The following is a 72,089-nucleotide window of genomic DNA, read 5'->3' on the forward strand; positions in this document are numbered from 1 at the left end:
TCAAGTCCCCAGCTGCGCCAGGGAAAAGAATAGAACAAGCAGCTGACTACTTCATGCATGCTCCACTTGGCACTTCATTATGGCTACTTGGCAGGATAATAGTAAAAGAAAAAAATAAGATCATTATATAAATTTTAACATGATTGTACCTCATAGTTGGACTGTATCTTCCTTAGGTGTTAAATATAATGTTGTATCTGGTCGTTTAAATCGGACCTTTATTTCGATAGAACAAGGACTTGAATATTTATCATGTAGTCTCCCTGTATTAATTAGCTCATTATGCATATTCTGCTCCACGTATTGAGAATTATGCTCCCTCCTTGTTACTCAAGTGCCTATTTAAATGTAAAATGTCTAAACACTTACTCACTTTCGGCATTTAATTACACTAAAAGTAATAGTTAAGTAAATGTTTTGCATTCATTTTACTTGGTGTAATTATTGGGTACGCATGAAATAATTTCATAATATATGTATAACATGTGTATAACTACGTATAATTTATATATACCGGCTAGGAAAAGTAAACTGACCAGATATTTATGAAAAAAAACCCTAAGTTTTATTGCTTGACTTGTCTTTCCTACTTCTGCTCACAAAAAGAAAAAGAAAAAAGGAATGAAATGATGAAGAAACGTAATTAGCCGTTAATTGGCATTTGGAATTGAGTACGCAAACGTATGAAGTATAAAATATTGAGGACAATGATTTAAAAACTACAATAACATACTAATTGTAGATTCAATTGCGTAATGAGATACATGTAGAGACGCTTTCATGATTTAGTGCTCTCAAATTTTGTTGCATGAGAAATGAATTTAAAGCTAAGTTTGAGGTTTTGCTTAGCTTAATGGACCAGCAAAGTGCATTAGGCATGCACTAACGTCGACACTTTGATGAGAGTAATGATGAGAATGACTAGTCTTTTTACACTCTGTGTACAAATTTTTTATTGCAAAAGTGGCCAGAAAAGGCATGCTAAAGCAGAAATCAATTCATTCTTAGTACCCCATAACCCTCCCTCCCCTCCCCCTACCCAGCTGCGAGGCCATATTATGATCGTTAATTGAATTTCTTTTGTCAAAAAATTCTTCTCTATATATATATTGTTGAATATATATATATATATATATATATATATATATATATATATATATATATATATTAATTGTTGAATCTCCTTATACTGGGTCTGTTATTATTATTGTTGTTTGAATTCCGTTAACGCAAGAAAGCCTCTTGTATAGAAGCAAGTAGGTTTCAATGGGGGGAAGTACACAAATAGCTAACCATTTTTAGGACTGTTATTTAGGAATAAGTCGGTACTTATTTTATCCTGAAAATTTAAATTAAAAATACTTTAGGACTTTGTGTCCTGAAAAATTGAATTGGAAAACTGAAATACAGGATAAAGTGGCTAATTTCTAAATAACAACCCTCTAAAATGGCTACCTAGTATCATTTTTATTTTTGTTTTATAAGGTTAGCTATACCTATGACATTTTACCATTTCTTATAATTCCTTTGTCTCTAATCTTGTTTTCAACCCAATTCTCTTATTGAAAATCGATATTATTACAATCATGCCTCTCACTATGTTGTCTGCAAAGTAGAAAACTGCCTTATCTGCTTTCAATTCTGTGCCAACATTTTTTCTAATGTATGAATAAGAACATAAATTCCTTTTGGCAAGGAATAGAATTAGTCTCTATTTTGTAGGGATATGTATACTGCATGCGTGCATGTGTGGTGTGTGTAAATATTAACTATTCATTGTTAAAGGGCACGCATTCATTATTTCACGAGTTTCACTTTTATATGTAACCTCTATATATGGTCTGGGGTCACAAGAATTGTCCCCTCCACAAATAGTTATTGCAAAATAGGAACCTCTAGTTTTCAGTGTCACAAGAAATGGTCCTGGGACAAAGAGAGGAAACTTCATTATCATTCACCTCTGAGCTATAGTACATTATATTGTAAAAAGTAACATTGCATTTATAATTAAAAATGCTAATATTACATAATGTTTTCTCGCTGATTAAAAGGGTACACCTTCCTTGAAGATGGCTTGTATTTTAGCATTGTTATATGTGATTCGTCAATGATAGCTTCTTTGATTTGTGAAAACTAATAAACCTATCACTAAGTAAGGGTATAAACATCTTCAATGTCCTTCATGGTGAAATTAGGGGCGGCTCAAGCATAGCTTAAACCCAAAGTTTAATGTGAGGCCTAAATTTTTAAAAGACTGTTGAACACTTGAACTAATGAAATCTTAGAGAAAGAAGGTGGGTAATGAAATTTTGGATCGGAGAAAGACGGTGAATAAGAATATCAAAGAGAAAGACAGAAAAAATATAAGGGATTCTGAAATATAAAGAGTTTAGGGAAAAAAAATTAACTTGGACAAATTAAGGAAGAAAAATAAAATTGTACACGTTATCTAATAAAATAGTAACAAGTTAAATTGTCAAATCAACATAAATTGAAACGTTGAAAAAATAATTCATCTACCTTTCAGTAAGTCAAATGGTTACTTTATTTATATAAAAAATTTATTTTCTTTATATGAAATTTTTTACTTTTTTGTATTAAAAGTACTAACTATAATTATTTTTTGGGAAACTTACAGAAATGTACCAAATAAGTCTCAACTTACCAACCTCTAGTCATTAGTCATATACTTACCAAAACTAGCCAAACACATGTAAAAATTGAAAAACCAAATAAATAATGTTCTTTCTCTCAAAGAATCACACGCAAAAATCTCCTTCCATATTTTTAAGCGTGATTAGCAACATTAGATGCAAGACGAAAAGGAAATTTCATGGTTGCGGTAGCAAATAAGGTGATAAAATACAAAAAAATATATATACAATATTCTAAAAATTTAGGCAAAAAGGGACCTTTTTCAATGGGTATAGTTGAAATTTATTGAAAATATATAGATAAGTCAATATACAAAATTTGAGGAAGATTGGAAGTGATTTGGACTAGTTTGGAATCAAAATTCGTAATTAAATCGAGTTCAAAAAATTCTTCTCCGACACATGTATCAAACATGTATCACGCATGTATCTCACACACAAATATACATGGATATACATGTGATACATAATTGATACAAATATGATACACATGTGACACATACATAGTGTGATACACATTATATTTTTTCATGTTCATTTTTTAGTTCGAATTTTCAATTCAAATCAGCTCAAAACTCCACCAAAACATCCCAAACCTGAGATTCAAGCTCCTTAAGATGTACCCAATCTATTCTAATAATACCCACTCAAAAGAAAGCAAAGATTTGACCTTATTGTTTTGCTATAAATAGCTAATTGGCTAATATTAGTAATATTTTCTAAATTAGTCAATTTTGGCAATGAGCTACTTATAATTGGACATAATTGGTAGTTTTTCTTATTTTTTAAATACCTATAAACCTATTATTTCGAAAAAAAAGTGGGCCCTCAAATTTGGGGGCCTAAGGTGCAGAGCCGGCCATGGGTGAAATTTTATCACAAGCCATTATTCGAGACTGGGTGGTTTAGTTTTGAAGAATTAACCCAAATAGTCACTCACCCAACCGCTTAAACTAAAAATAGTCGATGAAAGTATAATATATATATATAATTTATGTATTATATATGTATAATTATGTATAATCAATGTATAAACTATATATATGGCTGGAAAAAAGTAAATAATGAATATGACCGGCTATTTGTGTAAAGATCCCTTTAGTTTTTAGTGTTAGTAAAATTCACAAATAACCATTTTTCAGTCTCTGTAATTGAGAATAGCCTTTGTCGTAGATATTCAAATTTCTCACGTGAAACTCCATATAGAATTTGAAATTCCATTACATTGGCTATCTCTTAAAGACAGGGTCAAAAAGTGGCTAGGCCAGTGAGCGCTATTTCTACCATTTTGGTCAGCTGTAGGTTGCTGAGTTGGGCTAACAGGTTTGGATGGGTCTTGTTGGACTAGACTAGACTGAATGGTTGGCCCATAGCTTCTTGTTGGACTATCATTGTGACTAACATCCTTAATTAAGACTCATCATTCCAATTAGGAAAGGGATTTTTACTTACCTATACTATGTTAGAAACTTATTTACTTATGTTCTCTATGTTTTGCAGCTCCCGACAGGCGCATATCCTTTGCACCGGGCTGCCTTCTATGTTTTATAGTTTTTAATAAATATCTAATTTTTTCTTACGAATTGTATACATTGCTCCTTAAAAGGCTCACACCCCATTATTAATGTCTTCAATTAAGGGATTCAATAACATCCTTTCCTCTTTTTTCCCCTTCTCCTCCTCTTTTTTTTTTTTACATCAAAATCCCTCAATCTAAGCCCAGAATCTCCATCTTCTTTTTTCTCACCATTACCGAGAGCTTTATATTACTAGAAGATATTCAGAAATTGTATGATAACCATATCATAATTGTATTTGAATTGTATCAGATACATTAATGCCTAAACATAATTGTATTATACTTGGATCACAATTATATCTAACTTGTATCTGGTACATTAATACCCAAAACAATATATGATACAATACTAATAAATTAATATACAATTATCAAACTTGTGATACAAATTGTGAAATTCGTCATGAACTCACAACTGCTCGTAACAATATACAATGAAATTATAATTATCATATATTTATAATATAATTCCTGCAACAATAATGATACATGTACAATTATAATACAATCGCGATACATTTCTGAAAAATTGTGATACAATTATGATCTTCATCCTCTTCAAGTTTCAATCACAACTCTACGTTAAAAATTTAATATAATCGTATTATAATTATATTAGTATTGTATCGAGTATTGTTTTGGGTCTTGATGTATCATATACAAGTCACATTCAATAAAGATTTTAGAAAGAAAGAGAACAAGATTCAAAACTTACCCACAACTTGATTCTAGAGCAATATTCTGAATTCCGTCTGCATTGTATCAATAAGAAATAGAGTTTTTGGGCGATTAATAAGAAATAGATAAATTGGATTTTTTATAGGTGTGGGATATAAAATAAAAGAGATATTTTGGGTTATTATTAAGAAAGAGAGAAACATAAACAAAATCTTAAATGTATGGGGAGGGAATGGAATTTGTGGGGGGGGGGGGGGGGGGAGAGGGAGAGTAACTGACATGCTAAAATTAAGGGATATTGATTTTTTTCTTTTTAATAATTTTGTATATAACTTGTAAAATATAGATATACAAAGTAATTAATAAGGAACTTAAATAAAGGTGATAAATATATTCTATTATAGTATAGCTAGGTCAAAATCCCATTAGGAAAACTTGAAAGGCTTGAAAGGGAGCCTGAACCCAACAAGCTGGGCTAAAAGTGTATTGGGCTTATGCTAATGGGAATTGACACCGTATAACAATGCATTAATATACTTAGTATTTTTCGGCCTTAAATTCAGTTTGACAATAGAAGCCCAAAAACTTGGCATATAGCCAAATTTTAAAAAGCTACTTCCTATTTATTTTCTCTTTATACCCCCTCCCCCAATTTCTATAATCTAAGTATCTTTTCTTTTTCCTCTCCCTTTCTCTCCTCCTATTTCTTGTTCTATCTATCAACTTTCTCTCTTATGATTTAGTGAAAATTATTGCAAAATACGCACACACAAAAAAACAGTGGGATGAAAAGGTAAGGTTGATCTCATATCAAAGAAATTCAAAAGCGAAAACTAAGAGAAGAAATAGGAAAAAGTAGAGTTCAACTTAGTTTTTCTTCTCTCTATTTTTTTTGTTGGATTGAACGAGTAGGTGTGATTGAAATTGGTTGAAAATACCTAGACGAGGCTATATACAAAATTTGAGTAAGATTAGAAGTGATTTGGATTGGGTCAGGTAAAAAACCAAACCTAAAAATCTAACTGCATTAATGTATATCACGTTGTATATCGTGTCCATCAGTGTATATCACTTATTTTTATGGACGTCTGTGTATATCACTTTGTATATCGTGTATATAACACAAATTGTTTAGGACCTCTGTCTATATTACATTAGTATATCGTGTATATAACACAGATTTTCATGGATATACACAAATACACATGATTTACATGAAATATCACTGATGCACATAAAGATATACACGAGATACAATGGGCGATGCACATGTGAAGTCGTCTTAAAACTTGAGTTTTCAATATGAAATATATTATACAAAAAAAAAGAAGAAAATTTTGATATACTTTTTGATAACACATTATTTTTATGTATATACAAATAATATAATTATTATTGTATTATATATATTTGGATATACAGATAAAAAAACTAAAAAGTAATTTAATTTTTTTTTGAAGATTTTTCGGATACTATTGAATGAAATGGAACCTAATTGGCATGTCTAATATCTATTGCATGTGGTGAATTCGACCCCTTTAACATCAAAACTTCGAAATCAGAGTCATCATTTACATGAAGATTTGACCACTGTAGCTTTAGATTTTCATTTCTTAGAGGTTAAATTTTTACCCATTTTTCAAGTTGCAAAGAATGTTAATATGCTATGGAAAATTCTACAAAAGATTCTAGATGTAGAGAATTACCCAAGAAAAAGATTAAGAGGAAACGTAACAGAGTAATCATTGGAGTAAAAGATAGAGATTTAGGGATTGAAAAATGTGGAGTGAAATTTGGGAAAGAAAGAGAACAAGAGCAAAAAGAGAGAGAGAGAGAGAGAGAGAGAGAGAGAGAGAGAGAGAGGAGAGTGTTGTACGTTTCTTTTGATTTTACATAAAAATAATTTTTGCTATAAAATACCAATTAAATATAACAAAAACTTTAATATTAGGTTATAGGGTGCCAATATCTAAAATTAGGGATTTTTTTATACTAATTCTCTTCATATATTGTTATATCATGCCATTTTCTCAATTATATGGGCCTCATTTACGATCTTCGAACAAAAAGTATGCTCTGTTTCCACTCAATACATATAACAAAAGTTATACCTACGTAAATTATAACAAAGAAATGACATTAGGTAGACATTCTAAAAAGTTGTTATTCAAAAATTAGTTAATGTGTCTTGAATTTCAGTTTTTCAGTTTAATTTTTCGAAACACAAATATCATGGAATTAGTATTTTTAGTTCAAATTTTCAGGACAAAATAAGTAGTGTCTAATCCGAAGACGCAGTCCTTAGAATGACTGTTTGTGCACTTCCCCCTAAACTAACCCGTTGATAGCTTTTTTGCTCGCATGTGCATCCACGCTATTTTTTCTTATTATTTTCTCACAACTATTTTTCTTTCAAATAACGTATAAAACAAATAAATACAGATGGATATGTACAACCGGTAATTCAGTTGAAATTAAAGAGATAACTACGATATTATTGTTGGACTTTACTATCTCGTATTTATGCCTTTTCACTAGTACTTTTTTCTTGTAAAAATTGCATGGGGCGCCTTATTTCGCCCCTTTTTAATTTATACCCGTTTTATTTTTTCGTTTGCATCCGTACCCATTTTTTGTTAAAAGCGCTCAGAAAAGACGATTTTGCCCTTCTTTAATAAAAGACTATTGACAAAACTGTAGATTGCAGGACAAAATTTTAGCATGTTTTGGTATGAAGTTTTAGCAAATGAACTAAATAACTTTAGCATGCATTAAAAAAAACTCATTAGAAAATTACATACTGCAAGACAAAAATTTAAACATGTTTTGTCTGAAATTTTAGTAAATGAACTAAAAAACTTCAGCTTGTTTAGACTGAAGTTACGGATAAAACTCATGACAAAATTGTAGACTACAGGACAAAACTTTAACATATTTTAGTGTGAAATTTTCACAAATGAACAAAATAGCTTTAGCATGCATTAGCAAAAGCTCATTAGAAAATTACATACTGCAAGACAAAAATTTAAGCATGTTTTGTCTGAAGTTTTAGCAAATGAACTAAAAAATTTCAGCTTGTTTAGACTGAAGTTTCGGATAAAACTCATGACAAAACTGTAGACTGCAGGACAAAACTTCATCATGTTTTAGTGTGAAATTTTTGCAAATGAACAAAATAACTTCAACATGCATTAGCAAAAACTCATTAAAAAATTACATACTGCAAGACAAAAATTTAAGCATGTTTAGTCTGAAGTTTTAGCAAATGAATGAAAAAACTTAAGTATGTTTAGTATGAAATTTTAACAAATGAACTAAAAAACTCAAGCATGTTTCGTCTGAAATTTTAGCAAATGAACTAAATAACTTCAGCATGTTTAGACTGAAGTTTCGGATAAAACTCATGACAAAACTGTAGACTGCAGGATAAATAACTTCAACATGCATTAGCATGAAGTTTTATCTTCATTGTGAAACAACTTCATGCTATATTAGCATGGAGTTTTAGCTTCAACATGAAACAACTTTATACTACATTAGCATGAAGTTTTAGCTGCAAGGTGAAACAACTTGATGCAAGTGTGATTCTGAAGATGAATCTGGATAAATTTCTGACTTTTTTATAAAGTTGCTGAGAGAAGAGGAGGAAATTGTTTTATATCTTTTGTCAGGGGCGTAATTGTCATATTATTATTACGGATTTTTTGTCAGCTGACTACCAAATCAATAATTTTTAAAAATATGGTATAGGTTAAAAGGTGACAAAAATATAGGGTACGACTACAAATCCCCCTTTTTTTCTTCCTTTAGCATAGGGTTTTAACTTTTACTAATTTTCAATTTTCTTACACTAAAGACTGATTTTGTCAATATGTTTTATATTCTTTATCTTTACTGTAACTCTAAGCGCAACGTTTCTTAGCTTTGGGCTGCAAAAGAAGGAACTCCGGACCTACCACGTCGTCATGGTTTAAGCAATATAATATCAATAATTAATTAAATGATGTCTCCAAATCAATGCCTAACTTCATTAACTATTTTGGAATTCAGTATCAATTGCATTTTTATCTAATGGTAGGTTAATTACCGACATTATTTTTCAGATTACTAATTATACTTATTATGAATATTCTTTTCTACTGTCGATGTATATGTATTGGTGGTAAATAAATGATACACGTGGAATTATATTTAGCTGACATATCATGATACGTGGAACAATGAGGAAATGACAACTGGCATATTTTATTTAAAAGATGTATGAAGCGCAAGAGGTACGAGGCAAACACCCACGAGATAATGGAGAACCAACGTTCGAACCTAAAACAATTGCTGAAGAGGCACGAGTAGAATGAATCAAGACTGAAAAGAGGGAAGATTCACGGACCTACAATTAATGAAGAAGGGGAATCAGAATCGTTACAAAATCTTCATAGACAATTACGATTACCAATCATAACGGACAATTAATACCATTAAAGCTCATAATAATTCCTCCATAAATAGGAGGAAACGATATATTTGTAAACTCCTATATGGGAGGAGAATCTCATCTGTAAAGACACGTTCTGAGTACTATCGAAATATATTGACTTTCTCTTGCTTATTCAGTGCAATCAATTATTCTTTCTTTTTAGTTACTTTTTGTCAACTTTATTTCCTTTTAAGTGAATTACTGAGGAAGTAAGGAATTATTTGGTTATCAGTAACCCGAGTTCTTCTAAAAATAGGCTTTGACTAAAGATCTTATTTTTTGGTTAAGCAATTTGGTTCCGTTACCGAGAATCTGAAAATCTTTTTACTTTCCAAATCCTTCTTTCTCACAACCAAGTCATGTCAACTGTCAACAAAAATAACCAACATGAGGGAAGATCTTCTCCAATTCCTTCACCACAGGATTCTCCATGTCATTCTCGAGAAGGAACACCTGATAGATCCACGTCTCACACAAATGAACAACATGGAGACGAGCAGACTGTCGAGCAAGATGCTTTAAAACAATTGATCGTTGAACATGTGAACAATGATCTCCAAGCTTTTGTTAGGGGACTGCAAATTGCACCACCAACTCCTCCCCCAAATAATACGGCAACTATAGAAAATCCACGCTTGGGGCTTGCCAATTCAGGAAGCGGAGGAACTTCCAATGAATCATGTGATGGGAGGTCAGGTACACCAAATAACTTTGATTTACAAAATTTGGTAATAACTTTGCAGAAACAGATAAAAGAGCAAAACGACCGCATAAAACAAATACCTGGCGTACCACATGTGATTAAGGGAATGTATATCGATAAATATTCACAACAACCTTGGAAGCCGAGCGCGTCCCCACTGCCCATTCCTAAGAAGTTCAAAATAACTGACATCCCAAAATATGATGGAACAACTGACCCACGAGATTACGTAACTGTATTCACAACAGGCGTAAAAGGCAATGATTTGACCAAACAAGAAATTGAGCCAATTTTGGGAGAAACACTCACGAAAGGGGAATTAACATGGTATTCTCTTTTACCTGAAAATTCTATTGATTCTTTTGCCGAGCTTGCAGATTTATTCATAAAAGTACATTCGGGAGCTCAAAAAGTTAAAAAAGGATGGAAGATATCTTTAAGGTAAAACAAGGAGATACTGAGTTACTCAGGAAATTTGTGGATAGATTTCAACGTGAAAGAATGATGCTTCCACGAGTACTTGATAATTGGACAGCCATGGCATTCGCAAGTAATTTGAATAAAAAGAGCTCAGAAGCCACGAGAAGACTCAAGAAAAGCTTACGAGAATTCCCTGCTACAACATGGAACGATGTATATAACAGGTACAATACCAAGCTGCGGATTGAAGAAGACATCGTCGCACAGTCAAGGGTTGATGAAAGAGCAAATTCAAGGCGGTCAGAGTCTGAAAAAAGGTTCGGTAAAAATAGGTACGAGCCTTATATGGGACCCGCGGGGCAGGACTCACGGTCCAAACCAGAAAATGTACGGTCTGACCCTAGATTGAGGAACAGAGATGCGGGATCATCATCCATATTTAGAAAAGAACGAGATGTACGTGATAGAGATACCAACACGAATGCAAGGATTGGTGATTAGAGTTTCAATATTAGCACATCTGAGTTGGTAGCTGTTTTAAGGAGTATGGGAGATAAGGTGCGGTGGCCAAAGGAAATGAGATCAAACCTAGACAGAAGGAATCCAGATTTCTGGTGCGAGTTTCATAATGACCATGGCCATAAAACAACGGATTGCAGAGTATTACAAGGTGAAGTAGAGCATTTGCTAAAGCAAGGTTATTTAACCGACTTGTTTAGAGAGAAAGACAAGCAATCTTATATGAAAAATAGACAAGAACCTCCAAAACCCCCATCTCCAAAAAGAACAGTTAACGTGATAAGCGGAGGGGAAGAAGTCAATGGTGTAACATACACAGTTGTGAAAAAGACGTCAAAATTCATTGTGACCCACGGGAAGTGAGTTCGCCAAGTTTTGGAAGAAGATAGTATAACATTTGATGATGGAGTTGCAGATGGCTTGATAATCCCTCACAATGATGCACTGGTAATATCTTTACTTATATATGATGCTAATGTAAAATGAGTTTTGATTGATCCAGGTAGCTCCGTGAATATTATTCTTCTAAGAGTGGTGAATGAAATGCAAATGGGCGACAAGATAGTACCAAAAGCACGATCCTTATCTGGATTTGATAATTCAACCGTTATTACAAAAAGGGAGATAATGCTTACCACATTTGCAGAAGGAATTATCCAGGATACGAAATTCCAAGTAATAGACACGTACATGGCTTATAATGTGATTCTTGGGAGGCCATGGATTCATGACATGGATGTTGTACCATCTACGTTACATCAAATCATTAAGTTTCCTTCACAATGGGGAACTCGGCAAATCCGCGGAGATCAACAGGTTTCTAAAAATATCAATTCAATGGTAGATTCACGCACGATGAATGAAGATACGAACAAGAATCCCGTCGAAGATGTGGTAAATCCGATCTCAGCTGAGAGTGGCTCAAGGCAAACATATGTAGATTTCAGACCTGATGTTATTCAAGAACCAGAGGAGAATGAAAACATCAAAACAACAATTGAAGAACTCGAAGCTGTTGTACTATTCGAGCAATGGACAGACCGAAAAGTTTATATTGGAGCGAAGCTGATCCAAAAAATGAGAGGTAAGTTAGTTGAATTTTTAAAAGCTAACGCAGATTGTTTTGCCTGGTCACATTCAGATATGACAGGTATACCTCCGGAGGAGATGACCCACAAACTGAATGAAGATCCCTCGTACCAACCTGTCAAGCAAAAGAAGAGGTAGCAAGGCTCTTTAAAAAATCAAGTGATTCAGGTTGAGGTACAAAAACTTTTAAAAATCGGTTCAATACGGGAGGTAAAATGTCACGACCCAATTTCACCTATAGGTCGTGATGGCGCCCAACACTATAGCTAGGCAAGCCAACTAGTGATTTAAACACATATTAAACTATTTAAAAATTTACCGAGTAATTAAACTTTTATAACTTGCAAGAATTATAACAATATAAAAAGATCTGGTAAATTAAAAAAAATATAGGAACAGAATTAAATCCAAAAATTCTAGTAGTGTGTGACAAGACCTGGTGTCATAAGTGTATGAGCATCTAGTAGATTATACAAAAATTCTAAATACTGTCTGAAATGAAATAGACAGAAAATTTTTTCAAGAAGAGGCACTAGTTGCTGCAGAACGGCTAAGAAAGGCAGCTCACCACTAAGCCTCTAGATAACGTGGGTGCGCGCTGATAGGTCCAACTATAGTACATGTCTCAGGTCCTGCACAAAAAGTGCAGCATGAGTACATAAACAACGTGTACCCAGTAAGTATCAAGCCTAATCACGAAGAGATAGTGACGAGAGGTCGACTTTGACACTCACTAAGGGTCAATAATAATAAATAAAATAAAAATAATAATATTTAAATCAACATGATTTATAGAATTAACAATAATTTTCTTTAACCAACAGAAATAATTAAATTACTTCAACTACGACAATTCCCAATTTATTTAACTTCACAAGCTATAATTAAAATATCAAGGTATCGTGTAATTATTATTATTAGGCACGATTTCTGCCGAGGTCGTACGACTCGATCCAAAGTATCGTGTACATTGCCGAGGGACGTGCGGCGCGATCCATATATGCATCTATACCGCCGAGGCATTCGGCCCGCTCCACAAGAAAGGAAGACATTTTCTTATGTACCTCCGGAATGAGGATATATATATTATAAGATTAATACAAGACGATGTACAATTTCTTTTAACAATTAATTAATTTATACAAAAATTCAAGTATATGAGATTTCAATCTTTTACTATCTTCCCTAACAACTCACAATATAGTTCAAATACATTAATTAAATAAAGAATATAATTAACACACACAATTCATGATTTGAGTCCTAAACTACCCGGACTTTAGCATAAATAGTAGCTACGCACGGACTCTTGCCACCTCGTGCATACGTAGCCCCCCACAATTAGCAACAATTATTAATTTAAATAACCTATGGTGTAAATTTTCCCTTACAAGGTTAGACAAGAGACTTACCTCGACTTGCTCCAATTTAATCCACTTATAGGCCTTTTCCTCGATTATCCAACTCTAAATGGCTCGAATATAGCCAAAATAATTCGATACAGTCACCAAAAATTATAGGAATCAATTTCATAAGAAAATACTACATTTTTAAATAAAAACCCGAAATTAACTCAAAAATCGGCCGTGGGGCCCACGTCTCGGAATCCGGCGAAAGTTACGAAATATGAACGCCCATTCAACCACGAGTCTACCCATACCAAAATTACTAAATTCCGATAATAATTCAGCCCTCAAATCATCAAATTTATCCATGAGAATTTTCAAACTTTTCCAACTTAATTCACTAATTAAATGATAAAAACAGTGATGGATTCGGGTAATTTAACCAATATTGAGTTAAGAACACTTACCCCGTTATTTTCTCTGAAAATCTCCCAAACATTGCCTCAATCCAAGCTCCAAATCGGTAAAAATGGAAAATGGGACGAAGTCCCATTTTCAGAACTTAAACTCTTTGCCTAGTCATTTGCTCTATGCGATCGCGATGAAAAATTCTCCCACAGCATAAATTAACCCTACGCGATCGCGGACTTGTCCACATGATCGCGAAGCTCAAACTCACAGGCCTACACGATCGCGAACTCATCCACACGATCGCGAAGCATAAACGCGTGACCTCCACTTCTGCTCCGCTTACTCTACGCGATCGCGACCTTCTTCACGCGTTCGCGAATAACAAACTCCCATAGCTACGCGATCACGACTCTCTTCACGCGATCGCAAAGAACAAAATCATCACTACCTCAAACAAGCCTATGCGATTGCAAACCATCTCACGCGATCGCATAGAACAAAGTCACTTCTGCCCCAAATTAGCTTACGCGATCGCGAATGAACTTATGCGATCGCATATAAGGAAACCAGAAGAAAAATACCAGCAGCTATCAGCTATTTCCCAAAGGCCAAAAATGATCCGTTAGCCGTCCGAAACTCACCCGAGTCTCTAGGGATCTCAACCAAATACACCAACAAGTACTATAACATCATACGAACTTAGTCGAAATCTCAAATCACATCAAACAACGCTAAAATCACGAATCATACTCCAATTCAAGCTTAATGAAACTTAAAATTTCCAACTTGTACATTCGATGCCGAAACCTATCAAATCAAGTCCGATAACCTCAAATTTTGCACACAAGTCATAAATGACATAACAGAGCTATGAAAAGTTTTGGAACTGGATTCCGACCCCGATATCAAAAAGTCAACTCCCCGGTCAAACTTTCAAACTTAAATTCCTGTTTTAGCCATTTCAAGCCTAATTTAACTACGGACTTTCAAATAAAATTCCGAACACGCTCCTAAGTTCAAAATCACTATACGGAGCTGTTGGAATCATCAAAATTCTATTCCGGGGTCGTTTGCACATAGGTCGATATCCAGCCAACGTGTCAACTTAAGTTTTAAACTTTGAAACTAAGTGTTCCAATCCATTCTAAAAATCTCATCGGACCCGAACTAACCACCCCGGTCAATCATATAATAATTATAAAGCATAGATTGAGCAGTAAATGGGGGAACGAGATTCTAAAAGTCAAAATGACATGTTGGGTCATTACATTCTCCACCTCTTAAACAAACGTTCGTCGTCGAACGGGTTTAAAATTGTACCTGGAGGTGCTAAATAAGTGTGGATATCTTCTCCGCATGTCTTCCTCGGCCTCTCAAATTGCTTCCTCGACTGGTTGGCCCCTCCACTGGACTTTTACCGCAGAAATCTTCTTGGCCCTCAATTGGCGAACCTGTCTATCAACAATGGCAACTGGCTCCTCTTCATAACCCAAGCTTTTATCTAGCTGAACTGTACTGAAGTCTAACACATGTGACATGTCGGCATGATACTTCCAGAGCATAGATACATGGAAAATCGGATGAACTCCTGGTAGACTGGGAGGCAAGGCAAGCTCATAAATAACCTCCCCAACCCGTCTCAACACCTCAAATGGTCCTATAAACCTTGGGCTCAACTTTTCCTTCTTCCCAAATCTCATTATTCCCTTCATTGGCGGAACCTTCAAGAGAACTTTTTCACCCACCATAAATGATAAATCACGCGCTTTCTGATCCGCGTAACTCTTCTGTTTGGATTGTGCTATACGAAGTCGCTCCTTAATCAACTTTACCTTTTCCAAGGCATCCTTCACCAAATCAGTACCATATAACTTAGCCTCAGCGAGATCAAACTATCCGATGGGCGAACGGCATCGCCGACCATATAAAGCCTCAAATGGATCCATCTCGATGCTGTATTGGTAACTGTTGTTATAAGCAAACTCGACTAATGGCAAGAAACAATCTCACTGACCTCCAAAGTCGATCACACATGCCCTAGGCATATCCTCCAAAATCTGAATTGTCCGCTCCAACTGACCGTCGGTCTGCGGATGAAAGGCTGTGCTGAGTTCTATGCGGGTCCCCAATTCACTCTGTACTGACCTCCAGAAATGTGAAGTAAACTAAGGGCCTCTATATGATATGATGGAAATTGGCACACCGTGCAACCGAACTATCTCCTGAATATATATCTGGGCCAACCTCTCTAAAGTATACGTAGTCACAACCGGAATAAAGTGTGCCGACTTGGTCAACCTGTCGACAATGACCCAAACTGCATCAAACTTCCGCAAGGTCCGCGACAACCCAACTACAAAGTCCATAGTAATGTGTTTTCATTTACACTTCGGTGTAGTCATCTGCTGAAGTAGGCCACCTGGCCTCTGGTGCTCATATTTAACTTGTTAACAATTTAGACACCTAATTATATACTCAACTATGTCATTTTTCATTCGTCGCCACTAATAATGTTTCCTCAGGTCACGATACATCTTCGTAGCACCTGAATGAATAGAATACTGAGAACTGTGTGCCTCCTCTAGGATCCTTTTTCTCAGTCCATCCACATTAGGAACATCATCCGTGCCAATAGTAACTATCTTGGCACCACCCCGTAGTACCGTTTATCGAAGAACCATTAAGTGTGGATCATCAAACTGGCGAGCCTTGATCTGCTCAAATAGTGAATACTGGGCCACAACACACGCAAGAACCCGACTGGGCTCCGAAATATCCAGCCTCACAAGTCTGTTAGCCAAGGATTGAATATCCAAGGCTAATGGTCTCTCCTCTGCTAAAATGAAAGCCAGACTACCCATACTCTCCGCCTTTCTACTCAAGGCGTCGTCAACCACATTCGCTTTGCCCGGATGATACATGATAGTAATATCATAATCTTTTAGTAACTCAGGCCATCTGCGCTGCCTCAAATTTAGGTCCCTCTACTTGAACAAATGCTACAAACTACGATGATCAGTGTAAACTTCACAAGACACCCCATAAAGATAATGCCTCCAAATCTTAAGAGTGTGAACAATTGCAGCTAACTCCAAATCATGCACCGAGTAATTCTTCTCGTGGGGTTTCAGCTGACGTGAAGCATATGCAATAACTCGGCCCTCCTGCATTAATACACAACCCAAACCAATGCGTGAAGAGTCACAATACATTGTATACATCCCCGAACCGGAAGGCAACACTAACACTGGTGTTGTAGTCAATGCTGTCTTGAGCTTCTAAAATCTCACCTCACAATCATCAGACCATCGGAACGGAGCACCCTTTTGGGTTAATTTGGTCAAAGGTGCTGCAATAGATGAAAATACCTCCACGAACCGACGATAATAACCTGGTACACCTAGGAAACTCTTGATCTCAATCGCCGAAGTGGGATGATGCCAATTCTGAACTGCCTCGATCTTTTTAGGATCAACTTTAATGCCCTTGCCTGATACAATATGCCCCCAAAATGCTACAGAATCTAGCCAAAACTCACATTTAGATAACTTAACATAAAACTTTTTTTCCCGCAGTGTCTGAAGCACCACTCTGATATGCTACTCGTGCTCTTCCTTACTACACGAGTAAATCAAAATATCGTCAATGAAGAAAATAACAAACGAATCGATATATGGCCTGAATACCCTGTTCATCAAATCCATAAATGCCTCCGGGGCGTTAGTCAAACCAAAAGACATCACCAGAAATTCATAATGACCATATCTAGTCCGAAAAGCAGTCTTCGGAACATCCAAATCCTGAATCTTCAACTGATGGTACCCCGACCTCAAGTCGATCTTAGAAAACACCCTAGCATCCTGTAACTGGTCAAATATATCATCAATACGCGGCCACGGGTACTTGTTCTTAATGGTAACTTTATTCAGTTGGCGATAGCCAATACACATTCGCATAGTTCCATCCTTTTTCTTCACAAATAATACTGGTGCACCCTAAGGTGATACACGTGGTCTGAAGAACCCTTTTGTTAATAACTCCTCAATCTGTTCTTTTAATTCCTTTAATTCTTTCGGAGCCATGCGATACGGTGGGATAAATATAGGTAGGGTATCTGGAGCCAAGTCAATACAAAAATAAATATCACGATCTGGTGGCATGCGTGGAAGATCTGAAGGAACTACATTGGAGAACTCCCGAACTACAGTCACTGAATCAATAGTCGGAGTCTCTACAGTACTATCCCAAACATAGGCTAGATAAGCCAAACAACCCTTCTCAACCATGTGTCGATCCTTTATAAACGAAATAACCTGATTAAATGCACTAACAGACGAACCCTTCCACTCCAGCCTAGGTAATCCTGGAATAGCCAAGGTAACAGTCTTGGCATGACAATCTAGGATGGCATGATATGCAAATAACCACTTCATGCCCAGGATGATTTCAAAGTCGGTCATCTCAAGCAGTAGAAGATCTGCTCTAGTTTCATAACCACAGAATGTAATAATGCAGGACCAGTAGATCCGATCCACAACAACAAAATTGCCCACAGGAGTGGACACATAAACATGAGTACTCAAGGACTCACGAGAAACACCCAGGAAATGAGCAAATAGAGATGACACATAGGAATATGTAGACCCTGGATCAAATAATACGAAGGCATCTTTGCTGCAAACAGAAATAATACCTGTAATCACTGCATCTGAGGCCTTTGTATCTGGTCTGGCCGGAAAAGCATAGAACCGGGCTGGAGCGCCAATTGGCTGGCCTCCACCTGGCTGGCCTCCACCTCTAGGACGGCCCCTACCCACCTGTCCTCCACCTCTTGGTGGTCTGAAGGCTAATAGAGCAAATGGTGCGGTAATCATAGCCTAATTACCCTGCTGCACTGGTCTACCCCGAAGCCTGGGGCAGAATCTCCGCATGTGACTGGGATCCCCGCACTCATAACAACTTTTCGATGCGATGTGCTGCTGACTAAAAGTCTGACCCTGGTGACCTGAATACCCACCGGAAGAACCCTGAATAGTTGGAGGGCGATAAGAACTCTCTGGCATAACATTGATATAAGGTCGTACTGGAGCACCTTGAAGAGACGGTGGTGCTAGATATGGGGGCATGTTGGACTGCCCTCTCACAAACTGACCTCTAACCCCAAACGGAGCACCTCTGAACTCTCCAGAATATCTAAACCGCTGATCTCTCATAACCTGCTCTTGGCTTCGCTGACGCACACCCTCAATCATCCAGGTTATCTCCATGACTAGCTCATAAGAAGTAACCATTTCAACCTTTCGGGCCATAGTGGCATGATGCCAGTATGTAAACCCGCAACAAACCTCCGCACTGTCTTCGCCTCAGCAGGGAGTATCATAAGTGCATGGCGAGATAACTCAGAGAACCTTGCCTCATAATCAGTCACTGACACCTGACCCTACTGGAGCTGCTCAAATTGAAATCGCAACTCTTCCCTCTGGGAGGGTGGAATATACATGTCCAGGAAAATACGGGTGAATCTGTCCCAAGTCATGGGAGGAGAATCTGCTGATCTGCCAAGAAGATAAGACTTCCACCATCTACGGGCTTTGCCCTCTAGATGAAAAGTAGCAAAGTCTACCCCATGAGACTCCAATATCCTCATGTTGTACAATCTGTCCCTGCACCGATCAATGAAGTCTTGGGTATCCTCATGTCGCTCACCCCAAAGACAGGAGGATGTAGTCTAGTCCATGTGTCCAATAGCTTCTGCGGCTCGGCGGTCGCAATTGGTCTGGGCTCAGGTGTAGCTGCTGCCACTGGCTGGGCTCCACCCACGAGTAGTGCACCCTGAGCCTGATATATAGCAATTGCCTGCCCATGAGCACGTGCGGTAGAGGTCTGTGCTCCCCCGCCTGCTTGAGATGTGGCTGGGTCTGTCAGAAATAAACCGGCCTGAGCCATAGTGTCCATGAACCGCAACATACGTCCTATGACCTCCTAAAATCTCGGTGCAGATGTGAAATCCACTGGATATGGTTCTGCCACGGGCACCTCACCCTGTTCCTCAATAATGGGATCTTCTGCTGGACCCATTAGTGGCATAATTGGAACCATTCGGGGACGTTCTCGTCCCCTACCACGGGCTGGAGCCCTCCCTCGGCCTCTAACAACAGGGGGAGTAGCTCTTCCCTGGTCTGGAACCTCATTAGAGCGCGTTCTCACCATCTGTGAGAGAATAAGAGAAAGATATTTAGTTCTACATCAATTGCACGATGGAAGATGAAGAAAGGTAGTTTTCTAACACCCTATAGCCTCTCGAAGATAAGTACAGACGTCTCCGTACCGATCCGCAAAACACTATTAGGCCTGCTCATAACTTGTGAGACCTATATGAACCTAGTGCTCTAATACAATTTTGTCACGATCCAATTTCACATATAGGTCGTGATGGCGCCCAACACTACAGCTAAGCAAGCCAACTAGTGATTTAAACACATATTCAACTCTTTAAAAATTAACCGAGTAATTAAACTCTTATAACTTGCAAGGATTAAGACAATATAAAAAGATCTGGTAAATTAAAAAAAAATACAGGAACAGAATTAAATCCAAAAATTCTACTAGTGTGTGTCCCAAGACCTGGTGTCACAAGTGTATGAGCATCTAGTAGATTATACCAAAATTATAAATACTGTCTGAAATGAAATAGATAGAATAAAATTTCCGGAAGAGGCACTAGTTGCTACAAAACAGCTCAAAAAGCAGCTCACCACTACGCCTCTAGATAATGCGGGTGCGCACCGATAGGTCCAACGATAACACCTGTCTCAGGTCCTGCACAAAAAGTACAGCAAGTGTAGCATGAGTACGTAAACAACGTGTACCCAGTAAGTATCAAGCATAATCTCGATGAGGTAGTGACGAGAGGTCGACTTTGACACTCACTAAGGGTCAATAATAATAATAATAATAAAAAAATTTAAATCAACATAATTTATAGAATTAACAATAATTTTCTTTAACCAGCAGAAATAATTAAATTCCTTCAAATATGACAATTCCCAATTTATTTAACTTCACAGCTTACAATTAAAATATCAAGGTATTATGTAATTATTATTATTAGGCACGATTTCTGCCGAGGTCATACAACCCGATCTAGAGTGTCGTGTACACTGCCGAGGGACATACAACGTGATCCATAGATGCATCTATACTGCCGAGGCATTCGGCCCGCTCCATAAGAAAGGAGGACATTTTCTTATATACCTCCTGAATGAGGATATATATATATTATAAGATTAATATAAGATGATGTACAATTTCTTTTAATAATTAATTAATTTAAACAAAAATTCAAGTATATGAGATTTTAATCTTTTACTATCTTCCCTAGCAATTCACAATATAGTTCAAATACATTAATTAAATAAAGAATACAATTAACACACACAATTCATGATTTGAGTCCTAAACTACCCGGACTTTAGCATAAATAGTAGCTACGCACGGACTCTCGCCACCTCGTGCATACGTAGCCCCCCACAATTAGCAACAATTATTAATTTAAATCACCTAGGTGGTAAATTCCCCCTTACAAGGTTAGACAAGAGACTTACCTCGACTTGCTCCAATATAATCCACTAGTAGGCCTTTTCCTCGATTATCCAACTCTGAATGGCTCGAATCTAGCCAAAATAATTCGATACAGTCACCTAAAATTATAGGAATCAATTTCATAAGAAAATACTATATTTTTCAATAAAAATCCGAAATTAACTCAAAAATCACCAGTGGGGTCCACATCTCGGAATCTGGCAAAAGTTATGAAATATGAACGCCCATTCAACCACGAGTCTACCCATACCAAAATTACTAAATTCCGATAACAATTCGGTCCTCAAATCATCAAATTTATCCAAAAGGGTTTTCAAACCTTTCCAACTTAATTCACTAAATGATAAAAACAGTGATGGATTCGGGTAATTTAACCAATATTGAGTTAAGAACACTTACCCCATTATTTTCTCTGAAAATCTCCCAAACATCGCCTCAATCCGAGCTCCAAATCAGTAAAAATGATCCCATTTTCAGAACTTAAACTCTTTGCCCAGTCATTTACTCTACGCAATCGCGGACTTGTCCACGCGATCGCGAAGCTTAAACTCATAGGCCTACGTGATCGCGAACTCATCCACGCAATCCCATTTTCAGAACTTAAACTCTTTGCCCAGTCATTTACTCTACACAATCGCGGACTTGTCCACGCGATCGCGAAGCTTAAACTCATAGGCCTACGCGATCGCGAACTCATCCACGCGATCGCGAAGCACAAACACATGACCTCCACTTCTGCTCCGCTTACTCTACGCGATCGCGACCTTCTTCACGCGTTCGCGAATAACAAACTCCCATAGCTACGCGATCACTGCTCTCTTCACGCGATCGCGATGAACAAAATCATTACTGCCTCAAACAAGCCTACGCGATTGCAAACCATCTCACACGATCGCATAGAACAAAGTCACCTCTGCCCCAAATTAGCTTACGCGATCACGAATGAACTTATGCAATCGCGTATAAGGAAACCAGAAAAAAAAATACTAGTAGCTATCAGCTATCTCCCAAAGGCCAAAAATGATCCGTTAGCCGTCCGAAACTCACCCCGAGTCCCTCGGGATCTCAACCAAATACACCAACAAGTCCTATAACATCATACGAACTTAGTAGAAACCTCAAATCACATCAAACAACGCTAAAACCACGAATCATACTCCAATTCAAGCTTAATGAAACTTAAAATTTCCAACTTCTACATTCGATACTGAAACCTAAATGATATAACGGAGCTATGAATATTTTCGGAACTGGATTCAGATCCCGATATCAAAAAATCAACTCCCCGGTCAAACTTTCAAACTTAAATTCCCGTTTTAGCCATTTCAAGCCTAATTTAACTACGGACTTCCAAATAAAATCCCGAATACTCTCCTAAATCCAAAATCACCATACAAAGCTGTTGGAATCATCAAAATTTTATTCCGGGGTTGTTTATACATAGGTCGACATCCAGCCAACCTTTCAACTTAAGTTTTAAACTTTGGAACTAAATGTTCCAATCCATTCTTAAAACCTCACCGGACCCGAACCAACCTTCTCGATCAGTCACATAATAATTATAAAGCATAAATTAAGCAGTAAATGAGGGAACATGATTCTGAAAGTCAAAATGACTTGTTGGGTTATTACATAAAATACCCGAACTGGTTAGCTAATACTGTGGTAGTTCCAAAAAAGAATGGAAAATGGCGAGTTTGCGTAGATTATACTGCTTTATATAAATGTTGCCTAAAAGATTCATTCCCGTTACCACATATAGATAAATTGATTGATTCTACCGCAGGTCATGAGCTGTTGAGTTTTTTAGATGCGTATTCTGGTTATAATCAAATAAAGATGGATCCCTTATATGATGAAAAAACTTCATTTATTACAGACAGGGGGACTTATTGCTATAAAGTTATGCCTTTTGGTTTGAAAAACGTTGGGGCCACGTATTAAATATTGGTGACCAAAATATTTCAAGAACACCTGGAAAAGACTATGGAAATCTATATCGATGATATGCTAGTCAAATCTGCACGAGCAGGAGATCACTTTCAACACCTTTCAAGCACCTTTAAAATTCTTCGCAAATATAATTTGAAATTAAATCCAGAAAAATGTGCCTTCGGCTTGGCTTCAGGTAAGTTTTTAGGTATTTTTTGTATCTAATAGAGGTATTGAAGTGAACCCTACACAGATCAAAGCCATTGAAGAAATTCCAGATATACTCACGAGCAAAAAAGAGGTACAAAGGCTGATAGGGAGAAAAGCAACTTTGGGAAGATTTATTTCCAAATCTTCGGAGAAAAATTTTAAATTCTTTTCAGTATTGAAAAAGCAAAATCAGTTTGAGTGGACTGATGAATGTCAACAAGCCCTTAAAAATTTAAAAGCATATTTGTCAAATCCACCCCTGCTACCTAAACCAAAGGATGGAGAGAGGCTACTCATCTATCTCGCAGTATCAGAAATGACGGTAAGTGCGATTTTAGTACGAGAAGATAAAGGTAAACAATCTCCAATTTATTATGTTAGTAAATTTTTGTTAGATGCTGAGACTCGAGATCCTCACTTAGAAAAACTTGCTTTAGTATTAGTTATGGCATCTAGAAAGTTGAGACCTTATTTTCAATGTCATCCTATTCTCTATAATAACTGCTTACGCTCTAAGAAATATACTACATAAACAAGAATTGTCAGGAAGATTAGCTAAATGGGCTATAAAACTCAGTGAATATGATATTATGTACCAACCCAGAACTTCAATAAAATCACAAAGTTTAGCAGATTTTGTAGCGGATTTTAGCACAATAATAGTTCCTGAAACAAAAAAGGAACTACAGGTATTCATCGGATATAATCCAGGTACATGGACTCTATTTACTGATGGCTCCTCGAATGTTAAAGGAGTAGGTTTAGGTATTATTTTTATCCCACCTTTGGGAGAAAGTATAAGACAAGAAATAAAATGCTATCCCATTACTAATAATGAAGCAGAGTACGAGGTTGTGATTGCAGGTTTGGAACTGGCACGAGAATTGGCTATAGAGCAAATCATAATTAAAAGTGATTCCAGTTGGTAGTTAACCAGATGCAGGGGACTTATATAGCTAGAGAGGCACGAATGCAACAATATTTGGAAAAGACACGAGAATTGATAAGACAATTTTAGATATGGAAATTGTGCAAATACCCAGAAAATAAAATGCGGAAGCAGATGCACTAGTAAATCTCGCGTCAGTTGCAGAAATAACAAATGCATAAAACGTTATCGTAATACATTTGTTTCATTCAGCACTCGACTAAGATAAAAATGAGGTAAATTTCAATAATTTAACTTGGGACTAGAGAAACGAATTTGTTAATTTTCTGCAGTATGGAACTTTACCCGAAGACAAGAAAGAGTCTCAGTTACTTCGACAAAAAGCTGCCTGTTACTTCTTAATTCGAGAAAATTTATATCAAAAAATGTTCGGAGGACTTTTAGCAAGATGTCTCGGACCTGCTCAGACAGAATATGTGATGACAAAAGTACACGAGGGACATTGTGGAAATCACGCAGGAGGAAGATCCTTGGTAAAGACTTTAATTAGAGCAGGATACTACTGACCGAAAATGGAAGAAGATGCAGAAAATTTTGTGGCAAAGTGTGATAAATGCCAACGATATGGCAATAACATCCATCGCCCAGCAGAGCTATTACATACGGTTATTTTCCCACGGTTATTTTCCCATGGCCATTCATGAAGTGGGGGATGGATATCATGGTACCATTGCCACAAGCTAAATGAAAGGTACAGTTTTTGTCAGTATTAAGAGATTATTTTTCCAAATAGGTAGAGGCAGGAGCCTTCAAACAGGTACGAGAGAAGGAAGTCATGGACTTTATTTGGCGAACCATTATATGCCGATTTGGAGTGCCAAGAGAAATCGGATGTGATAATGGTCCACAATTCATTGGCACGAAAGTCACATAATTTTTTCAGAGTTGGCAGATTAAACGAATAACTTCCTCACCTTATCACCCCGTGGCCAATGGACAAGCTGAATCAACAAATAAGGTTATTATTAATAATTTGAAGAAGAGATTAGAGGAATCAAAAGGCAAGTGGCCTGAGGTGCTACCAAGAGTATTATGGGCTTATCGAACGACAACAAAGATAGGCACGAGAGAGACTCCATTTTCACTTGTTTATGGTGCTGAAGCCTTAATTCCAGTTAAAATAGGTGAGCCAAGTACGAGATTTACACAAGCAACTGATGAATCAAATGGTGAAAAGATGAGAACGAATTTAGATTTACTCGAGGAAAAGAGAGAAGCGACTCTAATAAGAATGGTAGCTCAGAAGCAAATTATTGAGCGATACTAAAACAAGAAAGCTCATCTCAGATACTTCAAGATTTGGGACTTCGTTCTCAAAAATGGTTTTCAAACAACAAAAGCAACTGGTGCAGGAAAGTTGAGTCCAAATTGAGAAGGTCCTTACAAGATTCGAAGCATCACTGGAAAATAGGCTTATGAGTTGGAAACCATGGAAGGCAAGGTACTACCGTTGAATTGAAATGTTGTTCATTTAAAGAAGTATTACTTCTAGGCAATGGAAGTACCCACGGTCAGGTATCACTCAACTGTGATTTTATTTTGTTCTTTTAAATTATACTAATAATTTTAGATGATAGGCAAAAAGCTAGCCCATACCAAATGATGACATTAGACCCGAAAGACACGTGGAATACATAATTATTTCCGGTCTAGGTTACAGCCTTTCTGATGAAAATATAAAGGGTTAAGCAGACATCATCTAAATGTATACCTCCGAGTCCCGTATGTATTTTTCTTTTCAAGAAATGGACCAAATGGAAGGAACAATCAAGTGCTCGAGATTTTATACTTCAAAGCTCTAACACTTGGGGGACTGTATATATAAAGGCAAAGAATACTAAAAGTCAGAACTCAAGCCTGGATCAGCCCAAAAGTCAAAAGTCAAGAGCTAATCAAGAGCCAAAAAATAATCCCGAGTCAAAAACCTTTAAAGTAGCCTTGATAAGGTATAAACTCGCGGGAAATATACAAGATGGACACAAGATACATTTCAAGTTCCTACGAGTTTATAGGTTAAGAGCAATAATTAGCCACGGGTTACTAAATAAGACCCGAAATTTTGAAACATGATACAAAGAAAATAGTTATGAAAGAATTTAGATGTTGTACAAAAAGTTATTTGTATACATGAAAAGTGTTATATAAAATTTGAAAGTTCAAAGCATGAAACTTCCTCAAATTATTCATGAAACTTCCTCAAAGTATTCCTTTTTCTACTACTTTCATATATTTACACCAATATGAAGTTGAGACGTCTTCTTCATTAGTGTCATTTATAAAAGGGCCCTCTTTTATAAAAATTCATGTCTATCAAAATCACGAAATATTAAAGCATTTTAAATGCAGATTTAAAAGCCAAAGAGTAAAATAAAAACGCAACATCAAAATAAGCAAAGATTTATATATTAAACTCGGCCAAAACTAAGGTACTTGTTTGTTATCAAACCCCAAAACAAGATATATAGGGGTAAAAACTAACATCCAATCCAAAAAGAAAAAAAAACTTCCCATAAAAAAGTTTCAAATAAAACTAAGTTATGAAAAACACTAAGGGGCAGCATCCAAGGTGGCATCATCAGCAACGAGAGAAGATTCAGCTTGGGGAGTAGGGGCTTGAACACTAACTTTACCAGGAATAAGATCATCACCTTCGGGAACATCAACCTCAAGTGAGGAAAAGCTTTGACTTTGCTGAGTTTTTTCAATCGTTTCTTTAGCTTTGGCGATCTCAACATTCAGGTCGAAGCCTTCCTGGCTAGCCTTCATCAAAGTTTTGAGGCGGGTATTCAAAAAAGCCCAACTCACATCGAGTGTCAGCTTATCTTCAAGAGCTTCATAATCTTTCTTCCACTGATCAATCTCAGCCTTCAACTCTTCTTTCTCAACTTTGGAAGCATCAAAGGCAGTCTTCAAAGGGGAAAGAGAACTCTCCAAGAACTTGATCTTATCAAAAGAGGCACGGAGATCTTCTTGAGTTTGTGTAAGTGATTGAACTAACTCTCCGGCATAAGTCTCTTTCTGGCTAAGAAGTTTCTTCAGACCCCTTTATCTCTTCAGTGGCTTTCGAAAGCTGCTCAACGAATGAAGACTCAAGGATATCCTTGTCTTTGCCAACTTGACTTGAAGATGCCTTTTCAATTGCTAACTCAGCAGCAAATATCTTCGTTTGTTGCTCCAACGCATTCTTCTCTTCAACCAAAACTTCTTTGTCCAGTTGAAGACCCTCAAATTGCTCTTTCCAGTTGTCAGCTTTGGTACAGTAATCAATGACTTGTTGCTCGGTATGAACAATCCTTTTTCATAAGCTCCATGCCTATCAAATTGATCTACAAAAGAAAGGAAGGGAGTTGTGGTTAAATAAAAGAAAACAACAACAAGGAAAAGAAAAGAAGTAAAGTTAAAACTCGAACTTTCAGAGATGAATGAATAATATCATTCATCCAAGTCAATGAGCCGTGACTCTCCAATTTTGCCTTCTATACTGGACCAAGCAATGGTTCAACCATATATCAACTTGACCAGATTTTTTCAGTAAGTTCCCACTCTCAGGAACCTCAATAATAATCTTCTTCATCGCTTTATTGCTATTAGAAGGCCCAACTTCTGCATGAGAAGTAGTAGCAACTAGAATAGTAAAGAAGGTGGAAGCAGTCACAGGGGGAGCAGTAGCAGCAACTTCAGGTAAGGGAGCTTGAGAATGAACGGGTACTGACACTGGAAGAGAGGCTAGAGGCAACTCTTCAGAAACGGGACCAAAGGCTTCATTATCAAAATCATGGGTAAACAACTGATCAACAGAATCACAAGGAGGAATATTCATCTCTTCATCGGAAATCACTAATGTAGCACTTTCGGGCTCATCTAAAAGTCTCGAAGGGATTGAACTTGAAGAAGGGGTAGCTTCATCATCGGAAATAACTCGCCTCCTAACCCGACGCCTGCGCACTAAAGAACCCTCTTCCTGTTCTTCTTCACCCTCAGAGCCACGAGAACCATCAACTTTTCTTTTCGATGAAGAGCTCAAAATTCTCTTTTGAGCAAGAGATACAGAAAGTCTTGTAGAAGAAATAGACGCGGGACTGACACCACGAATAGGAAATCCTAACAAAAGAGAGAAGTTTGGTAAGAAGCTCCTAAGCCAACACAAGAGAAGAAGAGAAATTGAACAGAAAAGATACCGTGTGTTTTGACTTTTCAATCAAACCTTTGAGAAAGGTACTTCCAAGACCTTCTCTCCATAGGGGAAACTGACAATAACTTTTCTACCCAAGCACGGAAGTTAGGAATCTCCTCGAAAACTTCCATGGTTGCTGAAAAAGTTGACATGAGATTAAACGTTTCTTGTTTCAAGAAAGAAAAGAAAAGGTAAAGGAAAAACACTTACGTGCAAAATTCAACTTTTCTGGAAAGGGCATATTCTCTTCACCCACCAAAGTACTTGTGGGAGAAGCTACAAAGCGGGCATACCAGCCACAGTCTCTATCATCCTCGGGGATAACCAATACCCTCTTGCTTCTGGCCACAAGTGAAAACACCCCTTCACGAAATAATTTGAGGGAATAAAGATGAAGCAAATGATGAAAGGTGAAAGGCAGGGAAGCCAAGTTAGATAGGTAACGAAGGCATGTAACAACCCTCCAAACAATAGGACCAATTTGTCCCAGGCATACATTAAAGAAGTGACAGAATTCAATGATTACTAGGTCAATGGGTGGTCTAAATCCTAAAGTGAAAGGATATGTATAAATAAAGGAATTATCAGCCTGATATGAGGTTATTCTTTGGTTTGGATCAGGAACTAAAACTAGGAAGTCAGGTTTCCAGTTATATTCTCTTCGAACAAGAGAAATTAAACTAGTGGTAATTTGAGTAGGGTAAAGATCGGCACGATCATGAGAAGCTAAAGAAGAAACTTGATTTCTTATGGTTTCTCGATCAGATGAGAAAGAAAATTCCTATGGAACAATTTCATCAACCGTTGGTTCACGTATAGACTCATTTGATTCCCTATTTCTAGAAGAAGATCTAGGGGTTAAAGAAGCCCTAGGTTTAGAAGAAGAAGAAGTGGGAGTAGTGGTTTGAGATGAAGAACTACGAGTGGACAACAAACCTAAACTACGAAGTCTGCCTCCTCTTCTACTTCTCACAAAAGTAGATGAAGGAGCAAGTTCATCAATAATTACAACTTTGCGAGGGTCAAGAGTTGATGAAGACATGGTTGTATAAGGAATTAACAGAGAAATATGCGTCGAAAAAAGAAGGAAGAATGAAGAAGAAAAACACTGTAGAATGAAGGTTTCATAAAACCTAAGAAGTATGAAAAGTCCTAAAAAACGCTGAGAAGCCACAGAACCAATTTTCAAAAGCCACGTGGCATATGCATTAAATGAAAGTGACATACGACGCGTTAATTCTGAAGAAAGCACAATGATACTTGGGAAACGACGGCAAAGAATTCCCGCCATAAATACACACCACTTACCGAATATTCAATTGTAGAATATTCAGAGAGTCGGGGGACTATCTGTATTGGTGGTAAATAAATGATACACGTAGAATTATATTTAGCTGACAGAGCATGATACGTGGAACAATGAGGAAATGACAACTGGCATATTTCATTTAAAAGATGTATGAAGCGCAAGAGGTACGAGACAAACACCCACGAGATAATGGAGAACCAACGTTCGAACCTAAAACAATTGCTGAAGAGGCACGAGCGGAATGAATCAAGACTGGAAAGAGGGAAGATTCACGGACCTACAATTAATGAAGAAGGAGAATCAGAATCGTTACAAAATCTTCATAGACAGTTATGATTACCAATCATAACGGACAGTTAATACCATTAAAGCTCATAATGATTCCGCCATAAATAGGAGGAAACAATATATTTGTAAACTCCTATATAAGGGGGAGAATCTCATCTGTAAAGACACGTTTTGAGTACTATCGAAATATATTCACTTTCTCTTGCTTATTCAGTGCAATCAATTATTCTTTCTTTTTAGTTACTTTTTGTCAACTTTATTTTCTTTTAAGTGAGTTACTGAGGAAGTAAGAAATTATTTAGTTATCAGTAATCCGAGTTTTTCTAAAAATAGGTTTCGACTAAAGATCTTATTTTTTGGTTAAACAGTATACCACTTAAACTATAAATTATATGTGATTATGTGGCCCTTTTTCTGGTATATCCAAAGTTGAAAATTCCAGATTCCCACTTATAAATTTAAGGCAAATGTGCGGCATCGTATTCATTGTAAACTATCATTACTTAATTCTTTACAGTTTAAATACTCATCATCACTTCTAATAGAAAGGCAAAAACTCACCAACTCAGTTACACCAAGAAAAAGAAAAATGAACGAAAGAGAGGCTTGGAAAACGATGAGCAATGGATGAAGGGGACAGAAAGGAACCCACCAACCCTTAAAATTGACAAAATGATAAGAGGAACATTATCTCTTCAAAAAGAAAAAATATAAAAAAGCAAAACAAAGCAGGTTATTTAAAGGTGTGTAGACCCAACAATCTAAAAATATTCCATATCATTTAAAATAAGGATTATTTAATAAATAAAAGCGCGATCAATTATAGCACTTTCGAGAAGCATCACCACAAAAAGCGAATTTTGATATAATATATGGTTAGAAACTAGAGTTCTATGAACAGTATAATAGATTTAAGGATAAGGATGCTTGAAACAAGCCGTAGGTTTAGGAACACGTAAGGGTCGTTTTGATAATTTGGAAATAATCTTGGTTATGGCCTAAATAGGGATTGGTAATTGTGCTGCAACCCTATCTTGTATCACTTAAGTTATATGATAATGCTCCATTATTCATAGTTCCGCCTCTATTCCAGAACATTTTAAAAACAATCTAGGAATTATTTGTATTAACAATTGGGTATTAAATTTATTCTATAACTAATAACAATACATGTATAAGAACCACCGGATTAAGAGCATGTAAAATGAAAAAATATTTGTCATTTACACATTTACTTGTTTAGCTTACCATTTCCTACTTGTCTCTCATTTCTCAGGTCTGATTCTTATAATGTGTGTACTATTGATTTTAAAACAATAAAAAAATGTTTAATGTAGAATAATTACCACGTTTAGGAGCGGAATGGATATTTAAGCAGTTTGTCTCGTATTTTTGTGGACACTTTCGTATTTCAAAATTTTAATACAATATACCAAACAATTTATAACAAATTTATACTTATCAGTAAATAATAAAATAATTATTACACGATATGTTACTATTTTTATATGGTAATCCGTATATAACTTGCCCGTTAACAAAATGATCCATAACATTATTGTCTTCGCGAAAATGACACCCCGCTGAAATGGATTACTTAAGAGATTCCTCTCGTAGGTACCGTGTTGCTTTCAAGATTAACTTTATTTCATGAAACGAGATGTAAGATCAATCATGTCAATATAGAAAAATACAACCACAATGGATGAATAAATTTTTTTTTTTTTTTTTGAGTTCGAGTCTTCGTGAAAGATCCTTCAACACGTTAGATTATGCATCAAATCAAGACATACATCAAACACCCAACGACCCTTTTTACATTTCGAAAAACTTTTCTGGTGACATTCAAACCATCACATAGTCATCCAGCCGCTCATCAAGCCACAAACTTCAGTCATATGGACACTACCTGACGCATAAGTCTAAGCGCACAAGTTCTCACAATCAAAATTACCTAACTTAAGTTGCAGTCTAACCTGGCTTCAAGTTCTCCGGACTGACCCATCACCAAAACACATAATACTCATCTTGCCAAAACACATAATACTCATCTCGAACCTTGTTCAAGGAAACACAAGCAGATGAAGTAATGAAAGGCATAAAAAAAATTCTGTTATGAAGCACTTCCTCATTTAATAAGCCTTATATACACGTTTATATTAGAGGTCTCAGTACGAATATCGAACACCGAAAGATATAACAAGAAAAGAAAATAGAAAGAAATTATGGAAGACGGAGCTCTCGAGTTTGCTTTATTTCTCTTTATTGTTATTTTCTCATAGGTATCAATCAGTACTATGACGAGATTGGTAATTTGCAAGAAAACCAAAAAAAAACAAGAGAGGGACACAACATTTACATAATAATGTACGAGGAACCAGTAATTAAATAAACAAAAAATACAAAAGGCCAACAAGATTAAAAAAAACAAAGGATAAGGAAATTAAAATAGAAGGAAGCAAACATACAAACAGATTTAATTTAAGTACAATATCCAAAAAAGAAAAGATAGAAAAATTTCAAAAGAACAGAAAATACACCCTTTTCCCATCCAAACATTTTATTTACAAATTTTCTCATGCATGAAAATCTCTAAGCATTGCTCCTGAAGGAACCAAGAGCTTTAAGGGCGCCAGCTCGGAGGATGTACTGATGGTAGACGGCGGCGGCGAAAGCTCCGACGAATGGTCCGACCCAGAAGATCCAGTGCTCATCCCAAGCCTTATCCTGGTTGTAAATCACGGCTGCTCCAAAACTTCTTGCCGGGTTGATTCCGGTTCCGGTGATCGGAATGGTGGCAAGGTGGACCATGAATACAGCGAATCCGATTGGAAGTGGTGCCAATACCTTTATTGTAAATCATATAGTCAAATATTAAGGGACCTGATCATTTATTAATTTAAATAGAAATGTGATAAATGTTAAAAAATAGTTGTAATTTTTCTGAGTGATCTTATAGCATAAAAATTTCTTTAGATTATCATTTTTAAAAAAAAAATCTTCTCCACTATTTTACGCATCTGGCACCTAAAAAATAAAACAAAAAATAAGTAGAGGTTATGTTTTCTAAAGTGGTTTTAATTAGGTCACCTCCCACTTTAATTTAGTCTATAAATAATAGTGGGTTGAGACACTGGCTAATTACCACCACAAATATTTATCCATTACTCGTCTTAATCATGCTTTAGAAGTCAATGGTAGCTTTGTCTTTAGCCCACACTAACGTCTTATACATCACCTCAAAGGGGGGGGGGGGTGTATATGGATTTAGCCCATTGATTTCTAGTGATAAAGTTAGTCCTAGAGTGGTACCCCCTAGACACAAGAAAATAAAAACAAATAGACAAGTAAAAAGGAAAGGGGAAAGAAATCTAGAGTAATTTAACATATTATGACGGATACATTATTTTGCAAGTTATGAATCTCATTTTTTTCGAGATAGTTATATGTAATTATATTTAAGCGTGATTTGATAGTGTTAAATATAGTCTTCTACATTATTGGTGCATAAAATTTAAGGATAACCCAGGGAAAAAGAAATATGAAGTTTTTTAAACTCAAAAGACAAGTTGGGATTTGAGAAAGTTTTGGTAGAAAACTTACAGGGACATGGGAGTCTCTGGCACTCCTTTTAGGGTCAGTAGCAGAGAAGACAGTGTAGACCAAAACAAAGGTACCAATAATCTCAGCACCCAAACCAACACCTTTGTTGTGTCCACCTGCCATAACATTAACACCACCACCATATCTATTGAAATATGCCTTTTGGAAAGCCTTTACCAAACCCACACCACATATTGCACCTAAGCACTGTGATACCATGTATAATACTGCCCTGATCAATGATACTTTCCTTGCCAAAAATAGCCCAAATGTCACAGCAGGGTTGATGTGTCCACCTACAATTATGCACATGTAACAACTTACAAAACTTGCAAGAAATTGTAAAGACAACGGAATATTTATACTTTCAGTTTATTTTAACATGTTATAATCAGGTGTTATATTTTCGAGAGAAACAAATTATTTTTTGACCGTAAGTAATTTTTTCAAATATCTTTTAAATTATTAATTATTATGACTTATAATACTTTTATGTCTAAATACACGTTCAAAATTAAGAAATTTTAATATCAAAACCGAAAAATATCACATAAATTGGCCACAGTGGGAGTAATAAATAATTTATCTTATTCTTCAAATTACTAAATCTATTTTTTACAGACAATAACCTCTAATCCATCTTTTAAACAACCTGATAAAATTGCAAGAACGTGTATTTGAAAAAAACTTCAACAAAACAAAAAATACACCAATATTTACGTTATTAGTGTATTTTAATATGTTATAGAAGGCAATCTTCCTTATTTTTCAAATTATTAATCCCAATTTCTATAAAAAGTTGCCTGTAATTATTATTTAAATGACCAAATATTAGCATGAGTTTAATGACTATGTACAAACGTCGTAAAATTATTTACACAATTATATCATAAACATTACTAATTGTTAACATAATAAAACCAATAATAAGCATGTAACTAAAATATTTCTATTGTGTCAGTATATAACACTTAAAACCTACAAAAATCTACAAGAAATGGGGCATAAACTCACCAGAAATACCAGCAGTGCAGTAAACAAGAACAAAGATCATACCACCAAAAGCCCAAGCAATACCAAGAATACCAACGCCGCCACAGATATCGCCGCCATCTTTAGTATCCGACTGATGCTTATACCCAATCACAGTCAAAACAGTTACATAAAGAAACAACAAAGTAGCAATAAACTCAGCAATACAAGCTCTGTAAAGTGACCATTTAGTTAACTCCTCAAAATCAATAAGCGGAGTTGGTGGTGGATCAGTGTAATCCTTAGCAGAATACTCCGCCGGCTGCTCAGACACTGCCTCTACTTCTTTAGACATTACTAAGAAAAATTTAAAAAACTGTAGAAAAGAAACAGAGGAAATAGTGAGGATGAGAAGTGAGAGGGGAGTGGGAAGGTATTTATGAGAGTGAAAGGGAGAGAAGATGATGATTTGATTGATTGATTAAGAGTGGAATACAGAGTATTTTTTGGTTTTGTTTATTTCGAGTTTTAATTATTAAGACGGCCCGGCCCCTAATACAATTTATTGAGGGAATTTCTGAGCTTGCAATTGGTCCCACGGCCACCATAAACCAATTCACGCAACGGCTCTATGCTTTTTTTAGTCTCCTCATTTTCTTCTATTAAAATAGTGATTTAAAGTAGGGTTTTAATACTCTACTATCAGTAAAAATTAATTTTAGCAATATTAGTGTATTTTATTTTAATTCATGGTAACAGATAATATGCCTCATTTTTTTTATATTATTAGTTCATTTTGTTTTTACAGATACATGTAATATTCTTTCGGTGATAGATAATGCAAGAAAAAAAAAATCAGACTAAAGTTAGTTTGTTTTATCTATTGCAGATTTGCAGGTAACTTTTATACTTAACGTAAATGAATAACCTACAACAGACGTGAATTAATTAATTATAGTCGGTAAGATTATATTGGAACGTTAAAAAATCTTTTACTCAATTAAGTAATAATTTAAATCCTAAACTAGAATAAGTATATAAATAGTGTTAAATTTTTTTATATGATTAGTATTGTTTAACCAACAGCAACATTAACTGCCTTCTATTTTAATTTCTTAACTTGAAAAATTATTGTGCTATGTTTTGAGTAATTTAATTCTGTTAGAATTTTTAACGCGTTACTGGACATGAATTAGACTCCCTTAATATTTTGGTCTTTAACTTTTTTATTTCTTAATCAACTATTTTTCAAAGTTTTATTTGAAAGCTTAACGAAAAGTTCAGAAATGGAATTTGGACCCCAAAAGGGTGGGAAGAAAAGGAAGGCATATCATGTCAGCAACGGTGTAATTTCCTAGCTGGATTGCAAAACAAACTTACAAAACAAAAGGTAGGGAGGGGCGGAGCTAGAAGTCCGAGTACGAATTCGGCCGAACCATTAGTTTTTGCTTAAACTAATTTAATTGTATTAAAATATTCATTAAATATGTACAAATATTAAATTTAGAACCAAATTATTAGTACTTAAAGTCGTTATTCCAAAATCTTGAACACATAAAATTGAAATTCTGACTTTGCCTCACGGTAGGAAAGGTGATGGACAATACTTTTGTTTTATGTATAAATCAAATTTTTAGCCGAAAAAATATGATTCGAAAATTGAATGCTCTTAGTTTTACGACAAAGAAGCAAATATATAAATTTAAACTTTTCCCCTTAAAATGATGTATCAAATGTTGTAGGTAGAAAAATATACTTCACTCCCTAAATAATAAGTGTTGTATAAAATGCAAAATACTAACAACAATAACATATTCAGTATTATCTCATACCGTGTGGTCTGGAGAGGGTAGTGTGTACGCAGACCTTACCCTTACCTTGTGAGAATAGAGAGGTTGTTTTCAATAGACCCTCGGCTCAAGAAAGTATAAACACCACATTAATGAAAATATAGACAAGGAGGGACAATACCAAAAAGCCATATAAAAACAGAATAAAAATAACAAGACAGTAATGTGATCAACAATGAAAGAAACAACAGTTATTCATAAAAACCTACTACCAACAGAAAGCAAGACTGCGTGCCAATACTACTGTTATGAAAACTTTAGACTACTTACTCTATTACCCTAATCCTCGACCTTCATACCTTCCTATCAAGGGCCATGTCCTCGGTCAGCTGAAGTTGCGCCATGTCTTTCTTAATCACCTCTCCCCACCTCTTCTTTGCCCTACCTCTCTCTCTCTCCGTAGGCCCTCCAATGTCAACCTCTCACACATCCTCACATGGGCGTCTGCGCTCCTCCCCCTCATATGACCAAACCACCTAAGTCGCGCTTCCCGCATCTTGTCCTCAATAGGGGCCACACCCACCTTGTCGTGAATAACCTTATTTCTGATCCTATCTAACATGGTGTGATCACACATCCATCTCAGCATCCTCATCTCTGCTACCTTCATCGTTGGTCTATACAACATCGTTGGTCTGATCACTACTCTATAGAACTTATTCTTAAATTTCGGTAGCACCTTCTTGTCACACAAAACACCGGAAGAGAGTCTCCATTTCATCCATCCTGCCCCAATACGATGTGTGACATCTTCAACAATCTCCTCATCCCCCTGAATAATAGACCCAAGGTACTTAAAACTCCCTCTCCTAGGGATGACCTGCGAGTCTAGTCTCACTTCCCCTTCCCCTCCTTGAGTCTTGCCACTAAACTTACACTCCAAGTATTCTGTCTTGCTCCTGCTCAACTTGAAACCTTTAGATTCGAGGGTCTGCCTCCATACCTCTAATTGTGCGTTCACACCATCTCGCGTCTTATCAATCAATATAATATCATCTGCAAATAGCATGTACCACGTCACCTCCCCTTTGATGTGTCGTGTCAGTACGTTCATTACCAGAGCAAACAAAAAGGGCTGAGTGCCGACCCCTGATGCAACCCCATCATAACCGAAAAATGGTCTGAGTCCCCATACACCGTCCTCATTCGGGTTTTTACTCCATCATACATGTCTTTAATCAACCTAACGTAGGCAACAAGTACACCTCTAGCCTCCAAACATCTCCACAAAACCTCCATCGGGACTTTATCATATGCTTTTTTTAAGTCGATGAACACCATATGCAAGTCCTTCTTTCTTTTCCTATACTGCTCCGTCAATCTCCTAACAAGGTGGATGACTTCTGTAATGAACACCCGACATAAACTCAAACTGGTTCTCGAAAATAGACACACTTCTCCTCACCCTTAGTTCTACCACTCTCTCCCAAACTTTCATAGTACAGTTAAGCAGCTTGATACCCTGATAGTTATTGCAATTTTGGATATCACCCTTGTTCTTGTATACAATAACCATCGCGCTCCACCTCCACTCTTCGAGCATCTTTTTCGTTGTAAACATGACATTAAATAACCTAGTGAGCCACTCCAAGCCTTCCTTGCCCGTACTCTTCCAAAACTTCACCTGGATTTCATCTGGCCCGGTCGCTTTGTCCCTACTCATCTTACGCATAACCTCCTCAACTTTATCAATTATAATCCGCCTACAATACTCAAGGTCACAATGACTCTCGGAGAGTTCCAAATCACTCAGTACAAAATACTAAGTATAACATAAAAACAAAAAACGGGGAGTTCAACATTTTGACGAAAGACAATTATTTAGAAATTGAAAAGAATTAATAAAGTCAATTGAATCGAAGATCAATGGACCAAATTGAATGGTAAGTCATGTCATCTGGAGTTTTCTAGTCCACACATTTTTGGCTCGAGTAAACAAATTGGTAATCAATCGGACCACAAATTTTACGATTTCATAATCAAGAATAGTACACAAAATTAACCTAGCCGATTTATAAACTCTAAAGTAACCATTTCTCAAATGCTCTCATCATCGTATATATAGTAGTGTCATATCACTCTATCAAATTATGCAATCAATTCTGACATATTTCCTAATTTCATGAGAAAGACAAGTTTTTGTTTTGTTTCCTAATAAATAAAACATTGCTTATGATGGTTCTCCTTATATTTTAAGATTAATTACTGATTGTCCTCCTTTTAGAATTTAGAATTGTATATTCCTTTAATATGCGAATCCTTGTTGGTATGGTGATGAGATTAGAGAATTGTTAATCTTATCACAAACCATTTTGCGACACTTATCCAATAAAATTAGATGGGCGGGCCAAAGTGATGTTACCAAATAATTAGATAAACAACTTTAGGACATTGTTTCTTTGATTTTTATTACTTTATGACGGCGAGACATCCAAAAGTGTAGCGATGAAGTTGATTGAGAACTATGATGTCTCAGTTTCATATCCCAGCGGTTTCTTCCAATTTTTTCACGCCTAGATAGATAGAATTAAGTGGTACTCGTTGTTGGTAATAGGAGCCAGGTAGATATCTCGTAAAATTAGTCAAAGTACATACAAGTTGATCCAGATGCCACGACTATATATAAAAAAAAAACTTTATGATGGGGCAGAATGTTGTCATATTGTTGGCTGGCTTTTGGTGTTTCTTCGGCCTGCCAGATAAGTTTATCTGGAATACACACATAAAAGCACAGAAAATAATGGCCCAAGTCCACAAACAAATGATAGGTAACATGTGGTACTTGTTATTTATGAGATTTTGGATGATCATTAGCATATTTATCTCATCTCTCTCACTTACTCTGTTTTTAAGTTCAAAGCAATGGATGGAAAGTTAGTTCCAACAAGGTTCCATCTCATTCCACTAGGTGCACCATATTTACCAAATAGGGGTACGAATTTTATTGAGTTCAAATGAAACAGTGCATATAAAACAAACAAACAACAACAAAATTAATGAAATTTCACAAGTGGGTCTACGGGAAGATAATTCGTATGCAAACCTTACCCCCTGCCATAAGAAAGTAGAGAGGTTATTTCTGATAAACACTCGGCTCAAAAACAGATGAAAAGAAAGAATAGCAACAAGCATTAACGACAAAATACTAAGAATACAATACACGTAAAATTAAATACAGTTTATTGGACTTGTGAAATAAACTAGGGGGTTACACCCTCAGTAAAAAATTTCATAGACCAAACAATAATTTTCCTGTAAATTTCATCTATAGTAGATATCGAAGGTAATGCACCGTCCAAATAGCTAAGCAATAGATAATTTAGTAATAAAATAACTAACCGCCCAATATTGGTTTGAATGACCTGTAATGACTCATTTATTCCTTTTATCTATTAGACTCCAAATACGTACAGATCATTCATCTCCGTTCCTGATTTATAAATAAACATCCAATTCTTCTAGAATTATTTAATTTAATGTTTGATGTTGATTTATCAGCCTATTCACTTTATTTGAGACCTTAATCTATACTTACCTTGGTCTTAAATAATTGTATGGCTTGGAAGACTACCACGTGTCCGGATAGGGATGTATATAACGGCTGCAAAAGTAGTATAGGATCATCTTATAGGGTTTCTCAAGCAAATAATACAAATGGGTAAATCTTGATTTTCCTTTTCCACTTCTGGTTAATTAAATTAGTTGCGCGACACAATATAAAAAATTAGAGTTGCAATCTAATAGTTGCAACATAATTCTTAGTATATAGTATTAGTTTCATAGTGCATTGGCGATGATCATAATCAGGGTCTTCGGCCAGAACCGCACGTGCACGTGGCACTGTTATTCTGAGGCTACCAATTTTCCTTGATAGTTACACGAAAGATGAGTTAAGGTGAGCAGGAGACGACGTGGTTCATCAATGTGGTCCGAGTAATCTAAGATCGAGTTAGGTTTGGCATGGAGATTGACCACTAGTTAGATGCCCTAATGGACCTCGAAAATCAAGGGATTACCTCCGCATTCCAATGTTTGGTAAGTCCTCTTAGACTGGTCATTGATATGAGGAGGGAAGGTTGTGCTAAACTCACTTTGTTGTCCAAAGCCTAAACGTCCAAGAAGGTAATAATTATGGTATCTTATCTTTCTTATTTACTACATAATGCTTCTTATTTACTACTTCTAAGCCGAGAGTCTATTGGAAACAACTTCTCTATCCTCACAAAGTAGGGGTAAGGTCTGCGTACACACTACCCTCCTCAAACCCCACGGTGTGAGATAATACTGGGTATGTTATTGTTGTTAGTTGCTTCTTATTTACTACATAATGCTAGTTCTGGAAAATTTTAATTAGACCCTAATTAGTGATTAATACTTACCATTGATGATCATATAGATGCTTCTTGGTGTAGTAAAGCGAAGAGAGACTTTACAAGAGATGACATTTATCCACTTAAAATTCAGCTCAACATTCACGAAACATATTTGGGCGACCAAGTTTAATTACTTGCTGAAAGTTTGATTAAACGAGTGCCACAATATGATAAAAATGGCTCATCAATTGAGAGTTGCAAGATTTGTTTAAGAACATTAATTGAAAGAAAGCAACTTTAAAGCATTATTCTTATGCAAAACTAGTTGTATTAGCAATGCAAAGCTTCTGTTTCGATTGGAGAGTACCGCGGAAATAGCGCGGGCCGCAAGTACACCGAGTACACGTGATTGGGCCTCGAAAAGGGAACTTTATGTTTGACCTGGTTAGTGTCTGGGCCTCAACAAATATAGCTCAAGTAGTAGTTAATACGGATTATATCGGGATTTGTGGTGGTGGTGATGGTGGGATTTGTGTACGTGTGGGGTGGGATGTTGATATTTACTCTCTTCGTTCAAATTTTATTTTGTGTTGTGTTTATATAAAGATTTTTATATTAATAATAATGATTAATTATTGTATAACCTCACCTCATTAAATTACTCACCCATGATAATTGATATAATTTTATATAAATAACAAATGCGCATAAGATTACTAGTTATAGGGCATTCCTAGTTTCTCATGCGAGGTGTGTACAATGTAATATATTTGTTAACTACGTTTTGAAGAACACAATTTAAAATCTATTAAGAATTCCTATCAACGTTTCTCCTATGTTGATTCACTTTCCTTGATATCTTGAGAAAATGAAATTGAGTGAAAAGTACATTTTGCCTTGGATTCCCTTCTTCTTCTTCTTCTTCTTCTTCTTTAATTTCCTAGTGTTCCATCTTTCAGCTTTTCACTTCTACCAAGCAACTTAATAACCAAACAAAAGACAAAATTTTTGAGGTCCAAACATTTTGAGTATCAGAGGTAGATTCAGAATTTTGAGAAGATGGATATATTATTACGAATGGGTAGAAGCTGTCACTGTAGTCGCTGGGGGGTTAAGCCGCCTCTGTATCTAGTGTTGTGATTACATATAGATTTCTATAGTACTTAACAATAATTAATTATTATATAGTCTCACCTCATCAAATTATTCAACCATGATAAATTAATTTGCTTTTATATAAACATCTGATGCGCATAAGATTACTCTTTATAGGGCGTTCCTATTTTCTCATGCGAGGTGTGTACAGTGTAATATATCTGTTAACGACGTTTTGGAGAACACCTTTTAAAATTGTTGGCCTAAGTGAAGTTTGTTTTGATGATTGACAAAGGAACTCAAGCATGAACCAGGTCCATACACAGTATACATAGACACGGGCAGATTCAAGCACAAGCCTTGCACGTGAAGGAGATAAGCTTAAGTGATTATATCTGATATCTCCTGAACAAAAATATTGCATAAGTGTTAAGGAGAAGGACTCCTTACTCGAAGAGAACTCTATCCTAGATAAGGGAGGAGTTAGAAGTTGAAGATAACTAGAACTCTTCCACCAAGGAAGAGTAAAGCACTAGAGTTCTAGTTATTAATTTCATACTCTACTAACGCTATATATTGCAGGATGTTCTCATTTTACAGGTACGCACAAACGCTGAAGTTAAATGTGAGTTGAGAGCAAAATAGCAAGGCATTTTGCAAGTAATTCTTGTGTGATTCAAGTGTGCAAACCTGAAACTACACGAACCTGATAGAAGAACCAGTTTCAAGTGTCTGTCTTTTATTCTAGTTTCATTGTAGTAGGGCTTTTGAGTTGTACCTTTCAGCTTTATCTAGAAGTAATTGTATTAGGTACTCTGAGTATTGTATTCAAGTTATAGTTAACTTGAAGTTGTCGTAACAACTAGAGGCTGGTTGCCAGAAAGGGTTAGAGGTAATCCTTAGGTTTACAAAGAGTTTTGTAAATGCTGTTTTGGGCTCAATGATTTAGTGAAGTGTTGGAAAAATCTTACTGGGTAGTAGGTCGTAGTTTTTCACCTTTTGAGCCAGGTATTTTTCATGTAAAAATACTTGTGTTCTTTACTTTTTGCATTTATTATTCCGCAACAGTAGTATAAGGAACACATAGAAGAACCAGATCCTTCTATAGTCTGCATACGCAAAAATTGGACACCACACAAATCACCCTGCTTCTTGTGTGATATTGAATTACAAAACATCAATTGGTATCAGAGCAGGTTATCCTTGAAGAGGATAACATATTAGGAGAAGATAAAGATGAGTGCACCATCTAGAAATTGGGATGGACAATCCACTACTAGGCCACCACTCTTTAATGGCCAATACTACTATTGGTGGAAGAACAGAATGAGAGATCACATTCAAGAAGAGGACTCTGAGCTATGGGACATTGTCACTGATGGTCCACTGGCTACCTTGAAGAAAAATGCTGAAGGAGTAGATGTGTCAAAGACAAGAGCGGATTGCATTACTGTGGACTTAAAGAAGTAGGAGAGAAGAATACTAAAGCCAAGAAATATCTTATTTGTGGACTTGGTCTAGATGAGTACAACAGAATCCAAGGCTATGCCACTGCTAAGCAAATTTGGGACACACTGCAGGTGGCTCACGAAGGAACAACTCAGGTAAAGAGATCTAGAGGAACTCTACAATACTTTCAGTATGAGAACTTTGCTATGAAGGATGGAGAAACTATTCAGGAGATGTACATAAGATTCACTACACATACAAATGAGCTAAAATCTCTTGGAAGGATTATTCTTGAAGAAGAACGAGTCGAGAAGATACTTACTAGGGTTTGGCTTTAGAACTTGATTCTGCGCTCTTAAGCCTTAAAAATCTCATTTTACCCTCCTCGATTTGCGTGCGCAGTCCGGGCGTGTTTTCGAAAAATATTTATGTTGAAAATTTATGAAAATAAGAATTTTTACCTTAAAAAGTTGATTTTAGTTGACGTCGGTCAATATTTTTGGTAAATGGGCCCGAATCCATATTTTGACGTCGGTTTGGACTTTGGAAAATCTGGTTTTCTGCAGATTCTGGTATTCTGGCATGTCTTTCTTCGCGTTCGCGAAGGTACTCTTGCGAATGCGAAGAGTAAACTGGTGAGGTTGAAATTTCTTCTTCGCGAACGCGAAGTGATGGGGGATTTACCCTTCGCGAACGCGACCGGTTCATCGCGAACGCGAAATACTCGGGGACTTGAGGGAGGGTTGGTTGTTCCTTCACCGCGAACACGAGCAATATCTCGCGAACGCGAAGGCCAGGGGGAGTAACCATCACGAATGCGAGAAAGGTCTCGCGAACGTGAAGGCTTGGCGGCCTATACTCTTCGCGAATGCGACAGTGTTCTCGCGAACGCGATGAACACTGTCGCCCAACACTTAACTGAATCCAAGAACGAGAATAAGCCATTTTTCCAACTTTCATAAAAACAAACGGGCTAGAGGCATTTTTCAAGAGTTATTTTCTTCCCCAAAGTGTTGGTAAGTGATTCTAAACTATTTTCTTTCAATTACCCATTACATTTCATGAATTATCAACCTAAAATCTAGAGTTTTCATGGCAGAATTAGGGATTTTGGGTAGAAACTAGGGATTTCAAAACTTTGGGCATTTAGACCTCAATTTGAGGTCGGATTCCAAAGCCAATTATATATCAGGCTCGGGGGTGAATGGGTAAATATTTTGTTCCGAACATCGGGTTTTGACCAAGCGGACCGGGGGTCGATTTTTAACTTTTTGGAGGAAAATTTGGGAAATTTCATTTATGCAATATAATTGATTTCTTTAGCAATATTTGATATTATTGAGTCATTTTTGAATAGATACATGTGGTTTGGAGGTGAATTCTAGAGAAAAAGTTGTGATTGAGAATTAAGTGGCCTTTAGAGCAAGGTTAGTGTTGTGTCTAACTTTGACTTGAGGGAATTAGGAACCTCAGACTATTTGTTACGTGAAATTCATGTGAGCAGCGTATATGTGAGGTGACGAGTACTTATGCGCCGCCAATTTACCTGTTTTCCCTGTTTCTCATGTTTTTCTTATATTGTCTCTTTACTATGCCTAATTACTATGTGTTTATACTAGTGTTGTTAAATTGATTGTTCTTATCATGTTTACGAATTTTCTGGTGATAATCGAGTATTTATTTCAAAGTTGAGATTGATATTGTGGAACCAAATGTTGAAGTAAGGCTTGTACTTGTTATTCTATCTCCTTATTATTATTATTATTATTTATGCATTGCATTATGGTAAGGGAGAGTGTTAATGCACGAAGGGTGATGCCGTGCCATATTGTGAGTGTTAATGTACGAAGGGTGATGTCGTGCCATATTGTGAGTGTAAAAGCACGAATGGTGATGCCGTGCCATATTGTGAGTGTAAAAGCACGAAGGGTGATGTCGTGCCATATTGTGAGTGTTAATGCACGAAGGGTGATGTCGTTCCATGATATGAGAGTTAATGCATGAAGGGTGATGCCGTGCCGTTTCTATTGTTTTTATGGTGAGATTGAGAGTAAAATCACGAAGGGTGATCCCGTGCAAATTTCCTTTACTCTATTCGTTGTTTCTGTTGATTCATAGTTTATTAGTTGTTCCAGTTATCATTCTGCTGTAGTTCCTTATCTCGTATTTCCCCCCAGCATGTTTCCTCCTCCCAATATTTCCTGTCTAGCTCTTCATTACTGTTATTTGCATATACATTGTTAAATTGTACAGGTTGATTTGTAGGTGCCTTGCCTTAGCCTCATCACTACTTCGTCGAGGTTAGGCTCGACACTTACCAGTACATGGGATCGGTTGTACTGATACTGTACTCTGCACTTTCTGTGCAGATTTTGGTACCAGCTCGGGTTGATCAAGATTTTGCTATTGGACCGTTATCCGAAGACTCAAGGTAGATCTATCGGCATTCACAGACCTTGAAGTCCCCGTCTATATTTTCTGTTTTACTGTTTCTTTCATTTAGACAATTGTATTTCTTTCAAACTATTACTTGTAGTGACTCCGGATCCGGGTGGTAGAAATTAATGCAGTTTTTTATATTATTCCGCACTCACTATATTTCATCTTAGCTAATTATTGTTATTTACTTAATGGAATAAGGATTGGTTTAATGATTCTCTAAACGTTAGCTTGCCTTGCAAGTGAAATGTTAGACGCCATCACGGTCCCGACGGTGGAAAATTCTGGGTCGTGACAAGTTGGTATCAGAGCACTAGGTTACTTAGGTCTCATGATTCACGAGCAAGCTTAGTAGAGTCTGGAGGATCGGTACGGAGACGTATGTGCTTATCTTCCAGAGGCTATGAAGTTTAGGAACAAATTTCACTTCTATTCTCCTCTGTCGTGCGATGTTGTTTTCTCAATATTGATTGAACTCTTCTACTCTTATTCTCTCGTAGATGGAGAGAACACGTACCTCTTGCTTAGTTGAGCAGCAGCCAGAGCCTCCAGTGGCAGCTCCTATGCGGGGCAGAGGTCGAGGCCGTGCCAGAGGTCGAGGTAGGGGCAGGGCTCAGCCCAGAGCCCGAGCAGCAGCCCTAACAGTAGAGCCTCCGATAGAGCTTGACGAGGAGGTTCCAGGCCAGACTATTCCTTCCAGGACAGCTCAGGTTCCGGAGGGGTTCATTGCCACCCCAGTACTTCAAGACAATTTGGTCCGTTTGGTGGGCCTTATGGAGAGTGTGGCCCAGATTGGCACATTTTCCATGGCACCAGCCATCTCTCAGGCTGGAGGAGGGACCCAGACTCCCACTACTCCTGCTCCAGCACAGATAGCTCCCCAGTATCAGGCTCCAACAACTCATCTAGTCGGAGTAGTTTAGCCAGTTATTGCGCCACAGACCGGTGATGGGTTAGCTATGTCTTCTAGGGCTTTATAGAGATTGGATAGGTTTACCAAGCTCTTCTCGGTTCACTTCAGTGGTGCCCCTTCAGAGGGTCCCAGGAGTATCTCGACATCTATCATGAGGTTCTACGGAACATGCGTATAGTGGAGACCAATGGGGTTGATTTTGCTGCATTTCAGATGAGCGCCAAGAAATGGTGGAGATATTATTTGTTGGCCAGACCAGCTGGGACACCTGCTCTTACTTGGGACCAGTTCTCTCAGCTCTTCCTAGAGAAGTTTCTGCCTATCACATTGAGAGAGGAACGTCTCCATCAGTTCAAGCGTCTCCAGCAGGGCAGTATGACTGTTACTCAGTGTAAGACCCATTTTGTAGATTTGGCCCATCATGCTATTCTCCTGCTTCCCACCTAGAGAGAGAGAGAGGGCGTGGAGGTTTATTGACAGACTTGCTAAGGAGACTAGGAGTGAGATTTCTTTTCAGGCGGCTGCTAATGTCGCCAGACGAGTAGAGATGCTTCTTGCTCAGGGAGGTCAGGGGTCTGACAAGAGACCTCGTTACTCCTATGGATTTAGTGGAGCCTCATCTGGAGGCCGGGGTACTTATGGCAGAGGCCATCCTCCCAGGCCATTTCATTCAGTACTCTAGGCATCCCACGGTGCCTCAGGTGGTCATGTTCCTCATAAGCCTTATTCCGACCGGCTAGCCACTCTAGAGTTATCAGGGTGGTTACTCAGGTCGACAGGGTCATTTTTAGGGTCAGCAGTCATAATAAACGAGGTCATGTTATACTTATAGTTATCCGAGGAACATTGCTAGATTTTGTCCTTGGGCAACGGGCAGCTCACAGTATTAGAGTTCTCGTGCCATAGTTCCGGCACCAGTTGCTGCACCACCTGCTCAGCCAGCCAGAGGCAGGGGTCAGGCAGCCAGAGATAGAGGCCAGACTGTTAGAGGTGGAGGTCAGGCCGTTAGAGGTGGAGACCACCCAGTTAGAGGCCATCCTAGGGACGTAGTTCAGGGTGGTGGGGCCCAACCCCGATATTATGCTTTTTCAGCCAGGCCTGAGGCTGAGTCATCTGACGCTGTTATCACAGGTACTATTTCAGTTTGCAGTAGGGATGCTTCAGTTCTATTTGAACCGGGATCTACTTACTCCTATGTGTCATCCTATTTTGCTTCATATTTGGTTGGCCCCGTGATTCTTTGAGTGCTCCTGTGTATGTGTCCATGCCAGTGGGGGATGTTATTATTGTAGATCGTGTTTATCGTTCGTGTGTGGTCACCATTGGGAGTCTTGAGACTCGTGTAGATCTTCTACTTCTTGATATGGTTGATTTTGATGTCATACTTGGATATGGATTGGCTGTCACCTTATCATGCTATATTAGATTATCACGCCAAGACGGTGACCTTAGCCTTGCTGGGGTTGCCTCGATTAGAGTGGAGAGGGACTCTTGTCCATTCTACCAACAGGGTTATCTCTTATATGAAGGCTCGACATATGGTTGCGAATGGGTGTCTAGCTTACTTAGCTTATGTCCGCGATTCTAGTGCGGAGGTTCCTTCCATGGAGTCAGTGCCGGTTGTTTGTGAGTTTCCAGAGGTGTTTCTTGCAAATCTGCCGGGGATGCCACCTGACGAGGATATTGATTTCTGCATTGATTTGGCTTCTGGAACTCAGCCCATTTCCATTCCTCCATATCGCATGGCCCCACCAGAGTTGAAAGAATTGAAGGAACATTTGCAAGATTTTGCTTGATAAGGGCTTCATTAGACCTAGTGTATCGCCCTGGGGTGCACCTGTGTTGTTTGTGAAGAAGAAAGATGGATCGATGAGGATTTGTGTAGATTATCGATAGTTGAACAAAGTCACCATCAAGAACAAGTATCCATTGCCGATGATTGATGATTTATTTGATCAGCTTCAGGGTGCCCAGGTGTTTTCGAATATTGATTTGAGATCTGGCTACCATTAGTTGAGGATTAGGGCATCTGATGTCCCTAAGACAGCTTTTCGGACTCGGTATGGGCATTTTGAGTTTCTACTGATGTCATTTGGGCTGACAAATTCCCCAGCAGCGTTCATGGATTTGATGAACCGGGTGTTCAGACCCTACTTGGATTCCTTTGTGATTGTGTTTATTGATGATATCTTGGTCTACTCCTACAGCCGAGAGGAGCATGAGCAGCACCTTCAGATCGTTCTTCAGACTCTGAGAGACATCCAGTTATATGCTAAGTTCTCAAAATACGAGTTTTGGTTGAGTTTAGTTGCTTTCTTGGGTCACGTTGTATCAGCAGAGGGTATTCAAGTAGATCCTAAGAAGATTGAGGCACTTCAGAACTGGCCTAGACCCACTTCAGCTACGGAGATCAAGAGCTTCTTGGTGGGCTATTACCGTTGATTTGTGAAGGGGTTTTCATCCATAGCAGCCCCATTGAACAGGTTGACCCAAAAGGGTGCCCCGTTCAGGTGGTCAGACGAGTGTGAGGTGAGCTTCCAGAAGCTTAAGACAACTTGACTACGACACCGGTATTGGTGTTACCCATAGGTTCAGGATCTTATAAAGTATATTGTGACATATCTCGTATTGGTCTGGGTGCGGTATTGATGCACGGCGGCAAGGTTATTGCATATGTTTCGCAGCAACTGAAGGTTCACGAGAAGAATTACCCTATTCATGATCTAGAGCTGGCAGCCATTGTTCACGCACTGAAGATTTGGAGGCACTATCTTTATGACGTGCCATGTGAGGTATTCACGGATCATCGGAGCTTGCAGTATTTGTTCAAGTAGAAAGAACTCAATTTGAGGCAGAGGAGGTGGTTGGAGCTATTGAAAGACTATGATATCACCAGATTGTATCATCCCGGGAAGGCCAATGTGGTGGTCGATGCTTTGAGTAGAAAGTCAGCTAGTATGGGTAGCCCTGCTTATATTCCAGTTGGTGAGAGACCTCTTGCATTGGATGTTCATGCCTTGGCCAATCAGTTCATGAGGTTGGATGTTTCTGAGCCCAGCCGTGTTCTAGCTTATACAATTACTCGGTCTTCTTTGTTTGAGCGCATCAGAGATCGGCAGGATAACGATCCTCATTTTCTTGTCCTTAGAGGCACAGTGCGGCAAGGTGGTGCCAAGTAGTTTACTGTTGGAGATGACGGAGTTTTGAGGATACATGGTCATATTTGTGTGCCTAATGTGGATGAACTTCGTGAGTTGATTCTTGAGGAGGCCCACAGTTTCAGGTATTCTATTCATCCGGGCGCCTTCAAGATGTATCAGGACTTGCAACAGCATTATTGGTGGAGGAGGATAAAGAAAGACATAGTTGCATATGTAGCTCGGTGCCTAAATTGCCAGCAGGTAAAGTGTGAGCATCCGAGACCTGGTGGTTTACTTCAGAGGTTAGAGATTCCTGAGTGGAAGTGGGAGCGTATCTCTATGGATTTTGTTGTTGGACCCCCACGGACTCAGAGGAAGTTCGATGCAGTTTGGGTCATTGTAGACAGGCTAACCAAGTCAGCGCACTTCTTTCCTCTGGCAATTACCTATTCTTCGGAGCGGTTGGCAGAGATTTACATTCGTGAGATCGTGTGTCTTCACGGTGTGCCCGTGTCTATAATTTCTGATCGAGGTACGCAGTTCACCTCGTACTTCTAGAGGGCAGTACAATGTGAGTTGGGTACGCGGGTTGAGTTTAGCATAACATTCCATCCTCAAACAGACGGGCAGTCCGAGCTTACTATTCAGATCTTGGAGGATATGCTCCGCGCATGTATTATAGACTTCAGAGGATCGTGTGATAAATTCTTGCCCCTTGCAGAGTTCGCCTACAACAACAGCTACCAGTCGAACATTCAGATGGCTCCCTATGAGGCATTATATGGTAGGCAGTGCTGGTCACCAGTTGGGTGGTTTGAGCCGGGGGAGGCTCGGTTGTTAGGCACAGACTTAGTACACGATGCCTTGGATAAGGTCAAGATTATTCAGGATCGACTTCGCATAGCTCAGTCCAGGCAGAAGAGTTATGCCGAATGCAAAATTCGTGATGTTGCATTCATGGTCAGGGAGAGAGTGTTACTTCGGGTATCACCCATGAAGGGTGTAATGAGGTTCGAAAAGAAGGGCAAGTTGAGCCCTAGGTATATCAGACCTTTTGAGATTCTAGAGAGAGTGGGAGAGGTGGCTTACAGGCTTGAGTTGCCACCTAGTTTAACAGCTGCTCATCCGGTATTCCATGTGTCCATGCTTTGAAAGTATCACATCGATCCGTCCCATGTGTTAGATTTCAGCTCTGTCCAGTTGGACAAGGATTTGACTTACGAGGAGGAGCCGGTGGCTATTCTAGCCCGGTAAGTTCGTCAGTTGAGATCAAAGAGTTACCCTTCAGTTCGAGTGTAGTAGAGAGGTCAGCCTATTGAGGAAGCTACTTGGGAGTCCGAGTCCGATATGCGGAGTAGATATCCCCACCTTATCACCAGCTTAGGTACTTTTCTATGTCCGTTCAAGGACGAATGGTTATTTTAGAGGTAGAGAATGTGATGACAAAAAAGGTCATCTTATATTTTAGAACTCGATTCTGCGCTCTTAAGCCTTAAAAATATCATTTTTACCCTCCTCAATTTGCGTGCACAGTCCGAGCGTGTTTCCGAAAAACTTTTATGTTGAAAATTTATGAAAATAAGAATTTCTGCCTTAAAAGTTGATTTTAGTTGACTTCGGTCAATATTTTTGGTAAACGAGCCTGAATCCATGTTTTGACGGTCCCGGTGGGTCCGTATCGAATTATGGGACCTGGGCGTATGCCAGAATCAAATTCGGAGGTTCCTAGCTCGAGTTATGAATTTTTGATGAAAATTAAAAGTCTAAAAATTATTTATTTTTAAGAATTCATTGATGTTTGACATTGTTAGTACCGGGTCCTTATTTTGGTTCCGGAGCCCGGTACAGTTTCATTATAATATTTAAGACTTGTATGTGAAATTTGGTAAGAAACGGAGTTGATTTAACGCGATTCGGATGTCCAGTTGAGAAGATAGGAATTTTAAAGTGTTCTTGAGAATTTTATTTGATTTGGTGCTAAATTCGTAGTTCTAAGTGTCATTTTGGCAATTTGATCTCGCGAGCAAGTTCGTATGATATTTTGAGATTTGTGCGCATGTTTGGTTTGGATCCTCGAGGGCTCGAATGAGTTTCGGATGGGCCACAGGATGTTTGGACTTTGGAAAATCTAGTTTTCTGTAGATTCTAGTGTTCTAGCATGTCCTTCTTCGCGTTCGCGAAGGTACTCTCGCGAACGCGAAGAGTAAACTGGTAAGGCTGAAATTTCTTCTTCGTGAACGCGAAGGCCTGGACGCGAAAGCGAAGTGAAGGGAGATTTACCTTTCGCGAACGCGACCGGCTCATCGCGAACGCGAAGCACTCGAGGACCTGGGGGAGGGTTGGTTGTTCCTTCATCGCGAACGCGAGCAATATCTCGCGAACGCGAAGGCCAGGTGGAGTAACCATCGCAAACGCGAAGGATTGGCAGCCGATACTCTTCGCGAACGCGATAGTGGCCTCGCGAACATGATGCACACTGTCGCCCAGCACTTTAACAGAATCCAAACACGGGATTTAGCCAAAAAATTCATTTTCTCAAAAACCCAAATGGTGAGAGGCGATTTTCAAGAGTCATTTTCTTCCCCAAAGTGTTGGCAAGTGATTCTAATCCATTTTATTTTAATTATCCATTACATTTCATGAATTATCAACCTAAAATCTAGAGTTTTCATGGTAGAATTAGGGGTTTTGGGTAGAAACTAGGAATTTCGGAAATTTAGGGATTTAGACCTTAATTTGAGGTCGGATTCCAAAATCAATTATATATCCGGGCTCGGGGGTGAATGGGTAAATAGATTTTGGTCTGAACCTCGGGTTTTGACCAAGCGGGACTGGGGTTGATTTTTAACTTTTTAGAGAAAAATTTGAAAAATTTAATTATGTAATATAATTGATTCCTTTAGCAATATTTGATATTATTGAGTCATTTTTGAATAGATACGTGTGGTTTGGAGGTGAATTCTAGAGAAAAATCTGTGATTGAGAATTAAGTGTCCTTCGGAGCAAGGTAAGTGTTGTGTCTAACTTTGACTTGAGGGAATTAGGAACCTCAGACTATTTGGTACGTGAAATTCATGTGAGCGGCGTATATGTGAGGTGACGAGTACTTATGCGCCGCCAATTTACCTGTTTTCCCTGTTTCTCCCGTTTTTCTTATTCCTATGCCTAATTACTACGTGTTTATACTAGTGTTGTTAAATTGATCGTTTTTATCATATTTACGGATTTTTTGGTGATAATCGAGTATTTATTTTAAAGTTGAGATTGATATTGTGGAACCAAATGTTGAAGTAAGGCTTGTACTTGTTATTCTATCTCCCTGTTATTATTTATGCATTGCATTATGGTAAGGGAGAGTGTTAATGCACGAAGGGTGATGCCGTATCATATTGTGAGTGTTAATGCATGAAGGGTGATGCCTTGCCATGTTGTGAGTGTAAAAGCGCAAAGGGTGATGTCGTGCCATATTGTGAGTGTAAAAGCACGAAGGGTGATGCCGTGCCATATTGTGAGTGTTAATACACAAAGAGTAATGCCGTGCCATGATATGAGAGTTAATGTATGAAGGGTGATGCCGTGCCATTTCTATTATTTTTATGGTGAGATTGAGAGTAAGAGCACGAAGGGTGATCCCGTGCAATTTTCCTTTACTGTATTCGTTGTTTCTGTTGATTCATAGTATATTGGTTGTTCCAGTTATCATTCTGCTGTAGTTCCTTATCTCGTATTTCCCCCAACATTTTTTCCCCTCCCGATATTTTCTGTCTAGCTCTTCATTACTGTTATTTGCATATACACTGTTAAATTGTACAGGTTGATTTGTAGGTGCCTTGCCTTAGCCTCGTCACTACTTCGTCGAGGTTAGGCTCGACACTTACTAGTACATGGCGTCGGTTGTACAGATACTATACCCTGCACTTTCTGTGCAGATTTTGGTACCGGCTCAGGTTGATCGAGATTTTGCTATTGGACCGCTATTCGGAGACTCAAGGTAGATCTGTCGGCGTTCACAGACCTTGAAGTCCCCGTCTATCTTTTCTGTTCTATTATTTCTTTCATTGAGACAATTGTATTTCTTTCAGACTATTACTTGTAGTGAATTCTAGAATGCTCGTGAATTGTGACTCCAGATCCGGGTGGTAGAAATTCATATAGTTTTTTATATTATTCTGCACTCACTATATTTCATCTTAGCTAATTGTTGTTATTTACTTAATGGAATAAGGATTGGTTTAATGATTCTCTAACATTGGCTTGCCTAGCAAGTGAAATGTTAGGCGCCATCACGGTCTCGACGGTGGAAAATTCCTGGTCGTGACAACCTATCACTAGGGAGAGAAAAATCACTGCCATCTAGGAATCAAAGAATATTGTCACTCTCCCACTAGATGAATTGATTGGAAATCTTACTGCCTATGAACTTAGGAGGCAAACCATGAAGATATATGTATCTAAGAAGGAAAGGATCTTGGCACTCAGATTCACTGAAGGTTTTGATTTGGAAGATGATGAAATGGCTATGATCACCAAAGATTTCAAGAAGTACATGCGGAGAGGAAAGGGTTCTTCAAGAAGTCGAAGCTATAACAAGTCAAAAGCTCATGAGAAGCAAACCAATGATAGCTGCTGCAAGTGTGAAAAAAGTGATCACTACATCAAGAACTGTCCTTTGTGGGAAATTGAATAGAAGAAGAAAAGAACTAAATGAAGGAACAGGGAGAAGAAACAGGTTCGACCCAAGAAAAGCAACAACAAAGGAACAACTAAGGCTATTGTCGCTGCTTGGGGAAAAAGCTCAGATGATGATGATGATGAACGAGCACTTATGGCCATTGGAGAATCTGATGAAAAAACTGAGGTAAGTGTCTTTCATCTCAAAGACAAAATTAAATTTCTGTCTAAAGAAAGGTTATCTGAGTTGCCACTAGAGCTAATTGATGAATTTGAGGATGTAAATAATGAAAAGGAACAACTGTCTAAAGAATGTGTAATTTTGAAAGCCAAGTGCAAAAACCTGGAACTTAGGGCTAGTGAAACTGTAAGTGAAAATACCGTGTTAAAGAACCAGGTTCATGCACTTGACACAACTGTCCTAGACCTTAGATCTGAAAATCTAAAATTGAAACTAGGAACAGGCAAAAAGACAGCTGATCACACACAACTCACTTTAGAAGAAAATGTAGGAAAAATGAAAGATGAGTTGTACAATAGATATGAACATACGAGAATCCTAAAGGAGGATCTAAGCAAGGTCAAGTATGAGCTAGACAGAACTTGTAAATGGAACAGGTCCTCTGATGCACTTTCATGGCTACAAGAACACCATAGTAGAAACAAAAGAGGACTTGGCTTTGGGAACCCTGTACCTCAGTGGGATCTCAAAAGCAAGTATCTTACACTTTATGAGAATAAGAATTTCACACACTATGGTAACACTGGTTACTATAAAAGTGAATGCACTGCAAAAAAAAAAAGGCAAGTCAAAAGAGCAAAGATTTTGCTTAAGGGAAAATAGGCTGCCACGTTGGGCTAAAAAAATTGATTAATCCTTTTGCCTATAGAAAGGGACCCAAACTAGTTTGGATTCCTAAGACTAACCCCTGATTTACTTTTGCAGGTCCAAGTGAAGAGGAGCAACCAAATATGGTACATGAATAGTGGCTGCTCAAAGCATATGACAGGAAGCAAGAACCAGTTTCTTTCACTTGAGGACCTTAAAGGAGGTAATGTCTCCTTTGAAAATGGGAAGAAAGGTGAGATCATTGGGGTTGGAAAGGTAGGTAAGACTGATTCTCGATTGAGAATGTCTACTTGATAGATGGACTGAAGTACAGTCTAATAAGTGTATCACGATTGTGTGATAAAGGTAACATGGTAGCATTCACCTCTACAAAATGCTTTGTAATTAATCTAACCACTGACATGATAGTTTTGCAGGAATAAAAAGTGAGCACCATATATGTTGTGGATATGTCCACACTTTCAGATAATGAACTCACTTGCTTATGTGTGTTGGATAATGATCCCCTCCTTTGGCCCAAATGACTTGGACATGCCAATATAAGTCAACTCAACAAACTAGTCTCCAAGGACTTGGTAATAGGGTTGCCTAACATTAAGTTCAAGGAAAATAAAGTTTATGAGGCTTGTGCAAGGGGGAAGTATGTAAGATCCTCTTTCAAAAGTAAGAAAATGGTAAGCACCACTAGGACGATGGAACTGGTCCATATGGATCTTTGTGGACTGATGAGAACATTGAGCAGAGGTGGTAGGAGATATATTATGGTGCTTGTTGATGATTACTCTAGGTTTACTTGAACATTATTTTTAACATCTAAAGATGAAGCATTTGATATGTTCACTTCTTTTGTTAGAAAAACTCAGAAACTACTAGGTAATCAACTTGTATCAATTAGGTCTGATCATGGTACTGAATTTGAGAATGCTAAATTTTTTGAATTTTGTGATGAGTATGGCATAAATCATAATTTTTTTGCTCCTAGGACTCCACAACAAAATGGAGTAGTTGAAAGAAAGAATAGGACATTGGAAGAAATGGCTAGGACTATGCTTCTTTCTAGTAAACTGTCCCATAGTTTCTGGGCAGAAGCTATGAACACTGCATGCTACATCATAAATAGGTGCATGACTAGACCTCTTGTTGAGAAGACTTTTTATGAGTTACCTAAGTTACTTAGGGCATTTGGATGCAAGTGCTTTGTGCACAATAATGATAAAGACTCCCTAGGTAAGTTTGATCTCAGAAGTTATGACGGAGTATTCTTGGAATATTCTTCACATAGTAAAGCTTATAAGATTTATAATAAAAGAACTATGTGTGTAGAAAAAAGTGTACTTGTGGTTTTTGATAAAACTAACATTCTTTCTAGGAGGAAGGAACAACATGATGAAGCAATTAGGCTGGTAAGAAACTCAAATAAAACCACAACCCAGACTGAAGCTGCACCAGAAAAAGGAACAGGTCCTTCCACCCAAGATAACCTGATAGGGGGAATTGAACAAAGAAGGACTGATCCTCAAACCTTGAGGGAACCTATCTATGAACATGTTCCTCAGCAACAAAATATTGAGGGAATATCTAGGGGAAACCAGATGGTTGTGAAACCTTACAAGTATCAAAGTTCTTATCCCATTGAGAATATAATTACTGATCCAACCTCTGGAATCAAAACCAGATCTTCTTTAAAGAATCCTTATACTTTTGATGCATTTTTATCTCTCATTGAACCTATAAATGTTGCTGATGCTTTGCAGGATACAGACTGGGTAAATGCAATAGAAGACGAACTCAACCAATTTGAGAGTAGTCAAGTTTGGCATCTGGTACCAAGACCCAAGGACAAATTAGTAATTGGCATAAAATGGGTCTTCAGAAACAAACTTGATGAAGATGGAAAAGTTATAAGGAACAAGGCCAGGTTGGTGGTTCAAGGATATAGTCAAGAGGAGGGCATGGACTATGATGAGACCTTTGCTCAAGTTGCAAGATTGAAAGTAATTAGACTTTATAGCCTTTGCTACTTATATAGAATTTACTCTCCATCAGATGGATGTCAAGAGTGCCTTCCTCAGTGGCTATCTAAAAGAAGAAGTGTTTATCAAGCAACCTCCGGGCTTTGAAAGCAAGGAATGTCCTAATCATGTATACAAGCTTAACAAGGCACTTTATGGGCTCAAGCATGCTCCAAGAGTATGTTATGAAAGATTGTCAAAGTTCTTGCTTGAACATGGCTACAAGAGAGGTAAAATTGACAATACCTTATTCTTGAAATAAAAAGGTAAATATCTCTTGGTAGTTCAGATATATGTTGATGATATAATCTTTGGAGCAACTACTGATAAGTTAAGTAAAGAATTTGCTAAACTAATTGGGAGTGAATTTGAAATGAGTATGATGGGTGAGATTAATTTCTTTTTAGGCTTACAAATTAAACAAAATTCAAATGGAACTATGATACATCAACAAAAGTATGTGAAAGAGTTTCTTAAAAGGTTTAAAATAAAAGACTCCAAAGAAATTGACGCATATATAGCAACAACCACAAAATTGGAAATAGATGAACCTGGTTCATCCGTTGATCAGAAGTTGTATAGGGGAATGATTGGCTCTTTGTTATATCTCACTGCTAGTAGACTTGGTATTATTTTTTAGTGTAGGCCTTTGTGCTAGATTTTAGGCAAATCCAAAGGAGTCTCACTTGACTGATGTCAAGAGAATCTTGAGATACCTAAAAGGCACCACTGACCTCTGTCTATGGTATCCAAAAGGTAGTAATTTCAACTTAGTGAGATATGCTGATGCTGATTATGCAAGATTTCTTGTGGATAGAAAGATCACCTCAGGTATGGCACACTTTCTTGGCTCATGTCTTGTGTCTTAGGCCACCAAAAAGCAAAAATCTGTGGCCTTGTTTACTGCTAAAGCTGAGTATGTTGTTGCTGCCTCATGTTGTGCTCAATTGTTGTGGATCAAACAATAATTAATGGACTTTGTAATTGATGTAGGTTGTATCCCCATCTTTTGTGATAACATCAGTGCAATTAGTATGACCAAGAACCCAGTTCATCATAAAAGAACTAAGTATACAAATGTTAGACACCATTTTTTGAGGAACAACTATGAAAAGGGTTTGATCACTGTGGAATTATATGCTACTGACAAGCAAATAGTTGGCATTTTAACAAAAGCTCTAAGTCGAGATCACTTTGAAAGGAATATGTTAGAATTAAGGATGATTAAGATCACCTGAAAGGAACTAGTTCTAACTCAAAAATTGAATATACAATTTTTAAATTTTGTACATAATTAGATTATATTTTGCTTAGGCTTATACTTTCACTAATATACTCTTGTGCAATGTGCTAAAATATCTCATTGATCTCTAATGATATTATCTTTATTTTTTTGAAAAATTCAGACTTACACAAGAGATTTCTTGGTGAAGAACCTGGTTCATCAAGATTACATGGCACGTACTCTCCACTATGCATATTTTTAAATAATTATATTTGGATTATGATCAAGAGGAGAGTACTATTTAATCCTAACCTTCCCAGAGTTTATCCGTCACAAAATGAACCAGTTTCACCCAAAGAGAGTCCCAAAGCGCAATAAGTGCCTAGATTCAAGGTAGAGTCCTCAATGTCTTTTCAAACTGACTCCCAGTTTGATTAGACTTCTGGTCTTCTGAAAAACCTATTGTTATCCAATTAAATTCTCCCTCTTTATATTGATTTGGCCTTAGCCGTTTCTTTACTTCTAAATTTCCAGCCGCCAAATAATTCTCTCTATCTTCTCTCATCTTCTAAACACACATATACTCCTTCTACCATCATCAATAGATAACATCTCTAAAAATCCCACCAAAGAATCTACACCCATACCTTTAACCACACATATCTCTAAGAAAGGAAGGTTCAAGATACTTGCTCGCAAAGTAGTCGCTGGAGGAGAACAAATCAAGAAAATTAATGAGCAACTGAGGGCAAGTCAAGCAGAAGAACCCCAAATATCTGAAGATTCCTTTATGTCTACAACTGAGGGGGAAGAAGCTGTTTCATATGAAATAGAGCAGGTAACATCTGGTCCAAAAATTACATCTCAGACAATATCTGAGGTTGCTGAAAATTTAGAAAATAGGTTTGTTTTTGTAGGAACTATGGCTGGGGTTGAAACCGCTGAATCTGGGAAACTTGGTGGTAAAAATAAAAAAAGAAAAGAAAAAGAGAGTGAGGGTGCTCAAGGTGATGTGAGGGGAATGTGCAAAGAAGTGGCTGAATATTCACCCATTCTTGTTGGTTTGACTGAAGAAACATAAGCTATGGTATTGTGGAGTGAGGAATCTGCTGGAGAGGAAGAAAGTTTAAGAGATAAAGGGGGTAGTGGGTCTGGAGAAGCTGCTTAGGGGTTGGTAAGGTTGAGGAAAAGGTTCCAAGAACCAGTTCCATCTGTGAAGGAACCCCGCGAAGACCTATTGAAACTAGAGTCTGACAGTTACAATACTAATCAGAAGAAGAGTTTAGGAGTTAAAATCCCTGAAATGGCTTGGGCAAACAAAAAGAGAAAGGCTGCCTCTTCTATCCCTGTAGAGAATCCTACTACAAACGGAAGAGCTACAAGGAGTCAGAAGAAGCAGAGTGAGGCTGAACTGGAAAAAGCCCTATAAGAGAGTGAAAGAAAAGCTGATGCAAAGGGAAAAAAGAAAATTGTTGAGACTATTGAGGCAGTTGAAATTGAGGAGATAGACATGGTTCTTCATGATGAAGACAAGGAAGAGGTTGCGACTCCAAAAATAAAGAAAAGAAAGACTTCCAAAAAGAAGTTCCCTTCAAAGACAAAGTCTACAGAACCTTCTACCTTGGCAAAAAGAACCAGGTATGCCGTGAAATCTAGAAAAAGTGAAAGTAGTGGAGGAAGAAAAGAGTGGAGAAGAAGAAGAAACCTATAGAGAACATGACAAAAAGGAGAAGTTTGAAAAAAGAACCATCTTAAAGGGTAGACTCCTTAGGGACTTGGAGGAGGAAGGCATGGTCATGTTGCTGCAAAAACTACAACTGCAGGGTTGGAAGGACATGGTCCTTTAGATGGATGGAAGGCTTGCCAGGCCTGAGATTGTAGAGTTCATGGCAAACTGTGAGATCAAAAATGGCAGAGTTACCAGTGTGGTGAAGGGAGTGTCTGTGAGCTTCGACGACAAGGAATTGGGAGAGATTATAGGTGCACATACTGAAGGGTATAATGACTACAAAAGGCTCAAATGGCCAAGCCTAGAAAACCTTCCGACCTCCCTTGCCATTACAAGAAAGTTTGCTGCCAATGAGTTTGAGCTAGAGGCCAAGCTTGTATATAAAAGTGAGATGAAGCCACCCCACAAAGTGCTGTTTGAATTTGTTAACACGGTTGTGCTGCCCAGGTAGGAAAGAAGGCACATTGCCACATTCATGGACCTGGTCCTTATGGAATGCTTGGATAGTGAAAGGCAGATTAATTGGCCAAGGTTTATTATCCAGCTCCTTGATAGGGTTCTAAATTACACCAAAACTCATGACATACCCTATGGTTTTATTCTCACCACTGTACTGGATCACTTCAAGGTTCCTTTCAAGAAATGAGATGTTAGTACAAGCAAGGATCATTTTGGAGCAAACACCTTGACTGCTTGTGACTATGAAGTCTATGTTGTTGCTAAAGAACCTAGTTCATCCAAGAAGGTGCATGTAAACAGCAAAGTAAGAGCCTTGGTGCAAGAGAGTGGGGCTAAGGGTGCTGAGATAAGAGGCTGAAGAAGAGGCTGGCTAAAGTAGAAAGTAAGAGGGATGCTCTCAGGGTTGAGCTTACAAAGGAGAAGGAGGGGAATGGAGGCATTCTTCATGATATGTTCAAGCTACTTCAGGCCAGAAACCAAGAACCTGGTCTTTCCCAGCCTTGAAACCTTCCTAGCCTAGTTAGACAAACCAGTAACCCGGATGGGATTTCTTTTTGTTCTTTTTGCTCAAAATCCAATATCTTTATTTTTCTTTATGCTTTGTGGATGAATAATATCAATGTTAATCAATTGTTTTTGTGCTCTAACTGTTTGTTGGTGCTTCTTAGATAGCTAATATCATTAGATTGATATATGATACTTGACTTCATGATTGAATTTGAAGTAGCCTCTGTGGCCATGAGTGATATCTATTAAAATCTAGTTATCTAACATAATTATGCAACTTTTCAATGATGCCAAAATGGAGAAGATAGGTTGTGCGTGCCTTTTACTTTGGACTATGATGTTTATAACCTAATGAACTTGGTCCTTGATGACTTGTGACTTTAAAAAAGGAAAGTGTTTTAACAGTATATTGATGTTGAGCTGAGTTGAAACATGGCTTATGCTTATGAAAAGCACAGAGTTTGTCATCATCAAAAGGGGGAATTTGTTGGCCTAAGTGAAGTTTGTTTTGATGATTTACAAAGGATCTCAAGCATGAACCAGGTCTATACACAATGTACACAGATACGGACAGATTCAAGCACAAGGCATGCACTTGAAAGAGATAAACTTAAGTGGTTATATCTGATATCTCTTGAACAAAAATGTTGCATAAGTGATAAGGAGAAGGACACCTTACTCGAAGAGAACTCTATCCTAGATAAGGGAGGAGTTAGAAGTTGAAGATAACTAGAACTCTTCCGCCAAGGAAGAGTAAAGCATTAAATTTCTAGTTATTTCCTATTCTACTAACTCTATATATTGCATGATGTTCTCATTTTACAGGTATACACAAAAGATGAAGTTAAACGTGAGTTGAGAGAAAAATAGCAAGGCATTTTGCAAGAAATTCTTGTGTGATTCATGTCACGACCCAATTTCACCTATAGGTCGTGATGACGCCCAACACTACAGCTAGACAAGCCAATTAATAAGTCAAACGTACATTGGTTAAACTTTTATTCCAAAAAAATAATAAAATACTAACTTCTACCAATGTGTGTGTGTGCCAAGACCCGGTGTCTCAAGTGCATGAGCATCTAGTAGGTTATACAAAACTTCAAATACTGTCTAAAATGAAATAGACATAATATAAATATAAGAAGAGACACTGGTAGCTGCAGAACGGCTCAGAAAGGCAGCTCACCACTATGCCTCAGGATGACGTGGGTATGTGATTGTAGGTCCTCCACTAATACATGTCTTAGATCCTGCACAAAAAGTGCAGCAAGTGTAGTATGAGTACGTAAATAACGTGTACCCAGTAAGTATCAAGCCTAATCTCAAAGTGGTAGAGACGAGATGACCGACTTTGACACTTACTATGGGTCAATAATAATTAAAATAAAATTAGGATATTTAAATCAGCATGATATACAGAATTTACAATAAATTATTTAATCAGCGAAAATAATCAAATTCTTTCAAATATAACAATTCTCAATATATTAATTAAATTCCTTCAATTCAAATAAATTCCAATTTATCAATTAAATCTCATTTACAGGAGTAACAATTAATTCCTAAACAAGCAAGAATAATAATTCATTAAATTTTAAGGATTTTTTAATTTATTAATTAGCTTCACAAGCTGAAATAAATTATTAAATTATCGTATAATTATTATTATTAAGCATGAATTCTGCCGAGGACGTACGGCCCGATCCAGAATATCGTGTATACTGCCGAGGGACGTGCGGCGCAATCTATAGATGCATCTATCCTGCCGAGGCGTTCGACCCGCTCCACAAGAAAAGAGGACATTTTCTTATGTGCCTCCGGAAGGAGAGTATATTTATTATAAGATAAATTTGGGAGGAGAACAATTTTTTTTAACAATTAATTGATTTAAACAAAAATTAAGCATATGAAAATATATATATATATATATATATATATATAAATTTGGGAGGAGAACAATTTCTTTTAATAATTAATTAATTTAAACAAAAATTAAGCATATGAAAATTTCATATTTTTCTACTTTTCATAACAATTCACAATATATACATCAATTATTTTAATTAATAAAGAATACAATTCACACAAGTAATTCATGCTTTGAGTCTTAAACTACCCGGACTTTAGCATTAATAGTAGCTACGCACGGACTCTCGTCACCTCGTGCGTACGTAGCCCCCGCAATTAGCAACAATTATTCAATTTAATCCCTATGGGGTAATTTCCCCCTCACAAGATTAGACAAGAGACTTACCTCATTTTGCTTCAATTTAATCCACAATTTTGCCTTTTCCACGATTATCTAACTCTGTCTGGCTCGAATCTAGCCAAAAATAATTCGATACAATCACTACAAATTATAGGAAATAAATTCTATAAGGAAATACTACATTTTAAATAAAAACCCCAAAATTAATTAAACATTCACCCGCAGGGCCCACATCTCGGAATCCGGCGAAAGCTATGAAATCTGACTCAATTACGAGTCCAACCATACCAGTTTCACTCAAATCCGACTCCGAATCGATACCGAAATCTCAAAATTTCGTTTCTATGAGAATTCTAAACTTTTCCAAATTTCAATCTCAAAACACTAATTAAATTGTGAAAACAATGATATATTTATGTTCATAGACCAAATCCAAGTTAGAATCACTTACCCCAATGTCTTTTCGTTGAAAATCTATCAAAAATCGCCTCTGCTCAAGCTCCAATTTGTTAAAAATGGCGAATGGGACGAATGCCCTCTTTTTGTAAAACTGCCCAGCAGCCTTCGGAACTGGTCCTCGAACTGGACCTCGATCGCGGCTTCGATCACAGGCTCGAGCCTGGACCTCGATCATGGCCTCGATCAGGGCATCGAGGTTGGGCCTTCGATCATAGCCTCAATCATGGCATCGAGATTGAGCCTTCGATTGTGACCCTCGATCTTGGGTGGCCCTCGAGCCTTGCCTTCGATCATGGCCCTCGAGCTGGACCTTCGATCATGGCTTCGATACACTAGCTCGAGCCTGTACCTCGTCAACCCTGAGCTCAATACCTGGGCTCGATATCTGGCTCGATATCTGGGCTCGATCACAACCCAGAATGTCTAACAGAAGAGGAAAAATTGCAGCAGCTTTTTAACTCAAATATTTGATCCGTTAACCATCCGAAATTCACCCGAGGCCCTCGGGACCTCAACCAAATATACCAACAAGTCCTAAAACATCATACAAACTTAGTCAAACCTCTAAATCACATCAAACAACGCTAAAACCATGAATCATACCCCAATTCAAGCTTAATGAAACTAAGAGTTTTCAACTTCTACATTCAATGTCGGAACCTATCAAATCAACGCCGATTGACCTCAAATTTTACACATAAGTCATAAATGACATAACGGAGCTATGAAAATTTTCGGAACTGGATTCCGACTCCGGTATCAATAAGTCAACTCATCGGTCAAACTTCCAAACTTAAATTCTTATTTTTAGCCATTTCAAGCCTAATTTAACTACGGACTTCCAAATAAAATTCCGAACACGCTCCTAAGTCCAAAATCACCATATGGAGCTGTTGGAATCATCAAAATTCTATTCCAGGGTCGTTTTTCTCAAAATATTGACCGAAGTCAAACTTAGCACTTTAAGGCCAACTTAAGGAGCCAAATGTTTCGGTTTCACCCCAAACACTTCCAAATCCCGAACCAACCATCCCCGCAAGTCATAAATCATTACAAGCACCTACAGGAAGTTTTATTTTAGGGAACGAGGTTCTAAAAGTTAAAATGACCGGTTGGGTCATTACATTCTCCACCTCTTAAACAAACGTTCGTCCTCGAACGGGTTTAGAATTGTACCTGAAGTGCTGAATAAGTCTGGATATCTGATCCGCATGTTTTCCTCGGCCTCCCAAGTCGCTTCCTCGACTGGTTGGCCCCTCCACTGGACTTTTACTGCAAAAACCCTCTTGGACCTCAACTGGCAAACCTGTTTATCAATAATGGCAATTGGCTCCTCTTCATAACCCAAGCTGTTATCTAGCTGAACTGTGCTGAAGTCTAATACATGTGATAGGTCGGCATGATACTTCCGGAGCATATATACGTGAAAAACCGGATGAACTCCCGATTGGCTGGGAGGCAATGCAAGCTCATAAGCAACCTCCCCAACTCGTTTCAACACCTCAAATGGGCCTATAAACCTTGGGTTCAACTTGCCCTTCTTCCCGAATCTCATAATTTCCTTCATCCGCGAAACCTTCAAGAGAACTTTTTCACCTACCATAAATGATATATCACGCGCTTTCTGATCCGCGTAACTTTTCTGCCTGTACTGTGCTGTACGAAGTCGTTCCTGAATCAACTTTACCTTTTTCAAGGCATCCCTTACCAAATCAGTACCATATAACTTAGCCTCACCTGGCTCAAACCATCCGATAGGTGAACGACATCGCCGACCATATAAAGCCTCAAATGGAGCCATCTTGATGCTGGATTGGTAACTGTTATTATAAGCAAACTAGGCCAAAGGCAAGAAACGATCCCACTAACCTCCAAAGTCGATCACACATGCCTTGAGCATATCCTCCAAAATCTGAATTGTTCGCTCTGACTGCCCGACGGTCTGCAGATAAAAGGCTATGCTGAGCTCTACGCAGGTCCCCAACTCACCCTGTACTGCTCTCCAGAAATGTGAAGTAAACTGAGGGCCTCTATCTGATATGATGGAAATTGGCACACCGTGCAACCGAACTATCTCCTGAATATAAATCTGGGCCAACCTCTCTGAAGTATACGTAGTCACAACAGGAATAAAATGTGCCGACTTGGTCAACCTATTAACAATCACCCAAACTACATCAAACTTCCTCAAGATCCGCGGCAACCCAACTACAAAATCCATAGTAATTCGTTCCCATTTCCACTCTGGTATGGTTATCTACTGAAGTAGGCCACATGGCCTCTGGTGCTCATATTTAACTTGCTGGAATTTAGACACCGAGCTACTTACTCAACTCTGTCCCTTTTCATTCGTCGCCACCAATAATGCTGCCTTAAGTAACGATACATCTTCGTAGCACCTGGATGAATAGAATATCGAGAACTGTGTGCCTCCTCCAGGATCTTTTTCCTCAGTTCATCCACATTAGGAACACACAGATGATCCTGGAGTCGTAGAACACCATCTGCACCAATAGTGACTTCTTTGGCACCACCTCGTAGTACCGTTTCACGAACAACCACCAGGTGTGGGTCATCATACTGGCGAGCCTTGATCTACTCAAATAGTGAAGATTGGGCCACAACACATGCAAGAACTCGGCTGGGCTCTGAAATATCCAGCCTCACAAGCCTGTTAGCCAAGGACTGAATATCTGAGGCTAATGGCCTTTCCTCTGCTGAAATGAAAGCCATACTACCCATACTCTCTGCCTTTCTGCTCAAGGCATCTGCAACCACATTTGCTTTGCCCGGATGATACAGGATAGTAATATCATAATATTTTAGTAACTCCAGTCATCTGCGCTGTCTCAAATTTAGGTCCCTCTGCTTGAACAAATGCTGCAATATGCGATGATCAGTGTAAACTTCACAAGACACCCCATAAAGATAATGCCTCCAAATCTTAAGAGCGTGAACAATCGTAGCTAACTCCAAATAATGTACCGGATAATTCTTTTCGTGGGGCTTCAGCTGACATGAAGCATATGCAATAACTTGCCTTTCCTGCATCAATACACAACCCAAGCCAACGCGCGAAGCATCGCAATGCACTGTATACATCCCCGAACCGGAAGGCAACACTAACACTGGTGTTGTAGTTAATGATGTCTTGAGCTTCTGAAAGCTCACCTCACAATCATCGGACCATCGGAATGGAGCACCCTTCTGGGTTAATTTGGTCAAAGGTGCTGCAATAGATGAAAAACCTTCCACGAACCGACGATAATAACCTGCCAAACCCAGAAAACTCCTGATCTCCGTCGCCGAAGTGGGACGATGCCAATTCTGAACTGCCTCAATCTTTTTGGGATCAACTTTAATACCTTCGCCCGATACGATATGTCCCAAAAATGCTACAGACTCTAGCCAAAACTCACATTTAGAGAACTTAGCATATAGCTTTTGTTCCCGCAATGTCTGAAGCAGTACTCTCATATGCTGCTCATGCTCCTCCTTACTACGTGAGTAGATCAAAATGTCATCAATGAAGACAATGACAAATGAGTCAATATATGGCCTGAATACCCTGTTCATCAGATCCATAAATGCTGCCGGGGCATTAGTTAAACTGAAAGACATTACCAGAAACTCATAATGACCATATGTAGTACGGAAAACAGTCTTTGGAACATCCGAATCCCGAATCTTCAACTGATGGTACCCCGACCTCAAGTCGATCTTAGAGAATACCCTAGCACCCTGCAACTGGTCAAATAGATCATCAATACGCGGTAACGGGTACTTGTTCTTAATAGTGACTTTGTTCAATTGGCGATAATCAATACACATTCGCATTGTTCCATCCTTCTTTTTCACAAATAATACTGGTGCACCCCAAGGCGATACACTCGGTCTGACAAACCCTTTGGCTAGTAACTCTTCAAGTTGTTCTTTCAATTCTTTCAATTCTTTTGGAGACATGCGATACGGTGGGATAGATATAGGCTGGGTATCTGAAGCCAAGTCAATACAGAAATCAATATCATGATCAGGTGGCATACCTGGAAGATCTGAAGGAAATACATCGGGGAACTCCCGAACTACATGCACTGAATCAATAGCCTGAGTCTCTGCAGTAGTATCCCGAACATAGGCTAGATAAGCCAAACAACCCTTCTCAACCATGTGTTGAGCCTTTATAAAAGAAATAACTTGATTAAATGAACTAACAGGTGAACTCTTCCACTCCAGCTTAGGCAATGCTGGAATAGCCAAGGTAACCGTCTTGTCATGACAATCTAGAATAGCATGATATGGAGATAACCAGTTCATGCCCAGAATAATTTCAAAATTGGTCATCTCAAGCAATAGGAGATCTGCTCTAGTTTCATAACCACAGAATGTAATAATACAGGACCAGTAGATCCGGTTCACAATAACAGAATCGCCCACAGGAGTGGACACATAAACATGAGTACTCAAGGACTCACGAGAAACGCCCAGGAATGGAGAAAATAGAGATGACACATATGAATACGTAGATCCTAGATCAAATAATACTGAGGCATCTTTACCACAAACAGAAATAATACCTGTAATCATGGCATCTGAGGCCTCTGTATCTGGTCTAGCCGGAAAAGCATAGAACCGAGCTGGAGCGCCAACCGTCTGGCCTCTACCTGGCTGACCTCCACCTCTAGGACGGCCCCTACCCAACCTTTCCTCCACCTCTGGGTGGTCGGACTACTGGTAGAGAAACTGCTCCGGTAAGCATAGGCTGCTGACCCTGCTGTACTGGTCTACCTCGAAGCCTGGGGCAAAACCTCCGCATGTGACTCGGATCCCCGCACTCGTAACAACTCTTCGGTGCGATGGGTTGTTGACTAAGTGTCTGGCCCTGGGGACCTGAATACCCACGGAAAGAACCGTGAATAGCTGGTGGGTGATAAGAACTCTCTGGTATAGCACTGAAATAAGGTCGTACTGGAGCACCTCGAGGAGGTGGTGGTGCTGGATATGGGGGTCTGCTGGACTGCCCCCTCACGAACTGACCTTTGCCCCCGGACGAAGCACCTTTGAACTCTTCAGAGTACCTGAATCGCTTATCTCAAATAATCTGCTCTCGGCTCCGCTGACGTACACGCTCAATCCTCCGGGCTATCTCCACAACTCGCTCATAAGAAGTACCCATCTCAACCTTTCGAGCCATAGTGGCCTGAATACCAGTATGTAAACCGGCTACAAACCTTTGCACTCTCTTCGCCTCAGTAGGGAGTATCATTAGTGCATGGCGAGATAATTCAGAAAACCTCGCCTCATAATCAGTCACTGACATCTGACCCTGCTGGAGCTGCTCAAACTGAAATCGCAACTCTTTCCTCTGGGAGGGTGGAATATACCTGTCTAAGAAGATACAGGTGAACCTGTCCTAAGTCATGGGAGGAGAATCTACTGGTCTGCCAAGAGCATAAGACTGCCACCATCTACGGGCTCTACCCTCTAGCTGAAAAGTAGCGAAATCAACCCCATGGGATTCCAATATCCTCTTGTTGTACAGTCTATCTTTGCAACGATCAATGAAATCCTATGGATCCTCATGTCGCTCACCCCCGAAGACAGAAGGATGTAGTCTAGTCCATCTGTCCAATAGTTTCTGAGGATCGGCGACTACAGCTGGCCTGAGCTCAGGTGTAGCTGCTGCCACTAGCTGGACTCCACCCACGGGTAGTGCATCCTGGGTCTGATATATAGTAGCTGCCTGTCCATGAGCCTGCGCGGTAGGGGTCTGTGCTCCCCCTCCCGCCTGAGATGTGGCTGGGTCTGCCAGAAATAAATCGGCCTGAGTCATATTGTCCATGAATCGCAGCATACGACCCATGACATCTTGAAATCCTAGTACAGATGTGAAGTCCACCGGAGCTGGCCCTGCCACAGGCACCTCACCCTGCTCCTCAATAATGGGATTCTCTGCTGGATCCACTGGCGGCATAACTGGAATAGTCCTGGGACGTCCTCGCCCTCTACCACGGGCTGGAGCCCTCCCTCGGCCTCTGCCTCGGCCTCTAGCAACTGGGGGAGTAGCTCTTCCCTGGTCTGGAATCTCATTAGAGCGTGTTCTCACCATCTGTGAGAGAATAAGAGAAGGATATTTAGTACTACATCAATTGCACGATGGAATATGAAGAAAGGTAGTTTCCTAACACCATATAGCCTCTCGAAGATAAGTACAGACGTCTCCGTACCGATCCGCAAGACTCTATTAGGTCTGCTCATAACTTGTGAGACCTACGTGAACTTAGTGCTTTGATACCATGTTGTCACGACCCAATTTCACCTATAGGTCATGATGGCACCCAACACTACAGCTAGGCAAGCCAATTAATAAGTCAAACGTACATTGGTTAAACTTTTATTCCAAGAAAATAATAAAATACTAACTTCTACCAATGTGTGTGTGCCAAGACCCGGTGTCACAAGTGCATGAGCATCTAGTAGGTTATACAAAACTTCAAATACTGTCTGAAATAAAATAGACAGAATATAAATATAAGAAGAGATATTGGTAGCTGCAGAACGGCTTAGAAAGGCAGCTCACCACTATGCCTCGGGATGACGTGGGTATGTGATGATAGGTCCTCCACTAGTACCTGTCTTAGATCCTGCACAAAAAGTGTAGCAAGTGCAGAACGGCTCAGGTCCTGGTAAAAATAGACAGAATGTAAATATAAGAAGAGACACTGGTAACTGCAGAACGGCTCAGAAATACAGCTTACCATTATGCCTCTGGATAATGTGGGTGTAAGGCGATAGGTCCCCCACTAGTACTTGCCTCAGGTCCTGCACAAAAAGTGCAGCAAGTGTAGTATGAGTACGTAAACAACGTGTACCCAGTAAGTATCAAGCCTAATCTCGAAGTGGTAGAGACGAGATGGCCGACTTTGACACTCACTATGGGTCAATAATAATTGAAATAAAACTAGGATATTTAAATCAGCATGATTTACAGAATTTACAATAATTTATTTAATCAGCGAAAATAATCAAATTCCTTCAAATGTAACAATTCTCAATATATTAATTAAATTCCTTCAATTCAAATAAATTCTAATTTATCAATTAAATCTCATTTACAGGAGTAACAATTAATTCCTAAACAAGCAAGAATAATAATTCATTAAATTTCAAGGATTTTCTAATTTATTAATTAGCTTCACAAGCTAAAATAAATTATTAAAGTATCGTGTAATTATTATTATTAAGCACGAATTCTGCCGAGGACGTACGGCCCGATCCAGAGTGTCATGTACACTGCCGAGGGACGTGCGGCACGATCCATAGATGCATCTATCCTGCCGAGGCGTTCGGCCCGCTTCACAAGAAAGGAGGACATTTTCTTATGTAACTCCGGAAGGAGAGTATATTTATTATAAGATAAATTTGGGAGGAGAACAATTTCTTTTAACAATTAATTGATTTAAACAAAAATTAAGCATATGAAAATTTTATATTTTTCTACTTTTCATAACAATTCACAATATATACATCAATTATTTTAATTATATTTTTCTACTTTTCATAACAATTCACAATATATATATATATATATCAATTATTTTAATTAATAAAGAATACAATTCACACAAGTAATTCATGCTTTGAGTCTTAAACTACCCGGACTTTAGCATTTATAGTAGCTACGTACGGACTCTCGTCACCTCGTGCGTAGGTAGCCCCCGCAATTAGCAACAATTATTCAATTTAATCCCTATGGGGTAATTTCCCCCTCACAAGATTAGACAAGAGACTTACCTCGTCTTGCTCCAATTTAATGCACAATTTTGCCTTTTCTACGATTATCCAACTCTATCTGGCTCG

The 72,089-nt window shown here is 38.2% G+C and overlaps 2 protein-coding genes across 2 annotated transcripts; one reads left to right on the forward strand and one right to left on the reverse strand.

Moving 5' to 3' along the window:
* Nucleotides 1-32,783: 32,783 nt before the first annotated feature.
* On the reverse strand, nucleotides 32,784-35,317 carry LOC107792086 (aquaporin PIP2-7-like). The gene is made up of 3 exons (NM_001325535.1): nucleotides 34,955-35,317; nucleotides 33,941-34,236; nucleotides 32,784-33,184 (listed from the first exon to the last, which is right to left on the reverse strand). Exons 1-3 carry the CDS (start codon nucleotides 35,265-35,267, stop codon nucleotides 32,930-32,932), a joined length of 864 nt encoding a protein of 287 aa, NP_001312464.1. The 5' UTR covers nucleotides 35,268-35,317; the 3' UTR covers nucleotides 32,784-32,929.
* Nucleotides 35,318-43,406: 8,089 nt separating this feature from the next.
* Nucleotides 43,407-43,957, forward strand: LOC142164084 (uncharacterized). The gene is made up of 2 exons (XM_075221256.1): nucleotides 43,407-43,483; nucleotides 43,585-43,957. The coding sequence occupies exons 1-2, from the start codon at nucleotides 43,407-43,409 to the stop codon at nucleotides 43,955-43,957; spliced, it is 450 nt and encodes a 149-aa protein (XP_075077357.1).
* Nucleotides 43,958-72,089: the final 28,132 nt, after the last annotated feature.

Source organism: Nicotiana tabacum, chromosome 9 (genome assembly GCF_000715075.1).
Source record: "Nicotiana tabacum cultivar K326 chromosome 9, ASM71507v2, whole genome shotgun sequence".
NCBI classification, from domain to species: domain Eukaryota; kingdom Viridiplantae; phylum Streptophyta; class Magnoliopsida; order Solanales; family Solanaceae; genus Nicotiana; species Nicotiana tabacum.

Excerpts from the sequence above, each read along its gene's own strand:
- LOC142164084 (XM_075221256.1), top strand. The coding sequence starts at position 43,407 with ATGAGTGCACCATCTAGAAATTGGGATGGACAATCCACTACTAGGCCA. Across the intron at positions 43,484-43,584 it reads AATGGCCAATACTACTATTG|GAGTAGATGTGTCAAAGACA; the intron begins GTGGAAGAACAG and ends AAAATGCTGAAG.
- LOC107792086 (NM_001325535.1), bottom strand. The coding sequence starts at position 35,267 with ATGTCTAAAGAAGTAGAGGCAGTGTCTGAGCAGCCGGCGGAGTATTCT. Across the intron at positions 34,237-34,954 it reads CTGCACTGCTGGTATTTCTG|GTGGACACATCAACCCTGCT; the intron begins GTGAGTTTATGC and ends GCATAATTGTAG. Across the intron at positions 33,185-33,940 it reads CCAGAGACTCCCATGTCCCT|GTATTGGCACCACTTCCAAT; the intron begins GTAAGTTTTCTA and ends TTTACAATAAAG.